This window comes from Lycium barbarum, chromosome 4 (genome assembly GCF_019175385.1).
Source record: "Lycium barbarum isolate Lr01 chromosome 4, ASM1917538v2, whole genome shotgun sequence".
Classification (NCBI taxonomy): domain Eukaryota; kingdom Viridiplantae; phylum Streptophyta; class Magnoliopsida; order Solanales; family Solanaceae; genus Lycium; species Lycium barbarum.
In genome coordinates this window covers 11,022,931-11,095,019 of record NC_083340.1, presented here as the reverse complement: position 1 = coordinate 11,095,019, position 72,089 = coordinate 11,022,931, and the positions used below count along the sequence as shown (strand labels likewise).

Below are 72,089 nucleotides of genomic sequence, written 5' to 3'. Positions count from 1 at the left end.
CTTCTGGTTTAATGGAGTATCTTGGCGGTGTATATGTAGGAGCTGGGTGAGGAGAAATGGTGAAGAAAATGTTTTGGGTTGAGCTGGAAGCCGAACTTGTGTTAGGAAGAAGGCTGAAGGTATTTCCCAAATTCACCAACACGCTTCTTTGTACTACATTCTTCTCGCTATCCTCATTTTGCGCTTGCACCAATCCCACGCCGATGTTGAATGATTCATATCTTTTGCCATTGTATCTCGTCCTTAATGCAGATTCGCAGCCAATGCAGTGTTTAATGCTAGGCAACCTCTAAAGAATTAAAACTAAACAGGTAGAAAATAAATTCAAATAATTCTCTTAGCATCAAGTAATCGCAAATAAATTTAAGAGCGAGCATATCACAAATAAATTCCAGTAAATCACTTAGCAAGTAAGCCAGCAAATGACTTACAAAGTTTATAAGACAAACATTAATAGCACGTCCTAATATGCAGGGACCTCTTTATGCCAGAGGTAGGCCTAACGCAACATATTCGAGCTTATGATAGAGGGATCCGAGCTATTTAATTGAGACACTTGAGTTTGGAAATAAAAGGTCCAAGTTCCATAAAAAATAATAAAAGTGAGTACATTGACAACCAAAATACATAAAGGCGACAACCAAAATATGGAGAAATCCTAAAACTGACCTACTTTTCATTGTATTGTTTGTTTGCTCGCTTATTTTTTCTCTTAAAAGTTTATTTAGTGCTAAGCGAAAACTATATATCCTTAAGCATCTGGATGAGACAGATTCTTACGTTTTCAGTGTTAAGCGCTCGTGTGCAAAGTCTTCTTGCTCGATATGGTACAAGGAACACATCTAGTCCGCAATTTTTTTTTTAATGGAGGAGCATGAGTACCATGAGACAACTACGGAGTGGAAAGGGAAAAGTTTATCATGCGTATTGATAAGAAGAAAATAAAGTACACAGAGATACTTCAGCTGTCAGTAGGCGTTTGGCCACGAAAATCAACATATAGCAAAATATAGCAGAAAACTCAACTCAACATATAGCAACAACTCAGCCTTTTATGCGTGGCAATTACAGATCACACATGGCATCGGGCTTCAAAGTAACAGCAACAAACCAAGCAGTCTTGTATAAATATGCAACCACAAGTTGGCTCAAAATGCAGTATCTCCTTGCCACAAAATATAGCAGCAATTTAGGTTCAAATGCAGCAGCAACTCAGGTTTAGAATACAGTAACTCGTGGCAAAAACAAATCAACAGCATGGCCAAAATGCAGCTAGAGTAGTATCTGTTTTTTTTTTTTTTAGAAGAAACACGGCAGCAGCTATTTATGCAAAACAGCAGCATTGGCCCTTGTTTGCTTTATTAAGTGCAGCGTGGAGGTATAGGAATTTGTTCTTGTCAGAAATTGTTGCCTTTCTTTTCCTCAAATGAATACTCACGTGCAAAGGCAACACCAGGCAACAAACAGCAATAGACGACCAGAACAAAATGGACCAAACTTTTGGATCCAAAATGCAATACCAAGGGCCAAATGCAAACAGTTTCTAGAAACTCAAGAGGGAGCAGTATTGGCTTCTTTAAAATGCAAGACAGCCGCCTCCTGATGGTTCAAGACTTTAACTTATGCACAGAATCTCAAGCTTGAGGAGACTAGGCAACAATGGGAGTTACTACCTTCATATTTTTGATGCCGCGCAAGATCAAAAGGTTTCTAGAACCCCAAGCATGGCAGGCTGTCGAAAAAGGCATAACCAATCCCATAAGTGCTCCTCGACTTCCATTTATGCTCTCAGATATAACACAATAGCTATTCTGAATAGCAACAGAATGCTTAACAGCAATTTTCATAATCAGCCAGTAGTTTATCAAACAGTAACCAAGGGTATTTGGGATGGAGCAGACTTTAAGAGCATTTGAGCATAACAGCCACCATTTTCCCCCAGGTTCCAGCTAAGCAACAAGTTCACCAGGCATAGTAATAACTCAAGTATGCAGCAATTCAGATGCAACAGTAAAGACTTGGAGGCAAAACAACTTGATTTCACCAGTTCGCCTCAAATTTAGCACTTCAAATCAGCAGTAAAATTGCAGCAAAACTTAGCTAAAAGCTGAGATCTCTTCAAATTGTAGCAAAGAAGCAACAGTTTTGTCAAGGCATCAGTAGCACCACTGAGTAAACATAGCAGCAACTTCTCAAAGTGTGGTCAACTATGTCTTTAAAGGTTTAAGGAATAAGGAAACTTAGGGGGTTACTACCTTCATATTTTCGATGCCGCGCAAGATCAAAAGGTTTCTAGAACCCCAAGCATGGCAGGCTATCGAAAAAGGCTTAACCAATCCCTAAGTTTGCCTTAGATTTCAACCACTGGGATAGTAGGAAAAAATGCAATCAAGGGAACCAGCAACCAAGTTTTAGAAATACTTTCTTGGGTGAACACACAAGAGATAACTTTTAGGAAAAGTAAAAAAAAATTCCCAAACAGGATGCCCACTATTCCACTCTAGTCTTAAAACAGAAGCTTAGTGCTAGATTTTGAACAATTTCAGTCAACATTCTTAATAAGGAAAGATCAAGCAAACATCTATCGCATATTGAACACAACTCGCGGTTTGTGAGTAAGAAATGGTCTGCCTCATTTTCCTTTTATCAACATACCAGCACTTATCTAAATAGCTTGTTTCATATCGAGTCACCTCAACATCTCTAAGATCATACTTAGATTATAATGTAAATAGGAAAAGGCTGATTATGTCTCAAAAGAATACTTGCATACAAGCAACATAAAATAATAAGCAGGATCTACCAAAAATCATTAGGTACAAATGCTTGCATGCAAGAAAAGAAGGCTTATAGTTAAACATTCAGAGTTCTTTAATTTCAAGTTTTTTCTAGTAAGATTGCATATCACAACTGCAAATTTCAAAAAATGAAGCAGGGGCAGCAACAGAAGTACTCAGGACTTTTGGAACATATTGCCAAACTCAAAAGCACTGGGAAATCATTCTTCAAGCAGGCCATTGGAGAAAAAAAATAACTTTGAACTCAAGTTATGAGCAATACCTATCTAAACCATCTTGAACTTGAGCAAAATGGAACTGAAAAGCTAAACTAGACAATAATCTTCATTAGATTGATATTTTACTGATTAACCTTAAGTTCAAGATCATTACAAATGAAATAGCAACAAACACTTACACAATTAAGACCATCTAAAGACTACTTACACTTAAACCTGAAGCAGATGGTTCACGACTGATCTTTATTAGTTAAAATCTAAGGAAACTATGCTAACTTAAACCAACAACTGCCCCAATCAGTGCACGAGACTTTTATTTTTTGCTGAAACAGGACCAACATTATCTACTAAATACCAACAAACCAACAGTAGACAGTCCAATGCAATCGACAACCACCTCCCAAAACAGCAGAACAGTACTTCACGATGTGATTTTAAAATAACTCATGTGCATATTAGGATGCCAAGATATCTACGCATGATATCTGTTAGTACAGAAACCATACGCATGATAACCAAATTTATCTAACAACCAGCTACACTAAAATATATAAACAATCAATGACATATTGAAGATTCGTAACTAAATAGCCAAACAACTTCAAAAGTCTATACGTGGTGAACACTCAAAACTTCATAGATAGACACTTAAACTAAGGCACTCAAACGAAATGCAAACAGAATGAACAAACATTTACTGGACTGAACAGCTAAACTAAGCAAATGTGTGACAAAAATTGATATAGACTGACTGACAAAGCCAATGAGCACACCAATTCGAGTCTGATTTATACTAGACAGGTCTGTTACGATTGAAAAAAAATGAACTAAACAATCCTTATCAGCTGAGTACTCATCTAATTACTAGACAGATCAAAGGTTTCAATTGTAACAGACCTGAAACTCAAGCTTACTCTTCCTTTGCATTTAAACAAGTCGGAGTTGTGACTAAAGTGTTAATTTCAAGACTTGAAGAAGAGATGACTATTATGCACAGATTTCATTACGACCAAAGTATTCAGAAATCACCAGTTAATAGGGTATAGATGTTGATCCCTTAAGGCCAAGGATATTGGAATCTACTTTATTTAAAAAGCAATTTGTTAAAAACACAACCTCGTATTGTCAAGACCAACACATATCCCATATTGTCAAGACCAACACATATCCAGCCAAGATAACAAATATACTCCAAGGTGCTCAAAGTAGGTGCTTAGTTTAGCTAAAGGGATCCGACTGCATATGAACATTGTGAAAAGATTACAGAACTGACAGTAGCCTTAAATGCCAGATATAAGCACACTAAAAACTCAACTGAGAACAAACAAAAGTCTAATCATAAATGCTAGAGAGCCAAATACCCAACTTAACAGGTTTGCTTTCAAGAACTAGTGAGCTTAAAGGTTGATCATAAACATCACCACAAGACCTCCACTCAAAAGACATAAGCAACAAAAGGGGTTACCACCATCCACATCCTAATGCCGCACAAGGTCAAAAGGTCTCTAGAACCTTAGGCATGGCTGGCTATCAGAGGAGGCTGAACCGAACCCAAAGCTTGTCTTGGCTTTCGGCCGACATGACAACCATAAGACAATAGGGAAACCATTAAGAGAAAAAGAGCTCTGAATCATATGAAAATGACAGGTTTGGCATATAACACATAAGAGATAAAGGTTCTGGAAAAAGAAATTCCCAAGCAGAATGCACACTGTTCATTTCATCCTTAAAACAGAAGTTTAGTGACGGAGCTTGACTGTTTCAGCCGACATTCTCAATGGAGCAGGATCAGGTAAAACACATACCACAGTTCATGAGCTAATATAAATGTAGTTGATCACTTAATTTAGCACAAACAACTCTTTAACAATTGAACAAATTAAAGCTCAAATCAGATCCGCAAGACTATCCTTTATCTTAACATTTAAAAGCAATTAATTCAAACAGAGCTGCTATGTATCTTAAACTACATATATATTTAAAGAAAGTGGGTTGACTAAAACCAAACAAACTTCAAAAACATGTCCAGTAGCTCTTTTAAAGATTCTTTGCACAAGTTAAACCCCAATCAAACACATAATAGACTAAAGAGTGTATGGTCTGGTTTGGAAATCCTGGTTAACTACTGGTTTAAAGTGGGATCTTTCCCCTAAACAAGAGAATTTGCAACTCTATTCAATTTCAGTGTAACTTTACCATCGCATGTTTGACATACAATCTTTAACAGCTCATGATAATGAAGTATGCTTGAGTGAACAACATAACAGGTTAGGAAGAGAATTCATTTCTCAATAAACTGGTTGCCTCATATGACCTCGATTCCAAAGTAAACGAAAAAATGTTGCTCCTACTGGAAGTATATTGAGTTTAATCAAATTATGGTTCTTAAGCTAATATGATGATGATGCAAGTACCAAAGCGAACACTATCACATGATCATAAAGAATGCACAGGCTCTCTATATCTTACTTCATTAAACAACTTGACCAAGTCACAACACAAATAAGCACAACTTAGCACACGACTCCAAATATGCATACCACTGTGCAGAACATAACTTTTTAGATACAAAATAAGCAGCTCAAATTGTTAGATAAGACAACACACACATGAGTCACAATCATGAATTAATACTAGTCACATGCTGCAGATTAAACTAATTAACATATGATTAAGCAAGGAAAATCTAGACTAAACAAACAACAAACGTAAACACATAAAGATGCTAAAGTAACAGGAATGAAAGAGATTTTTTTTTTTTTTTTTTTTTTTGCCAAACAACAACGGGGCGACGAAAAAGGAAAAGAAATGATTCCCAAACTCGACATGTCATGATTAAGCTTGGATCCTTCTATCATTATCGCGTTACACATAATATGCTTGTTGGTCGTTGGGCTATGAAACCCGTCGACAATTTGGTAGGTTTCCTAATTGTGGAGTCGCTACCAAGGACCGACCCACCTAAGGCTTATGCATGCATGACTTAATAAAATTGGTGGCAAAGCTCTATCTTAAGGTTTTCTGAGATTTGGCTTACTAGACACAGGGTTCCCGAGCGGACTACTCGAGTGATGTGGTTTCAATTGATGTGGAATAATCAATTACATTACTCACTATTAGAATTCAGAAATTAATCACAGCTGTCAATAAAAGCTCAATTGTCATGAAAAAAAATCAATATAATTGCCACATCCACCTTAAATAAATGACTCGAGATATATATATATATATATAGATGGAACAAACCAATTAAAACAAAATGCAAAGCAAATTAATAAAATAAAATTATCAGGAACAAATACCCGAGTATGATTCAAGACTTACAACTGATGTGGAAACTTTAAAAGCAGCCCTCCTCGTGTAAATATTTAAGCGTTTATTTGGTGGATATGACAATAATTATTCCTTTGAACTAATATTTGTTGATTTACTTACAACATCAGTACCTACATAATTTTACTATAAAACAACGTAAACAAATGAATTTTGATATCAAAACAAAAAAGAGGAGAAATTTGATGAAACTCTTCCCTCTTCAAGGGAGTGAAAGTTAAAAGTAGTCATCCTCGTGTAAATATTTAATTGTTTATTTGGAGTATACAAATAATTAACCTTTTGTTCCTTTGAACTCATATTTGTTGATTTACTGAAACATCAGTACCTACATAATTTAACAATAAAACAACATAAACAAATGAACTTTCATATCAAAACAAAAAAAAAAAAAAAAAAAAAAAAAAAAAGGAGAAATTTGATGAAACTCACTGTACGGAGCCTCAAGGGAGTGAAAGCTTCCACCCACTTCCTTTTGTAACCATCAAAAATCATAATTTACCTACAAAGTAAGTCATTTGCTCTTATATATCCATCTCAATGATTAAAAGTCAAACAAATATTAATATGTGATCAAAATTAATGTCTCTCTAGAAATACAAATCGTAAGGTCAATATGCATAAGAAACAAAAAATAAACAACATATATCTTCAACCAAAAATTCTGATCATATGCCAAAACTACTTAAAATAACTTATTTTTTCTAATCATAATTTGTCCAACCTCCTATGAATTACAGTTTCAGTGAAAGGAACAACATCATCCACCTCATAGTTGGTGTCTCTCCCACCAATTTAATGTAGCTTGTAGGTGTCCCTACATAAAATTGCAAACGAAAAGATACAATCAATTAATCATGAGCAAAGCATACAATGGATTATACACGGTTGAATCACAATTCATTCAAGATATTGTAAACGGAGGAATACTACTTATGTCCTAGTAAACAGGGGTCTTTTATTACTTGGACTCTATAATTAACCCAAATAAATTTTAGAAGGAAAATAAAAAGATTGTCTCATAAAAGTAAACTCAAAAAAGGTAGAATTCTAGATGAAATAGAATTTCTTACATACACGTATTAATTTTGGTAAGTATTAATTGTGAGGAGCTATATTTTTACAAGGTAAAATAATTAAATAGTAATTTGAGAAAAATAGTAAATGACAATACTGTCTATTGTAGAATCTTTTAATGAAGGGCAAAAGGTTCAATCAACACTTCTAAGACCCTTCGTGCTTTTAATATATTATAGATACTCCCTCATTCCCAAATTATCTTTTTGCTTTAGCTATGTTCACACAAATTAGAAAAAAATACAAAGTATATATACCAGAAAACAAGTCAGGGACCTCTCCTATTTGGAGTATCACAGCAGATGGTAGCTTCAGCTGTAAATCAGCTAGGGAAGTAACTCGAGAACCTCATTTGTCATCTCTTTCGAACAAAAAAATGTGGCATAAGAAATTACCTTTTAAAATCTCTTTTTTCATGTGGAGACTTTTCAGAGGAAAAATTGCAGCTGATGATAATTTAAAAAGAATTAAGGTACATCTAACTTCCAAATGCTCATGCTGCAGATCTGGTAATCAAGAAACACCGGAGCACTTATTCAACAATAGCATGATCAGCATGGATATATGGAAGCATTTTACACAGCTTTTTGGCATTGAGGAAGGAAATGGGAACATCAAGCAAAGAGTGTTATCATGGTGGCTTACAAAAGAGAAAAATTCCATACAAGGCATGATAATGCAAATAATTCCAAGCATTCTCATTTGGCAGATTTGGAAAGAAAGGTGGAAAAGCAGATTTGAGAATCTCAATATGTCAAGATACAGAATCATCAACAATTCTTATCAACAGATTGTTATGATCACACACAAGCAATATAAAGATATCCCTCCATTTATGGAATGGAACAACTTTTTGAAGTTTATTGAGAATGCACAACCTCTGATTAGAACCACTGCTGTGAAATGTCATTTTCCAGAAGTTGGTACACTGAAACTGAACTCTGATGGTTGCTCGAAAGGGAACCCAGGACCAAGTGGAGGAGGTGGTTTAGTCAGGAATCAAAGAGGAGATCTTATACTTGCTTATGCCAGTTACTTAGGCAATATCACAAACAACTTGTCTGAAGCTCTAGCCCTTAAGACAGGTTTGGAGTGGTGTCTGGTTTGGAGTGGTGTCTGAATAATGTAGTAAACAAGTTGGAGGTTGAAAGTGATTCAAAGAGTCTGGTGGATTGGATTTTAAACAAATCTAAGCCCTCATGGCCACTTTTGGACACCATAGAACAAATCCAACATATGTTTAAGGCCATACAACATATAAGCATCAGACACTGCTTCAGAGAATGCAATAGGGCAGCTGACAGTTTGGCAAATTGGGGACTAAGTAGTGGATGTAGCACTTGCATGAACAGTTTCCAGGAGCTCCTAAAAACCTACCAAAGGAGAGGTCAGGGTTGACAAGATGAATTAACCTCCTTCAGGAAATCTGTAGTTAAAAACTCTTTTTATGTGCATAGAACAATGTATAGAACTTATCTGTTTGATGTACCCTGATGTCTCTATGAACTGAGGAGATGTATCATCCACTCAAACATGTATCATCTACTCAAACATAGATTTTTTGTGATCTTTAGATGAAATCCTACTTATATGAGATGGAGTTTGTTCCATCAAATAGGTGCAGGGGGTTGCTTTCCCTATTGTTTTGGGCTGATGTTGCTATGAATAAAAGAAAGGCACTCTCCAGGTTGGAGATGATTAAAAAAAAAGAATTAGCGAAAAGCAAAGTTTCGTAATTAAACAATAAAAATCTCATGATAATCCTATTTAGCTACGGAGTATAAGAAAATTCATTTAGCTAGGAGTTATTTAGCGACGGATTAGCTGGGGATCACCGGCAAATTTTGTAGCTAATTTCATATTTTGTAGTAGTTATAGTTCACTTATAAGTTATTCCCACTTAATAAAAGTAGATTAAATTTCTCTTCTTAAGTACTTATATTCTTACTACTCCATTCATTCCATAATAAGTGGTATTTTAGGCTTTTTATTTTGTTTTAAAATAAGCGGTGTTTTAGGATTTCAAGAAAAAATTGATCTTATTCTTCCAAACCTACCCTTATTTATAATCAAGAATCATTAAATAGTTTTTCTTTTTCTAGGCATTAATTAGGGGTAAGTTACTAAAACACTCATAATTTTTAGGATTAAGCAATTTCTTAAGTGGTGTACATAAGTTAAAAATACTACTTATTATGGAATAGAGGGATGATGAGTCGTGATATTACGGGATATTCGATGCTAATTCCTTAAGCTTTTGTGACTCTTTAAGCACTTTTGTTGTTACTTTTTTTGTGTATTTATGTTATTTTGTAGGATAAGATGCCCGAAGAGCATAACGGAGCAAAACGGAGGCAAACGGACCAAAATAGAGCAAAAATAGAACAATCTACACTTTCTGGAAGCATCTGCTAATCGCACGTGCTGCAGCATGTTGAACCCGCGAGTAGCACTTGGTGCAACATGTTGTGCAAGCAGCATCTGCGAATAGCACTTGGTGCAGCATGTTGAACCCGCGAGTAGCACTTGGTGCAGCACATGGTGACAGAGAAATTCGCACAACCTGCTATGGTTTTGGCACAACATGCGACTAGCATGTTTCACCTGCGACACAACATGCGAGTAGCATGCTGTGCATGAGGGTATTATTGTCCAGCTTTTGTTCCCGTTTTTGGAATGATACAAATACTCTTTTAGGGTTTGTAATAGACATCTTTGGTAGTTTTTTACAAGTTTTGGAGACTAGGTTTCTACACCACACTTTGGGGTTGAAGATTTGAAGAATTGGTTGAGCATTTCTTAACCCTTCACTCATTTCTTCAATTCCTTGCTTCGTATTGTATATCTAAGTGTGTAGAATTTTATTCCATAACTTTAATCTTGTTTATGAAAATATTCATTTGCAAAGTTGGATGAAACCTCTTGTTATGCTTATGTATTGAATGATCTTTATTGCTATTGAAGTGGGTCTTTGTTGATTTAATTAGTCTCGTTCTTGAATGTTTCCAAAGGGATTAGCTAACCCTAAGACTCACCCATCTACTTAGATTAAGCTCGGAAGAGGAAATCTAGGATGGGAAAGATTAATTAACAAGAATTTGGGTCATTAAACCCATCTAATAACTTGAGCTCGGAAGAGGATAGTTACTTGAGATTCAATTGGTTGTGTTTGATATCACACTCTAAGGCTTGGAAAAGCTTAGAGTGAAATTCATTGATTTGGTTGGAAGACTTTCAATGAGATTTTAGAAACCATTATCTATTAACATAAACCCGCTCTTAGTTGTAATATCATAAAATATATTGGATCATTACTTGAGAGCTCCTAGTATCCAAGCTTATGGCCATTGATCATTTTACTCGCTTTCTAGGTTATTTTACATTTCCGCATTAGTTATAATTTCTCAAAATACCAAAATATTATCCATCGTTTGGCTTTAGCTGAGTTTGTGAAAGTTCCTTACTTTCTTAATCGCCTAGCATATTGTTCCCTGTGGGATCGACCCCGACTCATAGTTGGGTAAAATATATTGCATACGACCGTGTACACTTTCTCTTTGAGGAGTGGATTTGAACGTTATCAAGGGAGTATTATTAAGGATATATAGTTAAAAATAAGTTGACTTCAACTTTTAAGACGGCACCTTCGCCTCGTGCTTTAAATTTCTACGAAATTGCTAATCCATATTCAACTCCTCTGCAATAATTGCTACTCATCTCCTCTCCAATACGTATTTGCTAATACCCTCTCCCCTGCGGTCCATAAATAATAATCAATTGTAATTTGCATTATTGTCATCAGGAAATTACACTCGATGATCTTAAAAATAGGTGGTTTTGAACTTTTGAAGTTCACATTTTTTTTTTAATTCAATTTCCCAGTAGTCAGTCAACTATTAGAAGTTCGCTTGTCCGATGGATAGTCTTTCTAAGTTAAAATTCAAAACTTGTTAAACATGAAGTTTTGCTTATTTGTCTTTTTTTTTTTAACTTAAGGTTAGTGGGGGGGGACCCACCAACTATTTTATGATTTATGATAAAGCAAAACAAATCGTTTTCAAAACAAAAATAAAAAGACAAAGAAAGCCTATCTAAAGCGTCTAGTTTAGAAGTATAAGAAAGAAATGGAAAGCAGAGACACTAGCTATGGCGATCCGGGTTCAGCTGGTTCCCAAATCAAGCTCAAACTTGCTTCTTCTTCAACAATATCCAAGGTATATGCTTCTTGTTCTTGCTTCTTGACCTTTTTAGCATCTACCCTGAGTTCATTCTCCCATTCTTGCATTTCAGATCTGAAAACGAGCTGGGTTTGGGTTCTCTGCTTCAAGAAATTACATTGCAGGTGATGGATTTGTGTATTTTCCACAGGTATGACTTCTCTCTTGAGTCTTTGTCGCTTCTTTGCCCTTATCTGTTTGTGATTTTCTTTTCCATGGTTTTGAGTTTATAACACAATCGATTAGTGTTTGAGTAGGAGAATGAGCATTATTTGACACTAATACCACTCCTTGCTCCTTCACCTTTCGATGTATTATATTCCCAATCTTATGTGTGTTCCTATATTTGTGTGGTTTGTTGTTTCTTGTACAGCCTTCTTGATTTCCTTTTCTTCGTTCGTATTGTTTACTCCTGGGACTGCTGCTCATTGGATAATATTTATGGCTCCTTTTTGGCTGTTGTTGTTGTTTTTGGTTATCCTTGTTGCTGCTACACTGATTTGGCGTAGTCAGTTTCCTCAATTTATGTTCCTCTCTTCATGCTTTTTTTGTGCTTAGCCCTGCAAAAAGGAAAAAAATTATTAGTGAAAAATAAATCCCCTTTGATCTCCTCCCACAGGATTCGACAAAGGGAATTTCCTTCCTTCTCGAGTTCTATCATTAGCTTCTTTTGCATGGCCTAACCCTGAGATAGGGTTCCATCAATTTATCACTATTCACAATTCCTCTTCCTTGAGGGTCGAGCTCCTGAAAACTGTGAGCTACCACTGGTCCTTTATCAAGTGCCTGGTTAACTAAGTAGTCAGCTAGCTTGTTCCCTTCTCTCAATATGTGAGTTATAACCACTGTCCTCCCCCTCATAAGTCTCCAGATCTCCTCCATGATATAAACAAGCAGCCATGGTACTTTCCATATCCTTTCTACTATGTTCTTTATCAATAGTGAGTCAGTCTCTATCATGAGTTGTCTCTACGTATCTCAGATCCTGTAGGATTGCTAAAGCTTCTGCCTGGGTGTTAGTGTATAAAGGTTCCTCCATTTCCTTAGCCTGTGCTTGAATTATATCTCTCTGCTTATTTCTCACACAAAAACCCAAAGAACTCCTTCCAGGATTCCCCCTTGATGCTCCATCTGTGTTTATCTTGACCCAACCAGTGTCAGGTGGTTTCCAAATCTCTTTGGTTACCCTCACTGCATAAGTGTATTTCTACATATCCTCTACTATAGAATTCTATCTATAAGGGGCATACTTGAAATTCTTCCTCCTTACCTTTATGAATAAGATCAAAGTATGCATAACCTGATAGATTATTTTAGTATTTGAAACTTTCCTTCCATGTCCCAATGTGTTCCTCCTCTTCCATAGTTCCCAGACAATAATAGAAGGAACATCTTGGTATATGTACCTTACTTGCTGATTTGTTGAAATCTCCCACCACTTATTAATCAGTTGAGTGAGTTGTACATTGTCTGCTGTAATTCCTACTGGTCCACAAAAATATTTCCATACATATTTTGCAGTAGGAGAATTTAAAAAAACATGGGAAATATCCTCCACCTTAGAATTTTCACAATAGTAGCACTTAGATGGGAACTGAATTCCCCATCTCTTGAGAGTATCATCTAAAGGTAGTTTAGATTTCCACAATTTCCAAACAAAGAAAGAGATCTTAATTGGCATACCTTTCAGCCACATCAGTTTGTACAAATTGCAGATCTCTTTTCTTTGTCTCAGTAATTGGAATGCAGAGCCAACAGTAAAATCTCCTCTTACTTCAAGTTTCCAGTAAGGCTTATCTACCTCTTCACTTTCCTTTGGGGGTTCTACCTTCTCAATTATGTGATTTGCTAGATCCTGGGGTAAGAATCTCCTCAGTGCCTGCTCTTTCCACTGTCCTCCTTCTGTTGCCTCCTTGACTAAAACAATAGTCTAGTCACATTTAAATTCTAAAGGAGTGACATGATAAAGAGCTCCCAATCCTGTCCAGTTATCTAACCAAAAATAAGAATTGCCCTGCTTGACTTGCCACCAGATTTCATGTTCTACTTCATCTCTACATTTCAGCATTTTATTCCAAATGTAAGTTCCTATCTTTGCTTGAGCTACCACAGCGTGATTCTTTTTTAAGTACTTGTTGCTCATGTATGTCCTCCATAAATATTGCTTTGTCCTCATGTTCCACCATAACTTTGCAAATAAAGTCGCAAGCTTCTGAACCCTATTCCGTCTTTTTCTTGAGGATGACACAAAACTATCCAAGTGGCCCAGTGCCTGCTGGAATTTACCACAGAATTGCTCCAAAAAAAAATTGCAAACATTCTGTGCAACTGTGCAAAAACTCCAGTAGGAGGGTCACAAGCAGCTAAGAGGTGTATAAGCATACTTTGTAACACATGCTTTATCAAAGTTATCCTTCCTCCAAAAGATAACAATTTACCAGTCCAAAAGCGTCTGTTCTGTACTTTATCCATCAACTCCTTATAAAAAAGATGTTGCCTTCTACTGTAATAGATTGGCACTCCCAAGTAAGTAAAAGGGAAATATTTCCTCGGAATATTAGTCACAGAGAATACCAAATCCATTATTCCTTGGTCTGTCTGATGATGCACATAGACTGCACTTTTTGTTTTTGTTGATCTTTTGTCCACTCACCTTCTCATACCCTGCCAATGTCTCCATAACCAGCTTCAAAGAGTATTCATCTTCAGAGGCAAATATGATAGTATCATCAGCATACGCTAAATGATCCACATAGGGACTCCATTTAGGCAATCCATACTCCTTATAATTTGCTTTCTTCTGCAATGAGTTCAAAGCTCTGGATAGGCATTCAGCAACCAAAATAAATAAAATTGGTGATAATGGGTCACCCTGTTTCACTCCCCTGGATGACTTGAAGAAACCCTGAGGTTGACCATTAATTAGTATAGAATATCAGTTATTAGAGATTATTCTATATACCATATCTATTAGCATCTCTTCAAAGCCCATTTTTCTTCGAACCTTAGTCAAGAATAACCATGACACCCTATCATAAGCCTTTTCCTTGTCAAGTTTAATGACCACATTGGCTGGCTTTCCCCTTATTCTGATATCATGAACTATTTCTTGAACTAGTAGAATGTTCTCCACTATACTTCTATCCTTCACAAAACCAGATTGATGTGGAGAAATAAAATTTGGAAGTAATTTCACTAGTCTTTCATGGATAATTCTGGAGAAAATCCTACTAGAGAAATTACTCAAACTAGTAAGCCTCATGTCGAAGAAAGTTGTAATTTCTTTCTTCTTTGGAATCCATACCAAATTTGTACAAGTAATGTACCTAGTTAACTCACGACCATAGAAAAAGATTATACCATCTTTGTTAAGTCTTTAGCAATAATCTCCTAACAAGCCTGATAAAATTTCCCTGTAAAACCATCTGGCCCCCCGCACTGTTTGCATTCAGCCCAAACACATCCCTTTTCACTTCCTCTTCCTCTGGCATTTCATGTATTATGTCTTTGTGTTCCCCTGAGATCATTTGAGGTATGTATTGCAACATGTCAAAGTCTGTAGGAATAGATTCCTCTCTGAACTGATTAGAATATAACCTAATTGCCTTCTATGCTATTATCTCCTCATTATCTAGCCAAACTCCCTTATGATCTTGTATTTTCTTCAATTGCAGTCTTCTTCTCTTGCCATTGACATGTATATGAATAAATTTGGTGTTTCCATCTCCATCTGCAAACTATTGCATTCCAGCCCTCTGCTTCCAAAACTTCTCTTCCATAGCATAGTATTTTATCAAGTCAGCTCATACCCTCTGAAGTCTCTCCCTATTCAGACTGTTTGGATGTTGTTCAAATTCCTGCTCATATACCTGTATTATCTCCTCCAGTGTGGCTATCTATTTGAATATATCTCCATAAGAATCTCTACTCCACTTTTATAAAGCCCTGCCAACTTTATTTAATTTACTGTGAAAATTAAAGAAATGGTCAGGACTATGCCATTCTTGCCAATTGTCTCTCACCACATCCAGAAATGTTTCATTTTATGTCCAGAATTTTAAAAATCTAAAGGATTTTTTAACAAGTCTGATGTCTGATCTGGTAGTAATGGTCATTGGTGAGTGATTTGATCCTTTCTTTATCAGATGCTTCACTTCTATATTAGGGTATAGATTTTGTAGGGCTTGGTTCCCTAGGCATCTATCCAATCTTTTGAAAATACAGGTTGCATCTGATCTTTCATTCCATCAAGTGTACATGCTACCAGTGAACCCCAAATCAGTTAGCTGAAAATTGTTTATACAATGTTTGAAATCCTCTGTTTCAACAAACTGTACTGGAAATCTTTCAAATTCTCTTTCTCATCAGTAATTACATTGAAATCTCCTCTCACTAGCTATGGAAGAGTCATGTTTGCTGCTATGTCATTTAGATCATCCTATAATGCAATTCCGGTGGTCCTATCAGTACTTACATAGATAACTGTCACATAGAACTCCTGGCCATCATCAATGTTAGTGAGCTTCAGGGATAGTAGTTGCTCAGTATCCATCTATACCTTCATTTGCAAGCTATCTCCCACAAAGAACCATATTTTCCATTTATGTTATGAGTAGTAGCACTCATATTTAACCAGAGTCTGTATAGGTCAATGTGTCTATAATGCTGAAAAGGCTCCATTAGTGCAATGAAATTGAAATGCTTTTGTCTGTTCATCAATACTACTCTCTCAAAGGCTTGTTGTGTATTAACAGACCTTATATTCCATATTAATGAGCAATTCATTGAGAAATTGTTTTGGCATATGCTTTCCTTATTAGCACTCCACCCACTAATTTAGGAGGAACACTCTTATCTCTTGTTTTGTTTTGTCTCTTTGCCTTTGCAATTTGTCTAAGTGAAGCATCCCCTTTATTTTGATCATCCATTGTTGTTGTTGAAGTGTTTTCCAAATCATCATCATCTCCAATATCCACTTCTCTTTCTGTGATCACTTGTTGTTGCTCTTCCACCTTTTGATTGCTATCTCCATGATTTCTGGTCATTGAAAATCTATTGTCTTCCCCTTTACTCTTCTAGTTAACCTTCATGTTGTTTTCTCTCTTCCCTCTGAATTTGATTATCCCTGCTCATTGTTGTATCTGTCTTCCTTTCCTGGTTATCTGCTACTACTGATGTTGCTGCTGAATCAGCAGGAATTTCATGTATATCTTCTCTTTGTTGCTCTACTTGCTTCTCTTTATTTGCTTTATTGTCTCCATGATCAACACTTTTCGTTGTTTCCTCAATTCCTTGTTTGTTTTGTGTAGAAGATCGAGTATCCTCCACTTCCTTATTCACCTCAACAGTCTTCTCCAGAGTTTTATCTGGTCGTTTCTTAGGTATATTGCTTGCTTTCTCCATCTGATTATTTATTTTTTTGTACTGTCCAGATTCTGATATCTCTATTTCTTGAGATACCTCATGCTGATTATTTTCCTTATTGGTCTGCTCCCTTACATCTGTAATGGTCCTTTCAGAATCTTGTGAGCTTGTTTCCCCCTTCTGGTGATAATTTTTAATATCCCCAATGCTCCTGTCTTGTAATTTACCTTGTTCTTGCTCCTTTTATGTAACCTTTTGTTGTTCCTTTACTTAGTTTGTGTTACTCTTATTGCTTATTTTCTTTCCAAAAGAAGACTCCACCCATGGCTTTGCTGATTCCTTTTGTACTTCCTTTTTCTACTGATTTTCCTTTCTTTGTGCATCATTTTCTTTATTTTGGTCCTCCTCCAGATTAACCAATGTGCTGAATTTGTTACTTGTGTGAGTGGCTGCAACTGGTTGTTGTCTATTATTCTCTTGTGTGCTTACTTGCTTGTCCTTAATGTGTTATCCCCTCTCCTTTTGATCCTTGGCTTTCCAGCAGTTAGGATTATTCTTATTTCCCACAACTTTTCCAGTTTTGAGCACTCTGTGAGGCCGTTGTTTTCCATTGTTAGCATTGTTGTTAGTTTTATTCTCCTTCTCTCCACCTTCCTTTCGTCCTCCCTTAGCAGCATTTTCCTCATTAATACGGACCTTTACCTTGTTGGTATCATTGTCCTTCTGTTCCCCTTTCTTCTCCTTGTTATCCTCTTTTTTTGGTCTAAACTCTGGATACAAATTCCAACATGCATGCTTGTTATGTCCCTGTATGTTGCAATTGACACAATAGTCTGAACCCTCTTGGGCATCTCTTCATCAATGCAGTTAGTCTGAACCCTCTTGGGCATTTCCTTCAACAAATCCACTTCTACCTTGACTCTTGCACAGCTAGGCCTTGTTTGGTTGTTTGTGGCTTTATCAATCACTAGGGGTCTGCCCACTGCATTTGCCAGTGAAAATAAGGATTCCCTATCAAAGAGATTAGTAGGCAATCCGGGAAATGAGATCCATGCTATAGCAATTGTGGTTTCCTCATTCGGTTTAAATTAAGGGTCCCATATGAGAAATCTAACTAGAAAAATTCTATGCCTGAACTTTATCTCCCATGGTTGAGAAGCTAAAGTACCATAATCTTCTAATAGTGATAGCCGAATGAAAATATGTCTCTTCTCCAATAACCCTATGGTGCAAGGGCCCTTGATCTCCAATTGTGTTGGCATAAACTTCCTCAGTTCATGAAGATCAGGTCTTCCATAAGAGAATTTAGCAATGAGTGCATATTGTAAATTCTGTCTCTTATATAGTATTTCAAATTCCTTCTTTGTCCATGTAATAGACGGTTCTCCATGTAAATATGTCATAGGTTTGATATCAACAAGTCCAGGTTTTGGTGTATTTGTTAATGTATTTAAAGTAGCAGCATAGTTGACTGTGGGATGGGTATGGTTAGCAGGCTGACCAGCCCCCGGAGGTGGCTGGCCGCCAGCTGGCGCATCCATTTTGGTCAATCGGTGTTAGGTTTTTGGTGGGCTAGGTTTGTGTTATGTTTTTTTTTTTTGGTTGAATTCCTCCTTTGATCATTGATTTGTAAAAAAGGTACAATTTTGAGTTTGGCATCCCAAACTTTTACATGAACAAAGAGTTGAGCCAAATCAGTATTGAGCTCCTACGTAGCACCAAAAAAGGCCAGTTAAGGGCGAGTTACTTAATTGGACGCTAGTTATACATAATCGCCTAGGGAGGGTCATATACAATATTGGAGGGCCTTCTTGGCTTATTTCTGAACGAAGGCATATCCCATTTGTCCATGCAAGTAAGACCTCTGACTTGCTGAGGCATGGTAGAGAAAGAGTTGTACACATGAGTCCCATCTTGTTCATGACTAAGAGATACTAGTTTGTCAGCCGGTTTATTCACCTCTCTAAAGCAGTGACTTATATGGAATCCATGTTCTTCAACTAACTTCTGTGCCTTATGGACCGTGTCTGAGATTCTCCAAGGAGGCTTCCATTCATTGTTTATACACTTGGCCAAAAGTAAGGAGTCTGTTTCACCCCAAACCCTAGAAAAACCATTGTAAACACACCATTTAAGGCAAAAGAAGAGAGCAGTTGCTTCTGTCATATTGCTAGAGCCGGGACCCAAGTTCATAGAGAAAGCGAAATTGGTGTTTCCTAAGCAGTTTCTGACTATACCACCTCCTCCACACTTCCCTTGAATACAACTACCATCAGTTTTGAGTTTGATAGTCAAATCCAATGGTTTAGTCCATTTGATCATGGTGATGCTTATTTGATGGAACTCAGCTTCAAATATGTGATTTATACTTCTCCAGCTTTCCTTTATTCTTGCTTTACCAAACTATTGTTTAGTAATCTGCACAGTAAAAAATAGAATGTTAGCCTTGACCCTGTTGTCACGATCCAACCCCATGGGCCATGACTAGTGCCCGAGTTGGACACTCGTATACGAACCTGTCCAATATAGTCAAATTGAAACTAAGGCAATATGGAAATTTGCAAGAGCAAGCTATAGACTCATAACGCCATATATCATAATAACCTGTCTCCTGAGGAGTCACAGCTAACCAAGGCACAGCATAATATGCAAGCCGACAAGACTGCCACTATATATGGAAATACTCCAAACAAACTGTATCGACATAGCTAACCATAACCTACATATAACCCATATATGTCTACAGACCTCTAAGAGTATAAAAGTGAAATATGACGGGACAGGGCCCCGCCGTACCCTGGACATATATATAAGTCTATATCAAAAGATCTGTACCAAAATAATCTAGGCTCCGGAACAATGGAGCTCTCCAAACAGCTGAGCAGAAGTCCTAGGCTGGGGAATCACCAAACTGAGTATCTGTACCTGCGGGCATGAAACGCAGCCCCCCGAAGAAAGGGGGTCAGTATGAGATATGTACTGAGTATATAAATCATGAAATACAATAAAGATGATCATGACTGAATAAAAGATTACATGAGACAAGTATGACAATCAAAAATACCAATGCACTTGTGCCTTATGAAACGAAAATCATGCATATTAATATCATATACCATATCCGTCCTCTTAGGGGACTCGGTGAATAAAGTCATCATATACCATCCTCGGCGCCATAATCACACATAAATATATATACCGTACCCGGCCCTCTAGTGAGGGACTCGGTGAACAATGCAGTGAAACTGTGCACGAAAACATACCCGGCCCGGGACTCGGTGAAAGATATATTAACGGCATGCACGAGCAGAGTAGTGAGCAACCATATGTACATTAAATTATCATCTGAGATTCAATAGAATAAGTGGAATAAATTAACACTTGAGCATTAAAGACAACAGTTATGTCAGATGCCCCTCGAATGTCATTATGGATCATATCAAATAGAACTTCAGGAATCATAGACACGTATCAAGACATAATGAAATAGGTTCTGGAAATAAAAAAACATTAGCCATCCTAGTGTCTCTAAGGATAGGAGCTTCTTTGGAGTTTATCCATTCGTCGTTTGTTTGTCTCACATAGATCATGCCAAAAGAAGGAATGAATAGCTTTACATACCTTGTCGCTTCTCAAGTTAACCATAACTTAGGTCTTGGGCTTCACCAATCTCAAATAATACCAAATATGTCAATAATTAAATTAGGATACTATTTCAAACCAATCCTTAATTACTTAGAAATCTATCGATATTCGGGCAGCATCTTCCCTAAAAACACAATAATCCTCGTGATTCCAACTTAGCCAAAATATCAATCATCATACCAATAACTATATCAATAAATACATATCCAAACAGAATCAAATCCATTCTTAAATCACCTCCAAAACAGCCCAATATACATTCCTATACCGACACTTGTATACACTTCTTTATTTTCGTATATACATAGTATAACAACAACTACAGCCAATCTCACGATATTTCAGCACACCAAACAATTTATAACAACCACCAAACAACCAAATTTAAATATATCTAGTAGAGGAGAATTCTTACCTTATTCCAAGATATACCCTTCTTCAACCTTACTTTACTTCGGAAAAAACCCGAATTTAACAACGCGATAAAATAGAGCAACAAGATCGAAGCGGTAAACAAAACCCGTACCAAAAGTGAATAACACCGTTGCTTTGTTTGGAAGGACAACCTGCTGCTATGTTAGGAAAGGAAATAATACTACGTTTTTATTTTGGAGTGAAAATTATTATTTTGGAAGGAGAAGTACGTTGCTGCCATGTTCATAATAGCACACAACATTGAGCTAAGTGAATAAGGGTCTCACATATGGTTGTACACGTTTTTTTTGTTGGATCTAAGAAAATGAGAACCCAACTTCTTTCATGATTCATTAACTGTAGGGCCAACTACCTTTTTCATGTATTATTACATTGGAAACTTATCCGAATAGTTCCACTTGTACATAATGTGAATGAGTCATATTTTCCTTTGGCATGACCCCACGTGGACATGTGCATGTATGTATTAATGATATTGCTGCCACCTATCCGTACATACTTGGACTATGTCCACTTAATATTTATCCCATAATTTTCATAAATTTCTTGTCTCCAATACAAATTTTCATTTAATCAATTACACGCATAATTAATTTTTTGATCTCAATTAATTTAAACATGGTTTAATTTTAATACACTTTGTATATTCATTGTCATGATCGTGTGACATAGCACTAGTCCATAACCTCATTTGTCATACATAAAATATTATTTTCAATCATCACCATCACATCTTTTGTCTTAAATCATTTCAGGACTTTATTCCTTTTATACACCGAGCTCTTAATTTGCATGCTTGAATATGATCAAATGCCTCGCGCTTGGATAATTTCCTCATGTTGAATGGTTCAATTTCCTAATCCAAAAATACGAAATATTATAGCTTGGACCGTATTTCATTCAAATAAATTTCAAACCTCAATTTCATTGTAAATGATAAAAGTTTTATAATTACCAACAATTACTTACTCATCTTTGATCCACTTAAGTGTAACGATTTCCATGGTGACAAGACCAAAAACGTGTAAGCATAGCATGTATAGTAATCCAGACTCATCCTTGCTGGCACATGCAATATTCTTAGCTTTCCAAGGCAATGGTTTTCCTTTAATTATTTCAAATAATGAAAGGGTCAATGAAGACCATGTGGGATGGCCGACCATTTGTCACAAAAATATGTCCATTGTTTTTATTCTTCACGTGACATTTCTAAAGAGCAAATGCTCTTGTACCAATTCTTTCTTTTGTCTTAAGTGCATGTATATGTATATCAACTTGCTACCTTATGCCAACAACTTACATGGAATTTTTCCATATAATAGGTTAGTTGTAAATTCTAATTTCAAATTGCATACGAAATAGAAAATATCTTAGAAGTGCTAATTCATTCATTAATTGAATCTTTTTTACCAATTTCAATTGCTCCTGAGAATTTGTGTATTTGCAGAGAATCGATATTAATTATTATTTGCTTGCATCTATGTCTTGTTATATTAGGAAAATATCGTTCGTCTTTTTTATCCTTTAATAAAATTGTAATTTAGTAATTTTACTAATGTTTAGAAATTTAAATACAACTAACAAGTTTGGTTATTGATTCTTTCCTTACTTCAATTACGAAGTACTTTTATAAGTAATTATTTTTTTTTACCTTAAATAAATCATCTTTTTATTTGAATAAATAGCTAAATTTGACAATGATAAATGCAATTGTCCTGTTGTATATTTACAAAAAAAAAAAAATGAACTTCTTGTATTGTCAAACTCCTCTCAATCTTCTTTTGTTTCTCTATGAATTATCATCCTTTGGGTTGTTATATACTATTAGATCACTAAATAGATCGTACATTAACTTTTATACTCTTTAATTACAATATTTCTTAACACAATTTTTTTTTAATTTCTTAAGTAGATAATGCTTTAGGATATGTATTAGTTAGATTCTAATAATTGTTTGATACGAATTTTGTATCCATTCTTATTTGTAATTTGACATTTACTTATATAAACTCTACGAATAAAAAACATATCAATTCTTATTTGTAATTTGACATTTACTTATGTAAACTCTACGAGTAAAAACATATCAAGTATGTAACAGATTTGTCATTTAAGAATATCTTATTAATATAATGAGTCATGAATTTGATAACTGCAAAAACACATAATAACCTGAGAAATCGACGGACAAAAGTATAAAACTTAAAAAATATAATTAAGTTGAATAAAGTTTTATCGTGCGTGTATTGCACGTGTACTCAATCAATATAAAATGCATAAAAAAGAAAAAATTATTGAAAAGTAGCTATTAACGTTAAACAAAATACAATATTTTTTCTTTAATTTCTACAAAGAAAAATGAAATTCAAGGCCCTTACTGTAAATTAAATATAACAATTCTTAGTTGCAAATTAATACATATTAGTTAAATTTTTAACTTCTTATATTAGAGTTAAGGTATTTAAGATTCACAATTAACTTCTTATATTAGAGTTAAGGTATTTAAGATTCACAACCTATAATTTTTCTTGCAATTTTATTGTAGACTTCAATTTTAGAAGATGCACATCACATCACAACAATAAATATCAACTAAAAACTCTACTAAATTAGGATATGCTACAAATAAATCAAAAGTCCAGATGTTTAAGAGGTAAAAAGGGCATGCAAAAGGAATCTCAAAGAAAGGTTCTCGGAGTATACTATTGTCGAATAAGAAAAGAACAAATTTATTCATGGTATGAAAAACTTATTTAAATTTACGAAAGGAACATAATAATTCTAATAATTGTTTGATATGAATTTTGTAGCCATTCCTATTTTTGATAATTTGATATTTACTTCTATAAACTCTACGAGTAAAATATATCAAGTACAACACACATAATTATTAATGTAGTAGATTTGTCATTTGAAAATGTCTTACTAATAGTAATGAGTCTTGAATTTGATAACTGCAAAAAACGCTTAAGTTGAATATATTGACCGATGATTGAGGATTTTATGTGACAGTTTCTTTCTTTATTGATTAGCTATTTAGGTAAATATTTATCATTTTTAAGAACTTACTCTTTTATTTTATTACTCAAACAAAATTTTTAATATAATACCTATCTAAAAATTTTTTTAAAATTTACCTATTGAGATAAGTTACATGCACAACATGCGTATCTATAATAAAAATTATTACTAAGATCATATGAAAATACACGGGCGACACGGTATTACTAATAGCATGTTTGACAAAACTTTTGGGAAGTAAACATGATTTTAAAAAAAATATATATATATATTAATTTTAGATAATTGAGATGTCTGGTTAAGCTTTAAGAAAAAACATAAAAGCTTTTGTGTAGTAGCAGAAACTATTTTTCCCCATAATACGTGTATATTTCTTTGTAAGAAATTCATGGTTGTTCTAAGTTTATAACTTCATACATATTTCTTTACCATTTCTCTATAAGGTAGTGCACAAATAATGTTATTTAAGATTGTGAATTAGATATTAGGAAATCATAGATTTTCACGCGTGATCCTATATCATACTAATAAGTATAACATCGTAAAAATTTATACAAATGTCGTTAAATTATGTCTTCATCTGTTCTGTATCTTGATATTTTTACTGTCTTATTTTTCTTGTAACCCTGCGTTGACTACGTTTCTTTTGAGCTGATCGAGGGTCTATTCGGAAATCAGAAACAACCTCTCTATCCCGAAAAAGGTAGAGGTAAGGTTTACGTACATTCTACCCTCTTCAAACCCCACTTGTAAGATTACACTGGTATGTTGTTGTTTGTTGTTAAATTATGTATATCTGAAGTGAAATTGTTAAGTATCATATGCATTTTGAAAATATTTTTAGAATTTAATGCTGATTGTTGAGTTAAAGCGTATAATAGTAATAATAAATATTGGGATGATTCATAGCTAATTATAGTTTTTGTTAGAACGAGTATTTATATTTTGGAATATAAATTTTATAGAATGAGTCTTTGGTTAAAATGGACATACTATTCTATAACCAGAAATCAAACATAATTTTTATAAAAGATCTTTTTATAATTTTCTTTCTTATTTTTACTAGGATTTGTCGCCAATTATATTTAGCGACGGATTAATAACGAATTATCAAAAGAAAATTTTTTGTTACGAGCAATTTAGCAACAGATTAATGATGAAGTTAATAGCTAAGTCCAACTTTTTTATGTAGTGTTTGTTGTCAAACGAAGTACGTGCTTTGATCACGCGCAAAATGCATACACTTAAACTAGTTGCTTGAAAACTGAGATCCAACTTAGTCCATTTGTCAAGCAAAGAGATGCCTCTTACAAGTTAGAGGTGGCATGTGACACACATACTCATAACATAAGACCAAACCGATCCACACTTTCTGAAATTAATTGTCAGAAGTTTAGTTAATACTATGATCTACTATTAAAATTTTATCCAATGAACTTCTAGGGCAAGTTTGCATCATATGAATCATGATACAGCAGTTTTCTTTCAGTTGAGAAAAGAATATATAGATTATAGTTTCATTATCGATCCTACGTAAAAAAGCAGAGAGAGAAGTTAACAGTGAGCTAGGATGGTAATTGGTAACAGATTAGTAACTAGTTGTTGCACGTCAAAGTTACGTGAACGTGTAAAAAGATTTTACATTGTTGGTGAATATTAGCCAAGTTCGTAGATTTCGTTAGCAATCCAGTCATAAACATTAGCTGAAGTAACTTAAATGTGCAATTAGCTTCTTAACCTCTTAACATATCATTATGCATTACCATGGCAACAAGCCAACAACATTTGGACATTTCTTTGATTGTTCGTGTAATTGCAGATAGTTCAATTTAAAGGGGAATTTCAATAATTTACAATCTAGCATACAAAATTGCATTTCGTAGCCATATATTTAAATTACACCCCGCATAGTCACTTTTTCACAATACACAATATTATAAAATAATATACAACTTTATATATCTGGAATAGACAATGTATTAACCTTGTATAAAAGTGTATAATAATGTATAAGAGGTATTTATATCCAAGAAAATTCAATTGTAGTGAGGGTACAAATATACAACAGGCTTTTGAAGTGAGGGGTACAAATTGGGCCATTTCGGGTAATTTTACAAACATAGGCTATTTCGGGTAATTAATTTTCCTAAATAGTCATAGTGGGTTATTTTCCCTTTATTTAATATGCATAGATCGTTAATCTATACTATATTAAAAGCACGAAGGGCCTTAGAAATGTTGATTGAACTTTTTGCCCTTCATTAAAAGACTCTACAATAGACAAAATAGTCATTTCATTATTCTCCTAATATTTAAAAAATCAATGCTTAAATATTTTCCCTATAATTTAGGGCTTCATTAGGATTTTAAAGCCAATTAAAATAATGTATATTAGAACTTTCAAACCAACTATAATTTGTCCTACGACTTATGGCAAATCACAACGGCTTAAGGAGTCCTAATTTACATTGGATTCAAAATGATCGATTAATTCTTTTATAGATATCCAGTCATTTATTTTTCTTCCTATATTGATATGGTCGTATATTTATCTAAATCTATTTGTTTCTAATAACGTAATTTCTGCTTATGTTGCAGTACATTTATCGGCATAATTCATCAACTATGTAATAATCGATTTTTTCTATAACAATTGATGATTTATTTAAAGTTGCGCCTAATTCGTGACGTTGTGACTGGTGAGCAACGTAATTTCTCTCATTTTCTTATTGTACGTACTTCAAGTGAATTCTTTCGTGTAGTACAATAATATTTGTCAAAAAGATGAAGCACTGTGGATAAGCCATATCTATTATTGGCACATCCACCTTTCTATAGGTAATTTGATTTCTTTAATCACTTGAATTTTCTCTTAAAAATTGGTTTCAATAAATTTCACGTCAAACAAAATTGAATTAATATGTTTTCTACTATTTTGGTGAGAAGTATGCTGAAAATAGAAATCTAAATAACTATGTCACAGGTAATTAATAATAGGAGTCTTTACCTTAATTAGATGGGTGGTAGAAGTCAAATATGGTAGTTTTAAGAATATTAAATTTTCAATTCATATAAGAGTTGATTTATTCCGTGGTGTTCGAATGCACTTTTAAATCCTTTTTGATTTATGAATCTCTTTTTTTTTTTTAGTGTATTGAGATATGCTTCTATAAAAAGAGTTACATATGCAATGGAGTTCTTTTGTAGCCGTGGCTATATAGATTTTTCCTCCATGTGTTTCTTTTTTCAATCAATGTATCATACTTCTATTTCCTTGAAGAAATTGACAAATCCCTCTATGTTTACTTTTGCACTTCATTTTGCGGAGAACTTTTAACCAAGTAGTAGAAGGTTGTGCCGGATCCCAGTTTAGTTTGAGTTTAATTGTGAATCTGTCAGTCAAAGTTAATAGTAACTAACCAATGAATGAATTTATCGACGTTGAAATTTTTTTGCTGCTTACATTAAAATTGTTTTGCAGTTTTCTTTTCAATTTAATTTGTATATGCTGTCAATGTAAATTCATTGCTTTAAGTACTTTTGTGTTTTTATCCATAGCCTACTTCGACTGATTCTATTCTTTATGCTTAATTTATATGCCTACAATTGAAATTTTCTTTACAATTCTTAAACATGCTAATAACCTTCAATTTCGTTTTTAAGCGTAGTGCACTCATGACAATAAAGTGTATAAGGAAGGTGATGGAACTCAAACGCTAAGTAGATGAATTATCGACATTATTGACTATGTAAGTACATACCTTTAAGTGTATTTTAAAAAAAAAAATTGTGGTACTTGGTCTTATTTTATTTTTATTGTATTTTATATTATTTAAACTTTATAGTATTTAATTATTGGTATATATGCCTATATTTGTACTAATATTTTCACTTAAGATTTTATTGATTGTGTTGCAAGGATGATTATGATTTATGAGTAAGATTTTATTTTCGGATATAAGCAAATTTGATCAAATTAACTTTTTGTATATGAAAAAACTTTCTTTTTTCTATGATTTTTGGTAGAATATGGTTCTCTTCCTCCGAGAGAGTCCAATAAAGTAGGAAGGAAAGGTCTTTTGCATCATTTCGACTTTTTAATCCTTTAAAATTAGATTTTACATTAGACAATATTGTATCAGGAATTTTAGATTGAGTAAGATTTTACTCCTAAAATTTCTCCAGAAAATCACTTTTAAGTTTTCTTTCACGGTTAAATTATATAAAAATAAGATCACAAGAGCCTTTCCAAATAAGTTACCATCTTGAAACATTTTTTTGGTGCTCACTTTAATTAGTTGTTAGTTTCATTACCGACACTTTTCTCAATTGGAAGGTTTGAATGCACTACCTTAAATATTGGAAGTTCAATAGACTTAATTGTTGAATTTTCCTCTTAAAAATTTAGACTATTGATTCAACTTAAGTTTATACTTGAGAGGAAACCAAAACTTCGTAAAATATATGTGCAGTTAAAGGTGGTATCAATCATTTTAACTAATGAAAAGAAAAATATACATATTTATTTCACATTAGACAAATATTATCATATTAATTATTTTATTGATATTAAAACTTTAAAATGAGTTAAATTTTACACTGTCTTCACTTTTAAATGATTAAATTTTGTTGACATTTTTAGAGGCAACCAAGTTACAAGTTAAATAATTTTGAAAGTATTTAATCTTAGAAGAATGATTCACAATTGCATAGTATTACTTACCGCTGCGTGCTTCCAATAAGCTGTTAATAAATTAACAAACAATTCAATACTCTAATTCATTACGAAAAGAACGTTAATGAATACAGTTAATTGTATGTTGTTATTCACTGACAGTAACTATTAAATAAGTTTCATAATAACCTACAAATACAAAAATATTAATATCAAAAGAAATAAAGTAAAAAACAATATTTGAAGAAAAAAAATATAAAAAATTGATTATTGAAGACCTAACAAAAATTAAAACAAGAAGAATTTTTGGATGAAGTTTTATGAAGTTCACTTTCCTGATGCGATATTAGTATTCTCGACTTCTAAAATGCAATTAATCAATAGAGATCTTGACGACTCAAAGATTTATTAATAAGTTTTTAATGACCTACATACAAAGCTAATTACACAAGATTGCAGAACTTTATGAAGAGGTCATGCGTAAGACATGGTGCACACCATACAAATATTCGAGCACTTGAGATGTAAGTTTCGCAAGATAAGAGCCCAAAGGCGTAAGTTCAAAGGCGTTCTACCTGTGTCTTGCCTCGGGATCAATCCAATTTTACCTAACTCCATTGACAAGTGAGAACAAAATAAGATTTAGCAATAAAATATTCATTAATGTTTTTGACCTTTTGAACTCTTTATTATTTGAACAATGTGGAAGTCTTGATATTTACAATTTTAAAAGCATAAAGAATTTATCTTCTCTATATCATTTTCTTATATTATAACATGACCATAATTATGTTTTTGTCATAACATATATTATAATTCAATTGATATTTATCTTTGAAATTTACTAATTTCGACTCAAAATAAGTTTTATTTGTCTGTGAAATATTTTCGAAAGACATTCAACAATCCGAACAAATAAGATGAAAATAATTAAAAATATAAAAGATATAGAGAGATATAGGAAGGGAGGGAAGGGGAAAGAAAAAGAAAGAAGACAATCAAACAACTTCGGTAGTTGGGGGAATTATGAAAAATCTTCTTTATTCTTGTTTTTGGTATTTTGAATTCATTGGTCGTGTATTATCTATCATTCTTTTAAGTTTAATCACAAAAGCGTGTAAGTTTCATCTATTATATCATGAAAGTATGCTATAAAATGTTGAATGCTTCCAATTCCAGTTATAATAGTTTAGGCTTGAAAAGTTTCTCTTCTTTTTGTTCTCAAATAATTAAATCAAAGTTAGAGTCTTTCTTGGTGACTATAATAGTTCATTAATCAGAATTAATAAAATGACGTGTAAGTTTCATCTATTATATCATGAAAGTATGCTATAAAATGTTGAATGCTTCCAATTCCAGTTATAATAGTTTGGGCTTGAAAAATTTCTCTTCTTTTGGTTCTCAAATAATTAAATCAAAGTTAGATCCTTTCTTGATGACGATAATAGTTCATTAATCAGAATTAATAAAATGACGTGTAAGTTTCATCTATTATATCATGAAAGTATGCTATAAAATGTTGAATGCTTCCAATTCCAGTTATAATAGTTTGGGCTTGAAAAGTTTCTCTTCTTTTTGTTCTCAAATAATTAAATCAAAGTTAGAGCCTTTCTTGATGACGATAATAGTTCATTAATCAGAATTAATAAAATGATGTATTTGAAAAGCTAGGTATTATTAGACAAGTTGTTACATTTATTTTATCTTTTGTTGCTATTTTACATAATTTTTTCTATTTATATAAAACTTTTAAGTTATTGTCACGTGCAGCGCACGTGCGCCGAACCTACTATAAAAAAAATAAGTAACCTACTGTGACAAATTAAACTATAACGATGATGATGATGATATAAAAATAAAATGGACAAACAAAGTCAATGTAGCTACTCGACACTGAATAAATTCCAGTATTCCACTAGGACTTAACTTGTATGTGCCCCTTCTGTACCACTGTGCCATACTATAACTAACAGACAGCCAGTACAATTGTTTGACTTTAAAATAAAGTCTGTGATTATTGCCGGGCGAAAGGAACTGGCAGCCAATAGTGGATGATGGCAGCATAAGTATTAAAGAAAGACATTACAATTATTTTAATTTACCTATTAATAATGTAAACTACTTGCAATATGACTAGTTCATCATGTCTAATATTTACTCTCTTTTGATTAATTAATTTATGAACATCTTTTAGGACGAGTTTTAACTTATTTATCATTATTTTCCTCTCTCAATTAACACTAAATAGTTTCAACTAAGCTAGCAATCAGTTGTTATGACTTGTCAATTCTTAACACCTAAAAAACCTAACATATAGAGTATTATCCTTCACCAGCTTTATACGGTATGTGTAAACTGATTAGATCTCTTGTATGTCCATATCCTCTAGGTAACACAAAAGAAACAAAAGGACCAATAAACTAGTAGTAACCGTGATTGTTTACATTTCATCATATATAGGTATCTACTATCCAGCTAGTAGTTAATTGTATCCACCAAAGTTTAGATAGATAATCTTTTTTCTCTTACTTTTTCAGCTGCTTTTTTTTTTTCAAATTCGTATTTCACTTTTATCTATGCTAGAGAACTTGGAGTTCCAAATTCATTGATCGCTTCTTTGTGTAAAGAAAATGAGTAAGCAGTTAACTTCTATATATAAATAATTGTAATGTTAAAATTATGGGTCCAGATTTAATACTTGTTGATGTTTTAGTAGATTTTAACATATATATTTATACTCCGTATCAAAAGTAATGAGTTCGGAAGACTCTTCTGACAAAATCAAAAATATGTAATTGTCAGCAAAGTTGTTTCTTTTATGAACCTGTAGTTGAAAGGCTACATCTATCCCTTATACATCAACCAGGGGTGGACCTAGCATATATATGATTTACGGGTTCATGTTAATCTAATAACGTAATTTTTACTCAGCCTCTGTATATATATTAAGAATCCACTATATTTTTATAAATATTTGGATGTGAACCCAGTTATATAGTATATTGTATATTAACTTGAGATTGTTGTAGTAATAATCAAATATTAAAACCTAGATCTGTCATTGACAAGAGACCATATATATATATATAGCATCGCGATGGGTTAGTATATCAGATGAATTTGTGTGTGAGAAACCTGCTTGCATATCCATTACGAGTAATTAATTAGGTGCATGGTTGAAAGCTAGCTACTAGTGAACTACATTACATATACAAACACATATCTGAAAAGTAATTAAGACAGACGAAAAATCTTTGGAGTATTGGCTACGGGTTCGACAAAACCCAATGACTTTGATAAAAATCTTGTATTTTGTTTTAAGAAATATGTACTTAATATGTCTAATAAAATTCAGAACACGTAAATGTAAAATTCTGAATCCGCATCTCTGTTCGTCACCAGCGGCTTAATTAGACCGGAGGCAGTACATGAATTGTTTGAGCTTCGAGTTGCTGGTTCACATTATTTGTATCAAACTCGGCATTAATGAAAATGCTAAATGCTGGAATTGTAGAGATTATACGTAGAGACCATTCCTTAAAATAGGCAATCCAAGAAGAAAGTATAATGATAATAATGAAGAAAATGTACCAATATAACACTTGGGGAAGTAGAAGTGAAGTTAGACACAAGATATTAAACGACTTGGAGAAATATCCTGAACTTACGTGTATTCTCAAGGGATGATGAATTGTTATACAAGTGATGGAGAAAATGAAGGAAATTAAGAAAAGGAAGAATAGCCTATTCATAAATGCCATGAAACTTGGGTTGGGATGGTCAAATATATGAAAAGGATCCCAATTATCAGAAATGAATAGGGATTTGAGGATGTTAACTATAATCAAGATCAAGTAACTTAGATCAAACTCCATTCTTTTTAAGCTTTTGAATCTCTGTTTGAGTATATTTTTTTATTACTATATATAGAAAAGGCAAGATGGTCAACCAAGGCCAAAATTGTAATCTTGCTCAATTGAAAAGAAAAAAAAAGTAATCTTGCTCAATTAAAAAGATTGATTTGCTCACTCCACATGGCTTTCACCCCAGCCAGATAATAGAAGAGTGAAAAGTTGGGAGGACCAAGGGCATTTTTGTCAGTTGACAAAAAGTTCAGCTTGAAATAGATAGGTGTACATTGTGCAGTGAGAGCATCAAATGATCAAATTAGCAGAAAAATAAAACGTTAATTTAATTCCTGGCATATCCCCCACTAAGTCAGTAACTCCAATCCCCCAAAAAAAAAAAAAAATGCATTAACCTAGAATCCTATGAAGGTGAAGCATCCAAAAGTACAACCTCATTATAAATTATAAATTATTCAAAATTATATCTTGTATATCGAATTTTAGAGCAATGAACAAAACATTGAATAAGAAATAATCTCTACATTACTAACTTATTAATCTTACATACTAATCACCGCATTATGATCCAAGTATAACTTGTCTTCAAGACAAATGACCAATTTAGAGTCGGCCGCGGATCCAGTATCTTCATTAAGGTGGTTTGAAAGGTATAGTGTCTGGGATTTGAATTTGAAACGTCAAGGTAAACTTTGAACCCCCTTAACCACTTTGCCAACTACTAGTCATGTGTTTAGGGGATTAAAAATCTATATATGTACATTAAAATTAAAAAAAAATATCTTCTATATACAGTGTAATTTTTTATCAAGCGATTTCGTGTGGACACTGTCACCCCCTCCAAGATCCGCCCCAGCTTAGAGTACTATAGACCGCAACTCGTTGTGCTTTAAATTTTGGAATATTGACACATATATAACCCTCGATCGATATTGATTCTAACCAAAGATTAGGCTTAGCAACTGAAGCCTAAAAAGTTTGGCAATGGATAGCCAAATCTTACCTAACGAACTTTAAAAAATTGGAGAACTCCTAATTACACGCTGGTTATGAATATTTAATTCCTAATTTCACGCTAGTTCCATTTCAAAATTCATATTCATCCAACAAAATCTCAAATATTCAGCAAATCTTCAATCTCATGAGTATAGACGATTTCATGTCAGTAACATGTGTAACATCAGTGTATATGGATATATATCATTGTTGCACTTGTAACAAACAACACTTACTTCATGGTATCATATACACCAATGTATATCACACATAGATTTTCATGATATGCAAAGGTGCGCATGATATACATGAGATACTGAGATACATGCATATACAAGGGATATGTACTGATATACATGTAAATATACGTGGATATACGTAGAGATATGCAGATTTAAAACCACCATAACTACCAAAATCCGAACCAAGCCATGCCAAATCTTATCTAAATAAGCTCAAATTTCAGATTTAGTTTTCCAGGGATGCTTCTAAACTATTTCAACAAACACCAAATTCAATTTAACAACACTTTCTGATTTTCAATTTTAAAAATCTCAACCTTCGAACTTCAATAATGGGATTTTCAAAATTTTCTTACCCATTATGAACTGTGTTTTTAAAAGAGAAAAAAAAATACACCCAATAACTCGAAAAATTGGCACTGCAACATGACATCGAAGAAAACTAGTGAAGATTTCTTAGCCAAAAAAGGAAGTAGAGCGAGGTTTGGGAAAAAATGTTGAATTTTGGTTGAAATCTTGAGAGAAAGGGTGCTAAATGATTTTTTTAAAATTTTAAGGAGAATTTTTGGCTGAAATTTTAGGAGGGACAGAGAAAGGATACTAATTAATTTTTGCTATTTTTATGAAATTTTTTGGTTATCATGTGTCATATATGCTAAAGAACGGGATCTTTCATGCCAATTGTTTGAATATACTCACTGCTAAAGAATTTCTATTGTTCCACTGATTTTCCACTGAAAAATGCTCAGTGGCTATTTTCCCTGAATGTCGGTGGGAAAAACTTAAATAGAAATGTTTTCATACGAAAAAAGTAGAAAGTTTCCCAGCGTTTCGGTGGGGACCTGCTTCCCACTATGCGTTTTTCCAGAGAGCTGGTTCGATGATAATGAAGTGGAAAAGTCATATTTTATAGCATAAATTTTCCACTAAATATAAGTGTGAAAAACATCCTTTTCTAGTATTGACTGGAGTGTCAATTTCTCTTAAAATTTTACGATATTGCCTAATGGGATAATACCCCGTCAGCCCGTCCCCATTGGGCTCATGAATATCCATGAACACAACCTGCTTTATATTCACCAATTTTCCTCGTGAATTTCTAGTCCTTCCCATTCATATGTTGACAATGTTTAATCTAAACTTATATGGCATCTAGACTGATTTCATTTTCAAACTTGTCGATAATAACAAGCACCACATAACAGGTCAAGCCGTTAAATTTGCTCTTTGACGTCGAATTAAATCTCACTATTGCAGGAAAAAAAGGAACATGAGGCCTAGGACGGATTTAATTGGGTGATTTGCACATATAAGATCTTTCAGTGTCACCTTTTAAATAAACATGTATGAAAAGAAATTCTGACGTCAATCTAAAATAGTTGACAGAAATCAAATGGGAGCACTCCAAAACACCAATGACCGCAGCATAGTAACTTCAAGTTATATGCATAATAAGTAGGCGTTTGGCCATAAAAAAAAACAAATGTTTTTCACTTTATTTGGAATTTTTGAAGTTGAAGTTGTTTTTTATTATAATTTTTGCAAACAATATTTTGCTGTTTGAATGTACTGAAAGTGTAAAAAAGTGAAAATATGGTTTTAGGTGTTTATCAAATTGCAAATACAACTTCATGTTGTATTTGGAATTTTAACGGCCAAACACCAATTTTCAAATAAAGTGAAAACTTTTCCAAAAAAAAGTAGATAATTCTCATGGCCAAACGGGTAAGAAAGTCGTTTTCTGGCCTAGGAAAGTCGATATATATAAGTAGGGTCAAGGGCGACCAAACATACATCCATTACCTGGTATGTAACGTTGGCGAAATTCATATAGCGTATGTAATTCATAAGCTATAACTAAAAATATTCTTTTTTTCTTTTAACCATATGCATTTGGTTCTTCTCAAAAAAAAAAAAAAAAACTCATTTTATTCCGAACTCTGAGTTGCTGCATCTCACACTGTCTTTTGTCCAGTTCTACGTTTTATGCGAGCTTCGGGCTTTTTGAAACATTTAAAATTAGGCTATTAATGTCGGTCTTATTCTTTCTTTTATTCAAATTATAAAGGGTGTGTTTGGTATGAAATAAGAATCACAGAAAATTACTTTCTTGAAAATGCTTCTCTTAAATAAAGTAAATTTCTTACATATCTTTTGATATTTAATAAAAACAGAAAATAATATCTTAAAAGCAATTTATATAATATAGAGTTGTTATTACTATGAAGCGGAGATGGAGGATAGGAGCGCGAGAAAGGATGGAGACTATAGGGGTGAAGTTGGAAGTGGATTGTGTTGGAGGGTAAAAAAGATACAATTGAGGCGGGATGCCATTACAGAACTTGTTTTCCCAACTTTCCCTGAAAAATTATTCTCCTTATTTTATAAGAAACTTATTTATTCGGGTCATTCACACAAATGCACTTATTCGAGGGTGGTTTTTAATTTTTGATCCTCAACTTCTGAGATTCTGGGTTCAAACCCCATCAAAGCATAAAAAAAATCGCAAGGCAGAATTTCATAGAAAATTAGGCTTATTCGGGCAAAAATTAGACTTTAACTTCGGTAGAATCTCAACAGAGACAAAAAAAAAATTGCAAGGCAAGTTATGCCTTAAGGCGTAGTTTGTATATAGAAGTGAAGTTATGCCTTAACCCCTTGTTCGACATAACTTCTGCTTTAGGCATAACTTAAAACTATAGAAGTTATGTCCTATAAGGCCCAGCTTGAAACTATAGCATAACTAAATTAGGCTTTATAAGGGTTAACTATCGTGAAACCTTACCTTGAGAAATTATTATTTTTCACTGAGTCCGAGTTCAAACCCAGAACCTTGAGGTATTTTCGGCCACTTTTTTAGTAAAAGGCAAAAATTAAAGACCGGAATTTGAGGGGCAAAACTTAAAGACCAGCACGTTTGAAGACAATCCGCGCAAAAAAAATGTAAATATTCTCCAAGGAAAAAATATTTTAAAAAGAAATTGACCAGACATGAAAATATTAAAATATATTCTCTAGTAAATATTTTCCTCCGTTCCAAAGACACCGTTACCCTTCCACTTTTATCTAATTTAGAGGGGAACAATGAAAACCTTGTCAATCAAGGGTTTATTAAGTCATAACTTAAATGTGTCACTATCTGATAAACTTCTATCATATGCGTTACTTTGGCAACAAAATGTGGACATTTCTTTGATTGTTCGTGTCATCCTGGGGCAAGAATCATAATCTTCCCTGTATCGTTCTAATTTATCAGATGTGCGCAAAAAGACAACCTTTAATAACACAAGCATTACAATCATCTTGTAAAGGGATAGATAGATAAAAACCGCACAATAACTAGAACTAATATTGACCTCACTATCCTGCACACTATCTATCGGCAGGCTTGGCAATGATAAAATCACTTTGCAGTAGGAGGCTGGCATCCTCTTTACGCAACGTGATACACTAAGTATTACATCAGCTCAAATTTCCTGTAATCTAAAACAAGACCAAAACTCGAACAACATTTCCTAGTGTTATGTAGCAACTTCATCAACATCAGAATGGAATACGAAACTAGGAAGAATAGTTGTAATATCCCTGCGGAAAACATTAATCTCATCAGACAACGAAAATATCAGCCAAGGTGTTTCTGATATATCAGTTGAGAAACTACGGTTAGTTGGTTACCTTAGATAGGAAGTGTCATTATTTTTAGTAGTGAAGGATTTCTACCCACGAAAATCCGCCATTCAGACTTGTCAATCTTTCCGTCCTGATTTGAGTCTGCTTCCATAAAAGTCTACATAAAGAGGTAAACAATCTATAGTTATTCAAAATTCCACGAGATCGATAAAAGCAAGAAAACAGTTCCATGAATGAAAACTGCCATCTCCCACTGACACAAAATGCATTGGCCTCTTAACCTTGGGGCCTCTTCTTAGACAGAATGATAAAGGTTTCTATGGTTGTGTCTAGGACAATGGAATTTAATTAGCCATTTAGTAAATTACCTTATCAAGTATAGCCTCTATGGTCTCATCAGCCAACTTCATCTCAGACTCCCATAGAAGTGCAATCAATATTTGTTTAACCTGCCAAAAAATTTGCAGATAATTAAAAAACCTGCACATATTTCACAATAGAAACAAAAAATCAATTATTGCATCGTAATCTTGGCATAAACCTTCATCAAACATAGATGTCACAAGTAAATAGACAAAAGACCTACTGCTTCCGAGTCCCAAGATAGCTGCAAAGAACTTCAAGAGAAGGGGGGAAAGCATAGTGATGGTATTTAAGGCGAGCCAAAGCCACCCAATAAAGACGAGTGTTAAACGGCTGGAAATGCCTCAGTCAAGTCTTGTACAAAAGCTTTGGTTACAAGGTAAGGTAAATTGTACAGAAGTTTTTTAATTCCTTTTCTGATAAGTACGTATTGTCTGGAAGATAATACAACTCAAAATAAGGCAGAAAGCAACTGAAGAATAGACCAGCTGGAAGAGTGAAAATTGAATGGTATCCTATACCTAGAAAGAAAAACTCTAGTTGCCCACTGATACTATCAATGCTACTGTTTCAGTTAAAGTATCACATTAGTTGAGGGCGTAAACTGTAAATTGTAGTCCAATCTACAATACTAGGTGTGAGCCCACCTGCTCCAACCATGGTGGGCAGATAACATGTGCTTGTGAGCTAGACTGTATGTCCAATTAATTAGTCTAGGTATGCACAAACTGACCCAAACACCACCAATATAAATGAAGCTTCAGTCAACTACAATCATGAAGTTTAAGCGAATATTTTATAACTTCCAAGAACCCTTCCTTTTCTTATAACAATGGAGTTCAAGCCAACTTTTGCATATCTCGACTAATCCATTGAATACCTCCTACCTCTCACCAATATAGGTGCAGTTCCCTGGGACCTAAGTGTATAATATGACAGACCACACGAAACTCAATATCTAGGAAAAGAAAATTATATTGATCTTTTTGATAAAAAAGAAAAATTAAGTAATTATATAACAACATGGTCACTATTTTATACAATTAAATTTCCTCCAAAGAGAACTGTGAGACATTATGTAATGCTGAAAGACATGCAAACAAAGCCCGAGTATGATACTTCAGCTGTCTACTGCACTACGGTTTTAGCAAATACCTTTACAAGAACCTCAAGTATGGGATGTGACAGAAAAGCAAAACTAAATATCTAGGGAAGTAAATAACTTTCGTGCCCAAGAACAATGACAACATAAGACAACAAGACTCCCATTAGGGCATTGCCAAGGAAACTTGACGTAGAATTACGTATAATTAGAATCTTCAATTGTTTGTTTTTCTATCTTTTTTTTGTCAAATAAATAAATAACGTAGAGGTCACGGATTCAAATCGGGAAATAGCTTCTTATCGAAATGCAAGATAAGGATTCGTAATTCATACAATTGACCCAATGTGGTCCAATCCTTCCCTGGGCATAGCCGGAGCTTAGTGCACCGCCTACCTTTTTTAAACTAAGTATTAACTGATCTAGTCCCTTGAATCCCAAAATGCGAAGAATACATACACCAGGTAGTTATCCTTCCACGTTAAATGATAGAAAAATCGCCGTCAAATAGTCCAAGCATATCCATGCCAAACTAATTGATGCTCAAATAACTAAATAATTTGATTTATCGAATAGACACTAGTTTCTCCATGCCATAAAATTTTAATTACCACAATAGCTGACCTCAACTAGTTTGTCATTGAAGCTAAGTGAATAGATACAAAAAGGCATTTTCACATAGTTTGATTGACTGCAATATAGAACCATACCAACAACAAAGGCTAGGCCTTAATCACAAATTAAACCACTTAAAGTTGTCTACAGGAATCTTATATAACCATTCGGCTCTATTCAGACTCATTCATTTCAACACGGGTAAGAAAATATGTTTGTTTACAAGTAAGAATTTGCAGATCAAACCAATTCAAAACTGTGAAAAAGGCCCATATTTTACCTTGAAACCGCAGCTGCAACAGCTCCAGCCCATAGATGCTTAGTAGTATTCAAAGCAGCACCACCGCTTAGCACCTTCTTCTCCTCCACCTTTTCAACTTCCCGACACATTCCAACTTCACCCTCCCGTACGAAATCTCTAATACTAGCAGATTTTGACGTAATAAGAAAGATGCCGTCAATACTAACAGATAACTGGTCAATGTATTAATTGGCCACAGAAGAATATAATAAGCGCGGCCACCACCCCTTGGACATGTAGCAGTAAGAGTGCTTGTTCTTCCATCTTTTAATTTCTTAGTTTTATAGAAACCATGAGAAAACAAGAAGGCCAAAGTTTCTCACTCTGTTTTCTTTATTTTTCTTTCAACAATCAAATACTACAAGCAGCAATTATTACATGTCAAACCAAGTCCGTGCTATTAGGAGTTAGGACACATTTTCATTCTTCAGCAATCAAGCCTAGCTATCATCCTTGGATAAATAGAGAAACCAAATACAACAGTTCCACAGGGTAATAAAGGAAGAAAAGGAGCCACTCTCAACAATTACAAACCATTTTCTTGAATTCCTATACACAAAAGAAAGCATTTTGATACCCATTGACACTACCATGAGTTATGGAAAATTTCAGAGAATAACATTTGGCTCCAAATCGCTTAGAAGCCATTACACTGAATAAGAATTCCCAGATTACGTATCGTATTACTACTGTTAGAGTATCTATCATTATCAATTGTTTTTCCCTAATCAGACAGGTCCAAGGCAAGGTGATCCAGTCTCGCAAAACCTTTTTATTCTTGTTTATCTTTTCATTGAGACGTCTATCATTCCTCTCCATCCAAATGGACCAGAAAAGGCAGGAAGGAATAGCAGTTGTGTAGTGCTTGTTGTCCCTTGATGAAGACTGCTCGTATCAGCTGCTCAGTGCAAGTTTAATGCATCCTGGCATGACCCACAAAATAGCAAGAAAGATTCTCCAGATCTCTCTAGTGAAGCAGTGGGTGATTTACCGATTCATTGACACTTCCACACAAAAAGCATCAGCCACACAAAAACGCTTCCTCTTTTTGCAAGGTGTCATGGGTTAAACACGTGAAACAGGTGGCTGTCGGAGCTGCAATTGTTCTCCACAGCCAGTCCGGTTAAATGCCTCCCAAGTAAACTTACTGTCTGTCTGAAACTTCCACCACAGTAAGTCAGCAACCTGATCTTGAGAGACAGCCTCCAATTTCAGCAGCAATTCATTTACATCTTCAAATTCCCAATCAAATAGGCGGGACCAATGAACTTTACTTTGACAATATTACTATTCTATGAAAATGTCAATTCCCAATAAGCATCCAGCGTTCTTGGATCATATATAACAACAACATCATACCCAATGTGGTCCCACAAGTGGGGTTTGGAGAGGGTAGAGTGTAACGCAGACCTTTCCCCTACCTTGTGTGAGGTAGAGAGGCCTCTTGGATCATATATAAGCTTCCAAAGATATATACTTAAATAATTTTGTATATGATGTTGACCATTCATCTATAGTATTACCCTATCAGATTCAAACTTGTTTCATTTCAATTTCAGGAAAACCAAAACTATTCATACTATATGGTTCAGGCAGAGGCATGGGGTTGATCTTGTCATGAGCTCAGGTGTTCCATTTATGGATGATGTAAATATGACTTTTAGAAACTACCAAAAACATTGTTCCTGTAGCAACTTCTAAGTTAAAGGCAGTTGTTATTGACTCTTAAAAAGACAGAAAATGATAACACCTGAAGTCTGAAGATAACAATTAAAAATATTAAAAAAATAACTTAAGATAACTAAATAGCACTGAAGATGATATTACTAGACTTATAACGTGTACACATAAGGAAACTCACCATTATTACTATTTTTTTAAACTGGTATGGTCACCATTTGGTCTGATATTAAGAGTGCAATAACATTTGATTTCTATGAGAAAGAAGACCTGATAAAAAACTCAAAATATCAAAATTGAAGTACCTCCTCGATAGGCCTGCCTAGAAAACTCAAGCAGCGTTCTGATTGCCATCAGCTTCTGCAATTGTATTGGAAGGGATAAGAAGGAAATTGTAACACAACCCTAGCGTAGTCGAATAAACCAAGCGAAAGAAATATTCACTTCTTATTTTTCAAGTGAAGCTCTGGTATCATCTCAACCACGGAAGGATTCTCCCTTATAAAGTTTATCAAAAACTCAGTTGTAGTTGCATCAAATGAGAACCCCTTTCCAGCCATTACCTTCATGAAAGTTGCCATTTCACTAATTCTGTTGCACCTGAGAAATCCTTGCACAATAACATTGTAAGTGACATTGTTTGGTAAGCAACCGTTGTCTTCCATTTTTCTTAGAATATCTTTAGCTTCATCAAACAACCCTTCAAGACAAAATCCATTTATCATAGCAGTGTATGTTCTCACATCCGGAAGCAATCCAATGAAAGAAAGCTTCTCAAAAATCGAACGAGCTTTGTCGAGTTTATCATTTTTGCATAATCCACTAATGATAATATTGTAGAATACAATATTGGTATTTTCTCTCTTTCTTTCCAACTTATTAAAGAGTGACATAGCCTTTTCAACAAGTCCGTACTTAAAATAACCATTGAGCAAAGTGCAATGAGTGTATATATTAGGTATGGGGCCCGCAGATAGCATGTCGGCATAAATTTTTTCAGCATCACCAATTCTTCCAACTTCAAAAAGACCTTGCAAGATAGTAGTGTAGGTAAAAGTATCAGACTTTGATCCCTTTTGAGAAATTTCACCAAATAATTGCATGGCCTCAACCAATTTCTTTTTCTTACAATATCCATTTATTAGTATAGTATAACAAATAATGTCAGGCTCAATGCACTTATCTATCATGATATCAAAAATGCTTCTCGCTCTATCCATTTGACCACGCAAACAATATCCATCCATTATCGCATTGTAAGTGAATTTATCAGGATTTACACCTTTTCTTATCATATGTCTCATTACTTCCTCGGCATCTTCAACTTTTCCTTCTTTACAAAGTCCATCTGTCACTATGTTGAAGATGTGAACATTTGGATAAATATTAAGGTTCACCATCTCAGAGAACAAAGTCCTAACCTTTTCCCACTGACCAAGCTTACAGAAACCATCAATCAATGAACTATACGTGACTATGTCAGGAGAAATGCCTTTCTGCTTCATCTCGTTCAAAAGGTTTATAGCAATATCTAAATTTCTATCTTTGCAGAGGCCATCTATGACGATGTTGTAGTTAACTATGTTGGGCTTAGTGTTCCCTTGTTCCATTAACCGGAGCAAACTTAAAGTTTTTTGAGTATGACCCTTTTTGCTAAGCCCATTCATGACAGTTGCATACATGACTTCATCGGGTTCACAAATCTTCTCTCTCACCAATTTCTTAAACAACTCAACTGCATCTTTGACCTTATTTTCGGCAAAAAATCCCCTGATTAGGGTAGTAAAGGTGATATCATTAAACGAAATGCCAGTCTTCAAGTAAATGGACAACACCGAAAATCCATAATCAGCACGATGCATCAGGCAATAACTGTTAATCACGATATTCAAGATGAAATCATTAATGGGGATACCTAATTTCTGCATTTCTTGAAAAAGAGAAATGACAGAAGAATAATGCTTCATATTTAGCATAGTTTTAAATAATTGACTGAAGACAAGAAGTGAAGGAAGAGGCTGTGTTGTAACCATTTGATGGAAGAGAGTAACAGCATCATCTAAACACTTGACCTTCTCAAAATTAATGTTTAACCCAAGTTTACCTTTTACTGAAATGGATTTATTACTATGACATGAAGAATAAGCTCTAATAGTTGTTGTAGTAAAGAAAGAGATAAAGGGAATAATACCATTGTGAGGGCAAAGCAGAGAAATTCTCCTCATCTCTTTACTGAATTGCTGGTATTCTATTTGGTGTGCCCTCATTTTGGAAGAAATAGGAAATGAGCAAGTTGGGTCATATTAAATATAATACGAGTCAAAGCATATCATTATCAATTATAGGGTCAAAAATTTTCAATCTGTTCAAAACTTGTTTTGAGTCAAAATGAGTCAATTAACAATTCATAAACTCATACAACAAAAAAAATCCAAAATTCCATCCTTTTTTATTTTGCTTTAACAAATTTGGTGACTAATTAATATATTTATTCTTTTAAATTATTAGCTTACGTTCTTCCAGTCAAGAATTCTCACATTTAGAAAATGATGGTGGCGGAGATGAAAATATTGCAATAGATGTGTGAGCATACGAGGAGAGATAGAATTAGAAATGAAGATCCTCCTTTCATGAGCTAGCTTTTGGGTTGAGTTAGACCAATGTCCATTTCTTTATCATGGTATCTAAAGCTTCTATGTGTTTTAACTGATGATATATTTGTCAAAAAATTTGTTTTTACATTTAAAGTGGCTAAACACTGAATAGTTTTAAAATCTTGCATAAAACTTAATTAGCGAGTACTAGTTACCACCGAAGTTTACTTGCAACCCGACCTTATGAAAATCCATTTTAATTTCGTTGATTTTTTTTTTCTCTCTTTTTTGCTTTTTGTGTAAAAGAACTCAATTTTTCTAGATATAAATATTCAAGTCATTATTAAACATAACATAAAGACAAAAAGTAATTTGAATATCCTTTAGGTAAATCAACTTGTGTTTTAATCATCTATTTCAATATTCTCTCCTAATTCGGATGGCCATGGTAGTATAGTACTAGGTGCTACTTGATCAAATTATGCTAAAATATTCACAAGTTATGCTTGTTGTCTTGTACTCAATGCATCTATAGTAGCTCTTCATTGTCTTTCAAATCACCGCCTTTAATGTAAATTGGAAAAACTGGAAGATAAAAAGTTTAATTCAAATGTTCTAAGATAGTGTATGATTTCAACATGCCAAAAATTGTTTTGACAGTTTGATTAGCTTCAAATATTCTAAGATAGTGCTCCCTTGTTCCACTAATCAGAGTAAACTAAAAGGTTTTTAGGTATGATTCCTTTTGCTAAGTCCATTTATGACAATTGCATACATAATTTCGTAGAGCTCGCAACTTTTTTCTCACCAACTTCTCAAACAATTCAACTGCATCATTTACCTTATTTTCATCAAAGAATCCCTTTAATAGGGCGATAAAGATGACATCACTAAATGAAATACCATTTTTCAAGTAAATAGGTAACACCGAAAATCAAAAATCAGCATTTAAGATGACTCCATCAATTCAATACCCAATTTTTGCATTTTTCCAAAAAGAGAAAAGACGGCGGAGAAAAGTTTAGAGAAGACAACATAAGGAAGTAGCTGTGTTGTAGCTATTTAATGGAAGAGAGTCAGAGCATCATCTAAACAATTAAAAGTTCTCAAAATTGCTATTTTCTCCAAGTTTACCCTTTACTGAAATAGATGTATTACTATGGAATGAAGTAACTTAAATGTGACATTTATCTTTTAAACTTCTAAACATACGCATTACTATGGCAACAAAATATGGACACTTCTTTGATTGTTCGTGTCATATTTGGCAAGAATCATAATCTTCTCTGTATCGTTCCAATGCACAAAAGACAACCTTTAATAACACATGCATTACAATCATCTTGTAAAGGGACAGATAGATAAAAAGTGCACGATAACACATCTAATAGTGACCTCGCTATCCTGCACACTATCTATCGGCAGGCTTGGCAATGATAAAATCACTTTGCAGTAGGAGGCTCGCGTCCTCCTCACCCGACGTGATACACTTAGCATTATCATCAGCTCAAATTTCCTGTACTCTAAATAAACCAAAACTCGAAAAAACATTCCATACATCTAATAAGCTAGACAAAAAGAAAAAGAATAATCCTAGTGTTATGTAGCAACTTCATCAACTTCAGAATGGAACACGAAACTAGGAAAAGTAGTAGTAATATCCCTGCGGAAAACATAAATCTCATCAGATGATGACAACATAAGCCATCCTATTCCAGATATATCAGTTGAGAAACTTTGGTTACCTTAGATAGGGAAGTGTCATTATCTTTAGTAGTGAAGGATTTCGGCCCACAAAAATCTGCCATTCAGATTTGTCAATCTTTCCATCCTGATTTGAGTCTGCTTCAACAAAAGTCTACATATAGAGATAACAATCTATAGTTATTCAAGATTCCATGAGATCGATAAAAGCAAGAGAACAGTTCCATGAATAAGAATGCCCTCTCGGTGACACAAAATGAATCGGTCTCTTAACCTCGGGGCCTCTTCTTAGGACAGAGTGATAGAGGTTTCTCTGTCTATGTCTAGGACAGTGATTTTAATTAGTCATTTAGTAAATTACCTTATCAAGTATAGCCTCTATGGTGTCATCAGCCAACTTCATCTCAGACTCACATAAAAGTGCAATCAACATTTGTTTAACCTGCCAAAAAAATTGCAGATAATTTAAATTAAAAAAAAAAAAAAAAAAAAACACTGCACATGTATCACAGTAGAAACAAAAATTTAACTATAGCATTGTGTGATCTGGGCATAACTTTTTATCAACCTTCAAAGACACAAGTAAATAGAGAGTAAATCCTCAAAATACCCCCAACGTTTGACCAAAATACCAACTACACACCTAACCTTTGCGGGGGTCCTATTACCCCCTGGACATATTTTTTCAGTAGCAAAATGGCCCTTTTTTGCTGATGTGGCGGATCAATCAGCCAACCCCCAAATATTAAATGGCGGTTGTCCACACGTGCCTGGCCCACATGCCACGTCATCGTCTTCATTAGGAGTCGAAAAAAAAAATCACACCATATCAACTCAAAGAATCTCCAACCAAGCAACAAGTAGCAACTCCAAACAAGCAATTTCCAATCTCAAATCTCTTTAACAAGATTAGATTTTTCAACCTTGGTTTTTTTTTTTTTTTTCCAGATCTGTCGCTTTTTTTTTTTTAATTTGATTTGGAAAAACAGTGATTATAATCCAAAGAAACCCAAATGTGAAAGAAACCAAGGTTAATTTGATCAAACAATCAAGAATTTAAAGAAATCCACTTGGTGTTCTTCATAGCTTTCTCCACAATGGAGTTCAATTTTCTCCCCAAATCAACTCAAAGAATCTCCAACCAAGCAACAAGTAGCAACGGAGTTTAATTTATGAATTTATAATGGATATTATTTTGACAAAAAAAATGGAGATGGATATATGTGGCCTAAAAATGGTGAAGAAGAAGATGAAGTAGCCTAAAAATGGAGGGAGTGCAAATTTATCTACGTGGCATCATATGTGGCAGCTTAGTTGGCGTCCAAAACACGTCAGATGCAGATTTTTGAAGGCCGTCACGGCCACTGGGCGGTGTATTCACGCACTCTGCCACATCAGCAAAAAAGGCCATTTTGCTACTGAAAAAAATTGTCCAGGGGGGTAATAGGACCCCCGCAAAGGTTAGGTGTGTAGTTGGGATTTTGGTCAAATGTTAGGGGGTATTTTGAGTATTTTCTCAGTAAATAGACCAAAAACCTACAGCCCCCGAGTCCCAAGATAGCTGCACAGAACTTTTAGAGAAGGTGGGGAAGCTACTGATTGTATTTAAAGCGAATCAAGGCACTCAGTAAAGATGGGTGTTAAATGGCTTGAAATGCCACAGTAAAGTCTTTTACAAAAGTTTCTTAATTCCTTTTTTGAAAAGCAACTGAAAAATAGAATAGGAATGGAAGTCAGTCATCAAATATTAAAATAGAACACGAATGGAAGAGTAAATATTGAATGGTATTCTATGCCTAGAAAGAAAAACTCAAGTTGCCCTCTGATACTATCATCGCCTCTGTTTCAGTTAAAAGTCTCACTTAGTTGAGGGTGTCAATTGTAGTCTCTTTATAAGATGTGGAGTTAGGCCTCAGGCTCAAATTTCTTAATATGGTGTGGTATCAGAACAGGCAGATGTTCTGAGTTGTCCTGCTTTCACCCATTATCAAAGAGAAATTTTCTTTTGAAAAGAATCAAGCATGTACATCTCTCCTGTGTGGTTCGCGAGCTATTGCACAGGAGCTGAGTTTATCCTGTGCGCACCCAAAGGGTAGCGGCCGCAGGTTCCCATGTCATTAAAAAAAAAAAAAAAAAAGGAAAGAAAGAAAGAATCAAGCATGTACATGATAGGGCGTAGTGAAGACATAATAACAAAACTAAGAGTAGGCTTTCTAATAACTTGAGCCTTTAGATTAGGTGGTCACATATTTGAACATGTATCACAGCTAGACCCATCCATGATGTTGGATTAATTATTACTGGATCCCATGTTAGGTTATCCATGCTTCATATGTCAACTACGTGCATTAGAATCCCCAGATTAGTTGAGGGCTATAAGGGCTATAAGTGATCATATCTTCATATGGTGCTAGCTTTTGAGTTGAGTTACGCTCAGAGTCTATTTTCCTAACAGCTTCATACTCATTTTCTGGTGGAAAAAAGATAAGTGAGCTGTATTCAACCCTTTGTGTGTGGTCATAAAATACCTCAAAGTGATTATCCACTGTTAAAAGTGTAAAAGGAAAAGAGGATTTTTCGGCTTTTTAACTATCAACCGCAGAAAATTTGGGGAGCACTGATAACTAACACGGAGGGGATCTTATTCATGCAAAAGATAGCACTCATTCAGTCCGAGAAAGGAATTAGGCAACATGACAGACACAACTCCAACTCTTCAGCAAGTCAAACATTAATGAGATGCCTACATATAGTTGCTTTTCCACATAGAAACAAGGACAAAGTATGTAAGAAAAGAATACCTCTTCCCTCTCAATGAACCCTGTGCCATCTAGATCATATAGCCTAAACGAAACTGCATGGCAAGGAAAATTTGAGTTTCAATATAAATGCTTTTATGCTAATAATGCTGAAAATTGAACAAGTCAAAGCGCCAAAGAACTATATTGTTATCTTTTCTTTAACTTACAATTGACCTTCTCTTCTTGCGGGGCATTGGGGTGGAAGACATGAAGTCCCCTCACGAAATCACCAAAGTCAATGAGCCCTTTTTGCTTCACATCAAAGAGACTAAAAATCTACGAGCAGAGAGTTCCAAAGGGAAATTAATATCCCAAAAATCAATAAAATTTAGTAGCTGTTCATGCAAAAATATACATTAGCTCAATATGTTGCCAACTTCGCACATCCTATAATCACCAGAATTATGATACCAGTATCAATATGGGTGCTTCTTATATATATAATATATGCCTACCTGAGCAACTGTAATATAGAATGCTCTAAGTCTCTTAAAGAGCTAATCAATCAGTACTATACCAAACAGAACTGAAGCAAAGAATCAGTGACGTATCGTACCTGATTTGCAAAGAGGTTTTCTTTCTTTCTGTTCTTGAATAAAGCCAACTGAAATTCTTCCTGCACATCCACCGTGATTTTTCCATGTATAAGAACCATACTTATATTTTGGTAATTAACAATCAAAAGTAAATATATAACGCAAGTTCAGTAATATCACAGTTACATTGTTCCAGAGAGTACTGCACTAGATTATATCATGCTGAATTTGCAGTAAGCTAAAAGATTTGCAAACAAAAACTAGAATATGATGGTAACCTTGCTGGTCAGAATTACATTTAGTTAAATGTGCTTGTGGGCTAGACAGGATGTCCAGTCAATTATTCAAGGTGTGCACAAACCGACCCAAACACCACCAATATAAAATAATGATGCTTCAGTCAACTACTTCCATGCAGTTTAAGAAATATTTTTTTTGTGATAGCCGTGGTGTCGCAGCTAGCTTGCGCGCACCTCGACAATTCCACAGGGCACCAACTAACTCCTACTAGGACAGATACCCGGTAACTATGTCCACCAAATGTTGGACAGATGAGAAAAAATCATCTAGTGTTTTTATCTCCGGTGAAATTGAACCCGAGGCCTCATGGTTCCTAACCCACTTCATTGACCACTAAGCCACACCGTTAGGTGCTAGTTTAAACAAATATTTTGTAACTTCGAAGTACCTTTCCCTTTTTTTTTCTTTTTTTTTTCTTTTTTTTTTTTTTTTTTTTTTTGACAATGAAACTTCCAAGGACCTTTCATTTTTAATAACAATGGAGTTCAGGTCAATTTTGTCTTTGCACATCTGGATTAATTATCTGATACCTGGTACCTCCCACCAATCAGGTACAATTACCAAGGACCTTAAGTGTGTATAATATAACATGCCACAAAAAACTCAATAGCTCGGAAAAGAAAATTGTATTTATGGTTTTGATAAAAGAGAAGAAAAAAATTAAGTAATTATATAACAACGTGGTCACATTAATATAGTCAAATTTCCTCCAAAGAGAATAGACTGTGCGACATTATGTAATGCTGAATATGTGTAAGCTGAAAGACAAGCAACGAAAGCCCAAGTACGATGCTTTAGCTATTTACTGCACTATGATCTTGGCAAATACCTTTGCAAGAACCTCAGATAGGGGACAGAAAAGCAAAACTAATTTATTTTTGAAAGTAAATAACTTTCACCCATGCCCGAGAACATGACAATAAAAGAAGCTTTCTCAATGCTTTTCCTTCAATAAATGCTTGTTCAGGCATACCCGTAAATAACAAATGCGTTCTCAATTTCTTGTCACCAAGCCAAAATATTCTCCAAAACCTACCGCTTTAAGCAATCAACTACAAATGAAAAAAAAAAAAAGGAAAAGAAAAAAGAGAACATAACATTGCCCGGGGGTGATAGTCAAAGACACAGAAAACATATACTCTAGTAATGAAAGTAATAACTTGGAAAACTCATCTGAAAGGATGCACCAGGAACCACAACCTTACGCTAAAAACAAACAACCAGATTCACCAGTTTAGTAGAATTACCTTGCTTATCAGCCCATCATCAATTACCGAACTACTAATACTCTTGAACAGCTCAAACAATGCTTCTACTTCACTAACACTAACTGCAAAAGCAGAAAACAAGAGAAAGGCAAACAAATAAATAAAGGAATGAGGGAGGGTTAGATACTAGAAACGAATACCCATTGGAAGTGTGTGGGGCAAAATATAAGCACAAAAACGTTTTCTTTGAATAAGTGTAAGCATTATGACTGTCTAATGATTCAGCTCTCCAACTTTAGGCAACTAAAACCAATAAGGAAAAATAAAATAAAACAGATGCTCCAAAACAACGTATGAACAATGTACATGGTTTTAGCACCTTAAAAATGGAAAGGAAATTCTAGATGGTTACTTAGACTTCTCTTCAGAATCACTCTGATTGTTCATTAGAAGACTTCAGTCACGAGACAAGTTCAGAATATCACGTAATACATACACACTTAAAGCATCAATAAGTAACTTACACGCTGTTTGTGACGCAAGGACTGTAGGATCTTCGTGTCCACGAAACTGCTTTTTCACCTTAGAACTAAAGCAGCCCATTTACCGGAGAATGGTAATCGAAGAGGAAGCACACGGACTAGACAAAACGCCTAGAAACCAGCTTCACTACAATATATCATCAAAACCATCTTAACCTTGCAAATTACACGAACCAAATACACAAACCAATGTACAAAACAATTAGTATATTAGCTTGGGTAAATCCTATATAACATATAGAGCCACACAACAAAAGATAGAAAAAGAATCAACAGAAATCAATTCCATAAATTTCTTATATTCTAAAGAAATGAATCTTGGGCCTAACTCAACCCCAAAAGCTATTGCTCATGAGGTGAGGATTGCCCTAGTCCATACAAGGAGACCATATACCCTTTCACCCACGATGTGGTACTCTTAACATATATAACAAGTAACTCAACTTTAAACAAATGATACAATACAAAACTCATATTTTTCTCTCTTCAGTAACCTCATCCACATCTCATAAAGATCCAACCTTTAGCAAAAAAAATTGTTTTTTTAAGCACCAAAATCAGTATTTACTCGAAAATCATCAGACCTACACAAAAATAGATAGGAAAAACAGGGAAGAAAGGGAGATTAAGAACAAATACTGACAAATTAAATTATGATCCTAGTAACAAGAATCAATCAGTAGTTTAGGCATTACAAAGCTAAAATATTGTCCTAATTATCATTTAGCCCTACCCAAAGTCACACAAATCACCCCACCACCACCACCAAGAAGGTCACAAAAACCCTCCAAGTGAAATATCAAGAAAATCTTCACTTAAAACTCTTAATGAAAAAAAAAAAGATCAAAACTTTAACATCAAAATCTTCAAATTTGATCTCAAATCCAAAAGGGTCCATAAATATCAATACTTTACATCACCAAATAAATATAACCTTTATTTTTTCCCCAAAAAAAAAAAAAAACACCCTCAGAAATCCAAGTACCTAAAAGAAAAACATTAAAAAAAACAAACCAAAAAGAGGAAATTTAGAAACATACCAACAAAAGGGTTGGAGAGAAAAAACTAAAACTTGTTAAGAGAAAAGAGGTAAACTTTCAAAGGGGTTTTGGGTAATCCAGGATTAAATGTGTGTGTATATATATGTATGCAGACTATATATACACACACATCTAGACCTGTGATGTGATCAACGACTGTGATTGGTCACCAGAAAAGAAAAAAGAAAAAAGTAGCTCTTGGAAAAGAGAGAGATTGAACTTGAAGCGGCTAAAGAGATGAAGATCAGAAAAGAGGGACAAAGAAAAACAAAACAGTGGGGTACGTGATGTACACGCGCACTTATAAGAGCGTGGAAGTGAACTGATTTCCACGTGGACAATTTGTCGGGACTTTAGATACATGGAAGAAAAAAAAGTTAGAAATAAAATTAGAAATAGAATCTCTATTAATAATTCGAAATTATGAGGCGTGTAAATGAAAAAGATTTTAAGACCTCTAACAAAATAAAGGAGGATGAATTTTATATTTTATATATCCCGACACAATATTTGATTATTTATACTCCTTTTGTGTCTTTACGTAAGATTTTCGCTTTCCGATATTCAAACTGAATGAACTTTGATTAATATTTTATAATGTATTTTTTCATCACATTGATTCGAAAAAAGTTTCAATTTATAGTACTTTTCGTGTAGTTTTTAAATTTATAAATTTTAATCTTAAGATATTAAGTTAATCTAATCCAATTTAATTTTAAAATTTAGTTAAATTGATGCTCGAAAAGCAAAAAATGTCATACAAATGGACGGAGAGAGTATTAGACTTCAAAGAATACTAAAAGTGCCTATTCGGATTTTATTTGAAGAAGTATGTCGTGTGGATTGGTTTGGAATAATTGGTTTTGGGAAAGGATTGCATTTCGCTCTGATTTGTAAAATGGAGTGCACCTTTTTGAGAATTACTAAGGCCCGTTAGCCCATGGATATCAAAAAAAAAAAAAAAAAAACACATTTTTTTTGAAATTTTGGAGTTGGTCATAGTTTTTAAAATTGTAGTTTTTTGTGGAATATAGGGTTAAGTGAAAAAAAAAATTGAAAAATAAGTTTTTTGAGTTTTTTATATTCTGGAATGCAACTTCAAATTGCATTCGGAATTCTTATGGCCAAACGCTGAAAAGTCAAAAAAATGAAGAAAAAAAATCCGGAATAAAGTGAATAATTCTTATGGCCAAAAGCCAACTAAAACTCTAAATAATGATGACTCTTTTATTAATTGGGGTATCTATGGTTTTCAAGAAACCGACTTAACCAACCGAATCGTATCATACCGAATTGCTTTTTAGGTATTTTTAAATAAAACTGACGATTTTTAAGTAAATTTATAACCGTATCAAATAATTAGGTTGGTGTTTAGTTTTATAAAAACAAATCAAAAAGATACTGAACCGTACCGAATAAGTTTATATGTGTAAAATATATTCTATATATTAAATTTAAATATTAAGAAATTGTCCTTGGGTTTTGGGATGATGAAACGACTATAAGCCGGCAACATAATCAACACCTAAATTTTCAACGTTGAAACCTATTATACTACTCCAATTAAAATTAAATTAATTCTAGCTTCTCGAGTAGCAACTAGCTTGTAAGGTACAAGGTATTTCAACGATCTTGGATAGAAAGCTACAAAGTATTAGATATCTTTCTTCTCGAATGATTTTAAATTTATCTTATTGGATACTTAATCTTAGTAGAGTCTGTTCTTGAATTCCATCTTGATTGTTTTTTGCCCCCTTGTGCGATCTAAATTATATTTTTTGTCTTTGCTTAACATTGTTTTACACTATCGTAAAATAATGGGATCAATCTTTATTTTTGTCGTCTTTCATGTTTTCTTGATTCATCGCCCTCTAAATAATAAAAATGTCTAGAAAGTTTCTGCAAAAGTCTTATAGAAGTACGTATGATATCGTGTCTTCAACTTTTACCAGTGACTATAACATGATGTTCTTTTCTTAAAAAAAAAAAAATTAACCGAACCGTACTGATACCGAAAAGAAACAAAGATGATGGGAGGGTTTCGAAAAGTCTCATTTTGGTTCTATAAAATTAAATAACTGAAAAATTGGTGTGGTATAAATTTTATAAAATAACCGTCCGATCCATACCATTGACACCCCTACTTTTATATAGTTGAAACTTTTAAGAAAAAGAGATGAAATATATTAATTTGCTAGTACTCATTTATGAAAATAGAAAAAAAAACTTATTTTTTTAGCTATATAGACTGAACTAGAAAAGGAAAATTCGATAATCGCGGTCCATTCACAAAAGTATCAATAGTTCACAAGAAAAAGGAATTGTTGAAAGAAATTTGACTTTTTTTTTCTAATTCTAGAAAATTGAAAGAAATTTGACTTTTTATAAATTCTAGAAAGTAGAAATCTGTAAGTTTTGATTTCTTATTTTTCAAAACCAACTCTAGTTCCATGTTTGTTTAAACTATTTTTTTATACTTAATAATCTTTTAGCTTTATTATGCTTTTTAGTGTTTATCTTAATGGCACTTGCATATCAGAATAACATGATATATTTAATATTAAAAGATTAAAAAAATGTTATATGTACTTTTAGTTTAAAATTATAAGATTCAAAAATTTTATTTATATTTTTAAACTTCATATACAAACAAAACTAAAAGCACAAAAACTTTGATTTCCTTCTTTCTTTAAAAGCATGTGGAGAAGTCACATGCCTTTATAACCAGGAGAAAAATATTAGATTTTGGTTCAGCCTACCATCTTATGAATATTCTTATTAAAGATTATACTATTCCAAGCAAAAGTAGATTATAATTTGTGTAACCATAACTTGGTGGCCAAGGTTTAATTCTAAAGTCCTCACATATAAGAATCTAGAAAAACAATGTTAAATTCCTTTTAAAAATCAATTTTGCAGAAAGAAAAAGGGGGAATAGCCCAAGGTGATTTATGTATGGAAATTTTGGATTTTGTGGAATGTACCCCCTAATTAAGAACTCAATTACATCCGCTTAATCTTCATATTCATGATTTAGTAGTAAGTGTAACTAATTAGAGGATTATCAATTGCATGTTGCGGTATTTTAAATTATGAAAGTATGGAATGTTCTTACGAGTAACATGCCACTACTTGTATGGCATGCATGGTACCATATTCTTGCATCCTTTTCTCATATTTTAAATATTTCTTGTTCGTAATAGTTCTTACTATTGGTGCATAATTAAAGTAACGGAACCGTGATTATGTTAGCTGCGAAGAAAAAAAATATATATATATATATATACGGAACTCCTCGAGGACTACTTAAGCTACTTTAGTGCAAACCAGAAGGACTGAAATTGTTGGATGTTGCTCAGTCCTATTATAACTTAACAATCAAAAAGCTCTGGAGGGAGAGGGGCCTGCCCATCAACCTATTTTTACTTTGCTAAGAGATGACAGGTGCACAATGATCTAAAGAGAAAAAAAAAAGTGCACAACGATATATATATATATATATATATATATATTCAGAGATCCAAGGCATATAAAATTATGCAATACCAAGCATGAGATAGATCTTGCAAAGAACAAAACCTTTTTCGAATTAATTAATTAATTGGGACCCTGCAAAGTTATATTTTGATGTAATTGAAGATAAAATAGGAAGATTTCGTAAGACTCTGTTTGATGAACAAGAGTTTGATCTAATACAACTGTTGAGTTAACTTAAACAAGTATAACTTGATTTGAGGGTTTATCCATAAGCAATTTTGTTCATTTACGTGCAAACGTGCCTTTCAATGAATATATTTTTGGTGGTCTATAATTAACAAGTGAACAAGAACGTCCACATCTTGGCTTTTTAATAGGATCCCAACTGCTAAATTGACACGTAGAATAATGTCACTTTTCTTACTCCTAACTTTTAATTTTCATTTGCAGAATCAGTCTTAATGATATCCAGATGTCGATAGTTGATACAAAATATTTCCATTCTTTGTAGTCTTTTCACTTTATAAAAAGTGCTCAAAGTCAGTACAACTTGTTCCAAAAAATGAAAAAAATTAATCTACATAAATAATTCTCTCAATTATCTAATCTTTTGTTATAAGGCAACAAAAGTTTGATGACAATAATTCAAAGTAATAATGTCGGCAGTTAGAAGGAAAAGACGTAAAGCGGTAAAATCTAAATTCAACATGGGAACCCACGTAATGATTATTAATTATGTATAAATTTAGCTTACTATGTTTTAACTGTTAGTGGGCGTTTGGCCATAAAAATTATTCACTTTTTTTAAAAAAAATAAAATTACTTTTTTTTTTTACTTTTAGCGTTTAGCCATAAAAATTATTCATTTTTTTTTCGGAGTTGTATTCCGGAATACTGAAAACAAGAAAAATTTGTTTTTCAAAATTTTTCAACTTTTTTCACTTTTTTACACTACATTTCACAAAAAACTATAATTTCAAAAACTATGGCCAAACACAACTCCAACTCCAACTTCAAAAATTCTAAAAAAAATGAAAACGTTTTTGGTATTTATGGCCAAACGGGCCCTTAATCTACGTTAGTTATCAGCTATATATCTATATAACCTTTTTGGTGATTGTGCTGGAAGGAAGGTGAAAAAAAAAAAACTACTTGCACTAACGAAACAGTAATAAGTTGGGTGATCTTTGATTTCTTGGTTTTCAAGATCCTTTTTTTTTTTTTTTTTTTTTTTTGTTCTCATATCATTTGTTCCAGTTAAAGGTATTAAAATTCTCGAACTCTACTCATATGACAATTAACTCTGAATCAATCAAATTAAAAATAGACTGCAATTACCATTTTTTTTATTAAATAGCTGCTCTATATTAATGGGTATGTATGTAAATGTGTGTGTGTATATACTACCATGTGTGAGGAATCCAAAATGTAAAAAAGTAAGTACACAAAGAAGGTTAAAAAAAAATTAATATCTATTGTATACTTTTACTTATTTAAGTTGTATTAACTTTCCTATAGAGAATACATATGGACACAATACTACACAAGCACTAGGGTTCAATGATAAAGAGGAAAAAGATGTGTAAACCTTGCAAGCATAGGTAAGAAGATTGAGTTAGTTCACTATCATCACTTCTAGCTAGACTCAATAAAAACATGCTGGTTATCTAAAAGATTTTAAACCCAAATAAACTCAAAACCATCATGATATATTTTGCAACAAAAAAATAATTCAATGGAATAATATATTGCCATTATGTCAATCGTTTGGTACGTACATTAGGAATCTATGGACGTGAATCTTGTGTGCTGTGTTAAACAAAAGTAACATGGTTTGAACATGATAATGGTACCCACATGTTTCCTATATCACCCTTTGCCCTATACACCAGTATTTCTTATCGAAATCCCATTTTAGACCCTCCATCTCATAAAACACAGCATAGAGCCCGTTTGGCTTAGCTTAAAAAAAGCAACTTATAAGCTGAAAATAACTTATAGGTCAAAAAAATAAAATAAGTTGGACTATCTCAATTTATTTTTTTGGACTTATTTTAAGCACAAAATGACTTATAAGTTGACCAACCAAACACTCAGAAAAGCTGAAAACTGTTTTTACCAAACTTATAAGCTAAGGGCCCACACATGTGACTTTGTGAGTGTGGTAATCGTTTTCACATGTGATCTTTCTTTCTCTTTTAATTTTCTTTTTGGGTACACGAATCAACCTATTAAACCAAAGAATATTCTTTGAACATCCAAATCAAAAAAAAAGAAAAGGAAAAAAAGGGTAGGAATAGCGAAAACTCTTTATGGACTTTTGGTCCTAACAAAGTTGGTAGAGTTAGATATGGTCTTCTCTACGAGTAGGTAAAAATTTTGGTCAAGGAAAAAAAGTCAAAGAATGACTCTTACTTTATTTAAGAGAGTTTATATAATATAAACTATTAATATAAATAATTTTTACATTAAGAAGTTATTTTTATTTATATGGTTATGTATTTTATTTTCAAAATTTCAAATTTTAAGAAGGTTTACCTATAGATATCATTTAAAAACTGATAATATAAAAAACTATTTGCACTAACGGTGGATAAAACTTAAACTCTAATGATCGAAGACAATAATATGATCTCTTATACACGTACTTGAATCTATTACGCCATTGAACATTTACTGAAGGACATTTAGAGCATTTTAATATTATTAAAGTGTGTCATTTGCTTCCTTGTCCACTATGCTGCATTGACCATTCTTTGGAGAACATTTAGAGCATTTTAATATTATTAAAGTGGGTCATTTGCTTCCTTGTCCACTATGCTGCATTGACCTTCCACGTTAAAAGCAATATTTCTCTAGTTACTCATATGAGTAAATGGATGAATGTGGACATAAGTTCCTTTGAAATTTCATAACCACTGGTCATTACTCCTACACGTTGATGGCTAGTAATAGTCACTTTATTTCCTTTGTAACCTTCTAGTCATTATTCTCCGTTAACTCAATATGCATGCACATTCTTCTTGTAACCTCTAAATAATAATTTTTTCATTTATCTACTTCCTTTACTATCCTATTCATATCAAATTAATTCAAGGATGATTTTCCTAGCTATAACTAGTTAGTCATCCTTAACTTGTGAGGGGTAGAGAAAAATATATACTTTGGAGAGTTCTTGAAAAGTGAGGAAAATAAAGAGAGTTTATTAGTTAAAGGAAGGTGTTCTTCTTTTTGGTGGAGCTTTGGACTCAACATCTTGTCCAGAGTTTGTTGAGTTGTACGACGTGATCGGACTGTTGTATCCTGGAGGGGACAAGTCAGAAAGATTACTGCTGGACCGGTAGATTTGCTGCAGTGGGCTTGAATCTCCTTAAAGAGAGCGAGATATCCGCGCCTCAGCCGAAGATATTTTTATTTCTTCATTTTATTTGTCAATTGTAATTGTAATTTCATTGTAATATCACCAACAATTTTAAGGAGATTCAAATGGCTACAATTGAAAAATCCGCGGATGTCAAAGTAAGAGATCTTAACAAGCCATTTCGGTTCAACGGTACTCATTTTAAGAGATGGAAGGGTAAAGTACTTTTCTACTTAAGTCTTCTCAATGTTTCTTATGTGTTATCTGAGAAGAATCCAAACAAAGTAGATAACTCTTCCATGAATGATGAAGAACTTATTTCTCTTCAAGAAAAAATTGAAAAGTATGATGAGGATTCTTACAAGTGTCGGTATTATCTTCTAAATTGTCTGTCAGATAATTTTTATAATTATTATGATAGAATTTACTCTACTGCAAAGAAAATTTGGAAAGCATTGCAGAGTAAATATGATACCGAGGAGGTTGGAGCAAAAAAATATGCTGCTAGTAGATTTTTTCGTTTCCAAATGGTGGACAACAAATCAGTGGTAGACCAAGCTCAAGATTTTATAATGATTGTTGGAGAGCTCATGTCCGAGGAGATAAAAATTAGAGATAACCTTATTGTTTGTGGAATAATAGATAAACTTCCACCTTCATGGAAGGAATTTCAAAAAACTATGCGCCACAAACAAAAGAAAACTTCTCTTGAGACGTTAATTATGCGAATCTGCATGGAAGAAGAGGCAAAGGGCCAAGATGCACTTTTGCAAACGGAAGAGAGAAACTTACAACCTGTCACAAACAAGGTAAATTTAATTACTTCAAATAATGTTGTTCCTAATGCTAACAAAAATACCTCTATGAAGCCTAAGAAGAAAATATTCAAGAAAAATAATGGTAGACCTCCCAAGAAAAATAATGGTGGTAACAACCAAGCACAAAATCAACAAGCACAAAATGGAGGACCATGCTTTGTCTGTGGCAAGAGTGGGCATATTGCTCGATTTTGCAAGTTTCAGAAACGTGATCCTACACCTCAGGCGAACGTTACTGAAGAGCCACTTGTGGCCGTGATAACAGACATAAATATGATTGAAAATGTTGATGGATGGTGGGCTGATTCTGGTGCAAACCGTCATGTCTGCTGTGACAAAGATTGGTTCAAAGTGTATACTCCATTTGAGGAGCCCAAAACCATCATGCTTGGTGATTCTCACACTACTCAAGTGCTTGGAAAGGGAGATATCGAGTTGAGCTTTACCTCAAGAAGGGTGTTAACTTTAAAAGATGTACTTTTTACTCCTTCCATGAGAAAAAATTTGATGTCTAGTTTTCTTCTTATTAAAGCAGGCTTCAAACAAATTATTGAGTCTGATCAATATGTAATAGTGAAAAAAGGTATTTTTGTGGGAAAGGGGTATGCTTGTGATGGGATGTTTATGTTGAGATGAATAAAGTTATTAATTCTGTTTACATGCTTTCTTCCACTAATTTTTGGCATGCTCGTTTGTGTCATATTAATAATCGTTATGTGGGAATCATGAGTAGTTTAGGATTAATCCCAATGATTAAAAAGGATTTTGAAAAATGTGAGGCTTGTAGTAAATCCAAAATCACAAAAAGGCCTCATTTTCAAGTTGAAAGAAAAACTGAATTGTTAGAGTTAGTTCATACTGATATTTGTGAACTTGGAGGAATTTTAACTCGTAGAGGAAATAGATATTTTATCACTTTTATTGATGACTTTTCTAAGTATACATATGTTTTCTTGATGAAAAATAAAAGTGATGCTTTTGAAAATTTTAAAATTTATCTCCATGAAGTTGAAAATCAGTTTGGTAGAAAAATAAAAAGAATTAGAAGTGATAGAGGCCGTGAATATGAGTCTAATGAGTTTAATTCTTTTGTTAGATCATTGGGAATAATTCATGAGACTACTCCACCTTGTTCTCCTGCGTCTAATGGTGTAGGAGAGAGAAAAAACAGAACTTTAGTTGAGTTGACAAATGTCATGCTTGTTGAATCTAGTGCACCTCTAAATTTTTTGGGTGAAGCTATTTTAACTGCTTGTTATGTGTTGAATCGTGTGCCTCATAAAAAGATTAAATTAACACCATTTGAGTTGTGGAAAGGTTACAAGCCAAATTTGGGATATGTAAGAGTTTGGGGTTGTCTGGCTTATGTAAGGCTAATGGATCCCAAAATAAATAAATTGGGTAAAAAAGTTACTACTTGTGCTTTTCTTGGTTATGCTTCAAATAGTACAACCTATAGATTTTTTAGTCTTGAAGATAATATAATAATAGAATCAGGAGATACTATTTTTCATGAAAATAAATTTCCATTTGATTCTAAAAATAGCGGGGGTCAAAGGACTAACGAAAATATTTTGTCACTACCTAGTTCTTCTACTTCTGTTTTGAAAAATAAAGAAAGTGATGATTTTGAGTTAAGAAGAAGTAAAAGAGCCAGAATAGAAAGATTTTGGTCCTGATTTTTATGTTTTTAATGTTGGAAATGACCCTCTAAATTTACAAGAAGCTTTATCTTCACATGATGCTATTTTTTGGAAAGAGGCTGTAAATGATGAAATGGAATCACTTATTTCCAATAAAACTTGGAAGTTAGTTGATTTACCACCGGGTTGTAAAACAATTGGGTGTAAATGGGTCCTTAGAAAAAAGTTAAAACTGGATGGCTATGTTGATAAATATAAGGCTAGACTAGTTGCTAAAGGGTTTAAACAACTAGAAGGCCTCGAATTTTTTGATACTTTTTCTCCGGTAACGAGAATTACATCCATAAGGCTTTTAATTGCTATTGCTGCAATTTTTGATTTGCATATTCACCAAATGAATGTAAAAACTGTTTTTTTAAATGGGGACCCAAATGAGGAAATTTATATGGAACAACCCGAAGATTTTATTGAAGCAGGCCAAGAAAGCAAAATGCATAAACTTACTAAATCCCTATATGGCTTGAAACAGGCACTAAAGCAATGACATGAGAAATTTAATTCATGTATGATAGAAAATGGTTTTAAAACAAACGAGTGTGATAAGTGCATTTATCATAAGTCTTGGAATAATTCGCATGTTATTATTTGCCTCTATGTTGATGATTTATTGATCTTTGGCTCTAACATGAATGGTATTGGTGAAACTAAGAATATTCTTAGAAGCCATTTTGACATGAAAGATCTTGGTGAGGCAAATTTAATTCTTGGAATAAAAATTACTAAAACATGTGATGGAGTATTCCTTGACCAGTCACATTATGTTGAGAAAATTTTGAAAAAATATAAGTTTCTTGATTGCAAGCATGTTGTAACTCCTTTTGATTCAAGTGTTCACTTGTTTCCTGTTCAAAGTGAAAATGATGTGATAAATCAAAAGGAATATGCTAGCTTAATTGGAAGTTTGAGATATGTGACTGATTGCACTAGGCCTGATATTGCGTATGCAGTTGGAGTACTTAGCATGTTTACAAGCAAGCCAGGTAGTGAACATTGGCATGCCATAACGAGAGTTATGAAATATTTAGTTGGTACAAAAACCTATGGCTTGTTTTATGAAAAATATCCTGCTGTACTTGAAGGCTTTTCTGATGCAGATTGGAACACTTTATCTGGTGATTCCTGTTCTACCACTGATTATATTTTTACGTTGGCAGGTGGTGCTATTTGTTGGAAATCAAAAAAGCAAACTATTATTGGTAACTCTACCATGGAGGCTGAACTAATTGCTTTAGCTTCAGCTAGTGAAGAAGCGAATTGATTAAGAGATTTATTATTTCAAATTCCTTATTTTTAAAAACCAATTCCTCCTATTTTAATTCATTGTGATAGCACCGTTGCAATTGGTAGAGTTCAAAACCGTTATTATAACGATAAATCCAGACCTATAAGGAGAAAACACAATACTGTGTGGTCATATTTGACAAGTGGTACCATTAATGTTGATTATGTCAAATCTTGTGATAATCTTGCAGATCCACTAACCAAGGCCTTGGCAAGAGAAAAGGTCCGGAGCACATCGAGGGGGATGGGATTGAAGCCCATAAATTCACGAGTCGTATATGAGGAAATCCAACCTGGGGACTAGAGATCCTATAACTAGGTTCAATGGAAAAACCGAATCATATGATGACTTGTTGAAAAAAATGCACTATTTTATTTATTCCCTCCTTGTGGTGTAAGTGCATTATTCTGTAACAGTGTGTGGAGGTTGAGTATATAAACTCTTAATGAAATTCCGTAGCTCGTATGAGTGGGGTGTTAAATTACAGAAGTATCCTTGACAAATTTCACATATGTGAGTGTGGAAGTAGACCGCTTCCTATGAGAATTGGGCTCGTTCTCAAAAGCACTCATGAAAATCGGGATAGCACAAGGCCGTAATGTGCTGGCTGTTAAAGCTCATGTCAACACCTTGATTATTATGTGTGAGCAATAATTCTTTATTTCCCTTAAGCAGTCATAGTTCAAGTTTGAAACCACTACGACTCTGGAGTAAAGATTATTGTTTTACTAAGTGGAGGTTCAATGCCGAGCACACCTTCATTGCGCATAATAATCTACCTTCAGCTGGTAAACTCTCTTATATTAATATTAAAATGAGTGGGGGATTGAAGGACATTTAGAGCATTTTAATATTATTAAAGTGTGTCATTTGCTTCCTTGTCCACTATGCTGCATTGACCATTCTTTGGAGAACATTTAGAGCATTTTAATATTATTAAAGTGGGTCATTTGCTTCCTTGTCCACTATGCTGCATTGACCTTCCACGTTAAAAGCAATATTTCTCTAGTTACTCATATGAGTAAATGGATGAATGTGGACATAAGTTCCTTTGAAATTTCATAACCACTGGTCATTACTCCTACACGTTGATGACTAGTAATAGTCACTTTATTTCCTTTGTAACCTTCTAGTCATTATTCTCCGTTAACTCAATATGCATGCACATTCTTCTTGTAACCTCTAAATAATAATTTTTTCATTTATCTACTTCCTTTACTATCCTATTCATATCAAATTAATTCAAGGATGATTTTCCTAGCTATAACTAGTTAGTCATCCTTAACTTGTGAGGGGTAGAGAAAAATATATACTTTGGAGAGTTCTTGAAAAGTGAGGAAAATAAAGAGAGTTTATTAGTTAAAGGAAGGTGTTCTTCTTTTTGGTGGAGCTTTGGACTCAACATCTTGTCCAGAGTTTGTTGAGTTGTACGACGTGATCGGACTGTTGTATCCTGGAGGGGACAAGTCAGAAAGATTACTGCTGGACCGGTAGATTTGCTGCAGTGGGCTTGAATCTCCTTAAAGAGAGCGAGATATCCGCGCTTCAGCCGAAGATATTTTTATTTCTTCATTTTATTTGTCAATTGTAATTGTAATTTCATTGTAATATCACCAACATTTAATATGGAAGTAACTTTACTGGAGCATGCCTTTTTTGGTCTAATATGAATTGTCGAGTTCTTAAGCAAAATTAAATAAATATAGTTTTGATAAAGTAAATTAGCCCAATATATTTAACTTTTAAAAAAACAATTCAAACTCGCCGTGTTCATGTTAATGGATTGTTAATGAAGTGATATGGTTGAGAGCGATAAAGATTAGTTTGAGCATATACTTTTATAATTAACACTAACAAATATCTAGTGTTATGAAGTGAAACGTTTATAAAAGAAATAAAATTATCGTTTAAACAAATACTCTTCTAAGTAAAATAATTATCAAACATTTGTTTCATGTCCGTAAAAATACATGCATATGAGTCAATTCTCAATAGCAAATAAGCAGCTAACAAGAAGTTTTTCGTTTTTGTTTCATATAAGATTGTCAAAGAAGCGGTGATACAATTAAATTAAATCCAAAAACTATAAGGAATTGTTTGGTTCCCGTATTAGTTATGTTATGCAAGATTACTTACAAGTGATTTTTCCTTAGAAGAAGGATGAACTATAACGTGAGATTTTTTTATTTATTTTTTTGGTCATCGAAATAAATATTACATAATTAGTGGAAGATTTTATCCACTTTCTTCTTATTTTGTTTTAACCATAGAATTACTGCTTCTAAGTAATACAAATATAGTTCAAATTGACATGCAGCATATAGAGCCCCTTAAATTAATGAAGATCACTCATGAGTCAGGTCATTGACACTTTTGCCCTTATTTTGTGCTGGTCTTTAATTTTCACCCCTCAAGACAAACAATTTTTTTTCGTGGTATAAGTTTATATTTTCGCATCATAACATCTAACAAGTTATACCCCAGCATAAATTCGATTTTGAAGGGCAAAAATTAAAGACTAGCTCATTTGAAAGACAAATATTAAAGGGGCAATTTGCAAGAATGCCCTTATTTCGGGGTGGTCTTTAATTTTTGGCCTTCGGCTAAAAAAGTTGCCGAAAATACACTGGCATTTTGGGTTCGAACCCCAACAGAGCAAACAAAAAATTCTTATTCGGATAAAATTATGCCTTAAGGCATAGTTATGTAGAAATTAACTTATCCTACAGAACTATGCCTTAAGGTATAGTTTCTATATAGAAGTTATGCCCTATTGTCCAGCATAATTCTATAAGATACTATTGAAGACCATCAATTTGGGGGGCAAAAATTAAAAACCGGTCCATATGAAGAACAATCCACTCAATTTTTTGAAATTATCCCAAAAGTGCAATTTTTCAAGGCAATTCGCAGTAATGCCCCTTATTCGAGATGATCTTTAATTCTTGTCCCTTAAATTGTTGGTCTTTAATTCTTGTCCCTCAAATTGTTGGTCTTTAATTCTTGCCCTTCAGCTAGAATACCATGAGGTTTTGGATTCGAACCCCAGCGCAGGCATTAAAAAATAAAAATCGCAAGACAAGACTTTTGCAAAAGTATGCCTTATGTGGCATACTCTTGCAGAGGTTGTCTTAAGGCATCACTAAAAGTCTATCTTATAAGGCAACCTCTGCCGGATTCGGTAGAACTTTAGTTATGCCTTAAGGCAACCTATGCCGCATAAGGCAGACTTTTCTCAAAGTCTTGCCTTGCAAAATTATTTTTATTTTTAATCCTGAGCGGGGGTTCGAACCCAGAATCTCAGTATTTTTGGCCACCTTTTCAAGCGAAGGGAAAACTTAAATACTACCAATTTGAGGGACAAAATTTAAAGACCAACCTAAAAGAAGGGCAATTCGCGCAAAAAAAAATGATTTTTTTCAAGGTCATTTGCACGATTGGCCTTCAAAGGCACTGGTCTTTTTTTTTTTGTTTTTTGTTTTGCCCCTCAAATTGTTGGTCTTTAATTTTTTTTCCTTTGCCTAATACTCCGAGGTTCTGGGTTCGTACTTCAACTCAGTCAAAAAAAAAAAAATCTCAGGGCAGAGCTTTGTAGCAAAATTAGGCCTATTCAGGCAGTAATTTGCCTTAAGGCTAACTTTGCCCGAATAGGCCTAATTTTGCTCTAATAGGCTTGCAATTTTTTTTATATTTGACTGAGCGGGGATTCAAATCCGAAACCTATGAGTTTTTAGGCGAAGGATTCAAAAATTAAATAGCAGTGCCTTTGAAGGATATTCTGCACAAAAAAATGATTTTTTCTCGTGGGTCATTACCCTAACTTTGTCGGTTTGGTTAGTGAATTATCTTAGTAATACCTCATTTTGGTCCATGGGCTTAGCAATACTCATCGTTTTTACTGGGCCTTCTTACCTTGCGAAGGCCCTGTATTATACTCAATGAGCCCAGTTTGAAATTTGCTCACAGTCTAAAAGAAGTAACTTTTACTTGGCATGACTTACTATGTTACATATTTATGAAACATAACTATACTCTGTAATAATTAAGTTTAGTAGCTATAATATTATATTTTTACAACTTATAGCTACCCACTTTTCTACCAATTAACTTACTACTCCCTACACTCCTATTTTTTAGCTGCACACTTTCTCTCTCCCCCCTTTTCCTAAATATACACGTTTCGAACTCCCCATCTCCCGTAATTTCGTGCTTTTCAAATCAGTTTCTGATTTCTTTCACTTCCTTTTTTTACTCTGTATTAACTGCTCATTAATTTCAACCTTTTACCCCCAAAATTCAACTCTATTTCCTAAAACATGTAAGATTCTCTATTATTTTTGTGTTTTAAACGATGAATATATATTTGAATTCATCTGTTGAAATATCGAATTCAAGTTGAGTTCATAATTGAGGTAACCACGTTTTCACTGCAACTTTTTAATTTTTCTGAAAATTTGAAAAATATATGAAAAATATATCTGAAATATAGTCAATAGAAACCAGAATAAGTAATATTGAACATATTAATCAAAATATAATTAAAAAATATAGCCAAAATATAGTCATAATTGAGTTCATAATTGATATAGCAACGTTTTCACTGCAACTTTTTTTTTCTGAAATTTTTCTAAATATAGTCAAAATATATGAAAAATATATCTTAAATATAGTCAACAGAAACCAGAATAAGTAATATTGAACATAATAATCAAAATACAATTAAAAATATAGCCAAAATATATATGAAAAACAACTAAAAAGTTCAGAAAAATATAACAAATAAAAAAGTTGCAATTACACGGTGAAACGTGTAATTCAGTTGATGAACAAATCAAGCTTTGCATGATTTATGGAACATTAAAAGAGATTTTTTTAGTTATATTTTGGGAAAAAATATGAAGAGAGTTTTTGAATTCAAATTTTATGTGAATGATTAGATGTTGAATGAGATATGTGATTAGATATGAAAGAGAATGAGATTTGCGTGATTTATGGAACATTAAAAACAGATTTCTGTTTAGTTTGAAAAAGATTTTTTTTCCTTAAATAGAGGCATTATTTGCTCAACAGTTCCGTGTATTTTGTCTATATTTTGGCTATATTTATGCAACACGTCCAGGACCTAAATATAGGAAAAACCAGCTATGAATTGTAAATAATGAACTTGTAGTTATAACTTGTTAGAAGCAGCTAAAAGGCAGCTATTTGTGAAAATTTTACTTAAAAGAAACTTTTAGTACTAAAAAAGAAAAATTTATTACTTATAGGGGGTTAGAGTAAAAAGGAAGAGGGAAAATGGTAGAGCGAAATTGTACCAACACTTATGGTACGAGAGACTTCGACAAATAATCCTTGATGGTATAGCCTGAAAAGAAGGTATTCGTTTTTTTTTTTTTTTTTTTAAATTAAAAGAAAAACTTAGAATTGTATTTATGCAAGATATTTGAATGTTTGTGATGACATTCAGGGCTTTAAAAGGCGGGGCAATGAGATGGGGTGTTGCGCTTAATACATGATGAGACGTATTCCTTGAGACATAGGATGTAAGCCCCATTAATGTTTAAAATTTTAATACAAATTAATAAAATAGCATAATGACATAGAAAATAGAAAAGGTGCTTTAAAAGTTTGAGAAAATTAAAATTAGTTTAAGAAATTCATAGAAAATAAAATATCTTTTACAATGCAATAGTGTTAGAGTTATTATGAGATGAAAATCAACTACAATTAGAAAATCGTGATTGCTTTAAAAAATTGTTATCAAACTACACATTTTACCTTACTAAACGTAAATAATAAATTCAATTGGAAAATCTTAATAGCTCATTTGATTGGCTACCTGAGCTTTCACCTTATTGGTAAGAGTTCGATTCACCACCTTGTAATTCTTTTTCCATTTCTCATTCCCCTACCCCTAATTTAAAAGACAAAAAATCAATATATTTTCTCTATAATATAGTTTTAAAAATTACTCCTTTATGAAAAAGTATAAATTACTTTCAAATCCTAATATAATAAAAGTTTGAAAACTATGAGAGACCTAAAAGGCTAGAACTAATTAAGACAAGTAGACCAATAGCAAATGAAGATACACACTTCGGTTATCTATTTCGAGATGAAATGTTCAGATCATATTCACAATCACAAATGTCCTCAATGAGTAAAAATACAATGCTATAGCTTGTTATTTGAGTTCTTGATGGAACTTTTCTGACCCTTTTTAAATAATTTGGTTTTTGAAATTCGACACCAGAAAGTGTTTTCGCACCATTGACCGATATCGATTCATCCGAATCTTTAAAGAACAAATCGATGTTTTGAGGATCAACAATGTTAATTAAAAAAATAATAACACATAATTTGGGTAAGATTTGATGGGCGAGCCCTGATTGTTAAACGATAAACATGTTTAGAATGCACAAGCGAACGCTTGAGGTGTAAGCCTCCCAAAACAAAACCCACACCTGAGCCTCAAGATGTTTTTAAGTGCCTCGCCTAAGGACGAGCCTCGGGCGAATCCTAAAAACCTGTTAACATACATAGTTAAGAGTCACTCATGTACCTAAAACTAGATTCATATACAAGTTTGGTCGGTGAAAAATAATGAGTGAATAGGCAATCGGATTACATCACAAGAGATATAGTATATGTATGTAATATAATACAGGATCGAATATCATTATGTAATATTCTCTCTTCCTTGTCCCTTGTCCCTTGTCCCACTCTCCCTTAAAAAGTAATAAAATCTTAAAAATAAAATAAAGAAAATGCAAATGGAGGCATCATAATAATGAAAGGAAGATCTTTTCAGGATTAATTATAAGATCAAGAAGTGGAGAGGGAGGGTGTTTATGTGTACATGTAATTTGGACATAAAAGAAGTAGCATCATCAAATTAAACATAATGAAAGCAACCAATCCAAATGTTTCCAACAGTAAAACTTATTTAGCCTATTTTATAACTTCCACTTTCCATCACATATTATATTATAAGTGATATATTTTTAGCATATGCAGAATTATTAATTAATTATAGAAGAAGTACCAAAGAAATACGCACCAATTTCCATTAATTACTTACCACAAGTAGGGGTGTACATGGATCGAGTTGGTTCAGATTTTACAATATACCAAATCAAATTAATTGCGTCGGGTTTTTAAATTTATAAATCAAACCAAACCAATAAAATTCGACTTTTTCAACCTCGGGTTTTTTCCCGGAAAAGTCTTCACACAAAATATATAATTTTTATTTCAAATATTTCTTTAGTTCTAGTAAGATACAACTATATAATTAAAGCGGTTCTTAAGAAAATAACACAAAATGCGAGACGGGTGATGACATTGTATTCAACAAAAAAGATAATAAAATCCGTTAGAATAAATATTGCTAATTAATAAGCCATAAAGAAAAGGACATAATTTAAAAATACTAAGTCCTGCTAAAATAAGTACGGCTAATAAGTATTAATTACATAACAAAGAAAAAACTTAAGTTATGTATTTTCACTCTCTAAACTAATTATGCAAAAACTAAAGAATAGATATCTAATATTATTGTCATTCTTAGTATTAGAATTAGTGTTAAGTTGGTTTTGGTTTGGACTTTATTTGAGTTAATAACATCCATGCGATATAAAACTTATTGACATTCAAAATTCTAAGTTCAAGCTTGAAATAATATGATAAAAGACAAAAAACTATGAAAAAATTTAAGAAATATTTATTACATTACAAATAATTTTTTTATGTATAAAATATTTTAAAAATTGAATACATATAGTGTTGGGTTTGATTTGACTTTTTTTTTTTTAGCTAAAATCAAACCAAGCTAATTATGGTCAATTTTTTTTTTCAACACCAAACCACCAGTCTAACTTTTTTCTCGATTTGGTGCGGTTGGTTGATTTTCTTCTTACACTCCTAACCACAAGACAATCTCGTATGTCCATTTTATGAATAAAGGAAAATGACCCCACAAGACACACCAAGTTTAATAATACATTTATTAAGAAATTATTAAATAACTAAAAATATTTGGGCGCGAACCCAATTATTACAATACTATTAATTTGAGGTCAAGCTAGAAACCTATATATTTTTAATTCTGAATCCACCTCTGCCCGCAAGATATCTATGTTTTATTTACACATCTCACGTGTTGATTTGATATAACTAAATAACATTTGTAAAGAATTAGCACCCAAAAGTGTGGGTTGAGAACTATGAGATCTCAATTCAAATTTTAGCTGATACAATAACACTATGTAATTTCTTCTCATCTATCCCAGCTATATATATATATATATATATATTACTTGCGTAGATAGGTAACTATTTTATATTGATAATTGATATATACTATTGTCGAATTCTCTTAAGTACTTTAATTCCATTTGGTGAAAATTATGGCACCCATAAAGAATAAATTATTCATTCTGTTTCAATTCATGTGAACCCATTTAATTGGACATGAATTTTAAGAAAAAACAGAGTGACTTTTAAATTTGTGGTGTTAAATGAGTCACATATATTTTATGCGACTATAAATCATTGTATAAAGGTAAGTTGTTTCTAAATATCAAAATGAGTCATTTTTTTTACACAGACTAAAAAATAAATAAGTTCACATAAATCGAAATGAATTACTTCCTTCGTCTCATATTACTCGACTACTTTTCCTTTTGCACGCCCCTTCAGAAATCATAAATAAAAAATGTATTTTACTACTTTATCCCATCTTTCTCCAATAAATACATTCTAATCAATATTGATTATTTTCAAGAACATTTAGTACTAAAGATAAGATGAGAAAGAATTAATTAATTTTATCTTAATTTTATAAATAAATAAATAATTTGGGATAATTTTTTTTAATAATGATCAAGTAATGTGGACGGATGGAGTATTTAAAAAATCAAACCAAAATGGCAAATGAAACATTTCTTATGAAGGTCGGCAAACCTAATTTTAGAGGTTGCCATTTCTGCCTTAATTTAGGGGTGACTTATGATTGGATAATATATTCTTAAATGCTACTTACAACTACCCCAAGTCACTAACATGGACCCCACTCTTGCCGCACGTTTATTTAATTAAGTTGAAAAGTTTATCCTATGCCCCATTTTACAAGCTTAAATAAGTA

At 33.3% G+C, this 72,089-nt stretch overlaps 2 protein-coding genes and 1 non-coding gene across 7 annotated transcripts; all 3 read right to left on the bottom strand.

Annotated features, from left to right (window-relative positions):
- Positions 1-37,060: 37,060 nt before the first annotated feature.
- LOC132638874 (U6 spliceosomal RNA) lies at positions 37,061-37,161 on the bottom strand. The gene has a single exon (XR_009581936.1). It is a non-coding gene; the product is annotated as a U6 spliceosomal RNA (small nuclear RNA).
- On the bottom strand, positions 37,147-43,860 carry LOC132635194 (putative pentatricopeptide repeat-containing protein At1g12700, mitochondrial). 4 transcript variants are annotated; one of them, XM_060351480.1, is made up of 5 exons: positions 41,884-43,860; positions 39,878-40,021; positions 37,886-37,966; positions 37,563-37,674; positions 37,147-37,472 (listed from the first exon to the last, which is right to left on the bottom strand). In XM_060351480.1, exon 1 carries the CDS (start codon positions 43,843-43,845, stop codon positions 42,019-42,021), a length of 1,827 nt encoding a protein of 608 aa, XP_060207463.1. In that variant the 5' UTR covers positions 43,846-43,860; the 3' UTR covers positions 37,147-37,472; positions 37,563-37,674; positions 37,886-37,966; positions 39,878-40,021; positions 41,884-42,018. The 4 variants fall into 4 exon arrangements, with proteins under 4 accessions (XP_060207463.1, XP_060207464.1, XP_060207466.1 ...); XM_060351481.1 differs by having other exon boundaries at positions 39,878-40,015; XM_060351483.1 differs by lacking the exons at positions 37,147-37,472; positions 37,563-37,674; positions 37,886-37,966; positions 39,878-40,021 and adding an exon at positions 40,028-41,083.
- A 1,594-nt stretch (positions 43,861-45,454) lies between these two features.
- LOC132635193 (calcineurin B-like protein 1) lies at positions 45,455-52,558 on the bottom strand. Of its 2 annotated transcripts, none has more exons than XM_060351479.1 (9): positions 52,304-52,548; positions 51,246-51,419; positions 50,761-50,843; positions 49,234-49,293; positions 48,845-48,953; positions 48,678-48,730; positions 46,238-46,318; positions 45,918-46,030; positions 45,455-45,835 (listed from the first exon to the last, which is right to left on the bottom strand). In XM_060351479.1, exons 2-9 carry the CDS (start codon positions 51,322-51,324, stop codon positions 45,772-45,774), a joined length of 642 nt encoding a protein of 213 aa, XP_060207462.1. In that variant the 5' UTR covers positions 51,325-51,419; positions 52,304-52,548; the 3' UTR covers positions 45,455-45,771. The 2 variants fall into 2 exon arrangements, 1 of the variants encoding a protein (XP_060207462.1); XR_009580451.1 differs by lacking the exon at positions 45,455-45,835 and adding an exon at positions 46,520-46,670 and having other exon boundaries at positions 46,014-46,030; positions 52,304-52,558.
- Between the last annotated feature and the right edge of the window lie 19,531 nt (positions 52,559-72,089).

Excerpts from the sequence above, each read along its gene's own strand:
- LOC132635194 (XM_060351480.1), bottom strand. The coding sequence starts at position 43,845 with ATGAGGGCACACCAAATAGAATACCAGCAATTCAGTAAAGAGATGAGG.
- LOC132635193 (XM_060351479.1), bottom strand. The coding sequence starts at position 51,324 with ATGGGCTGCTTTAGTTCTAAGGTGAAAAAGCAGTTTCGTGGACACGAA. Across the intron at positions 46,319-48,677 it reads GGTTCATTGAGAGGGAAGAG|GTTAAACAAATGTTGATTGC; the intron begins GTATTCTTTTCT and ends TTTTTTTGGCAG. Across the intron at positions 45,836-45,917 it reads ATGACACTTCCCTATCTAAG|GGATATTACTACTACTTTTC; the intron begins GTAACCAAAGTT and ends TGTTTTCCGCAG.